The sequence below is a fragment of the Hippocampus bargibanti genome, unplaced genomic scaffold (assembly GCF_051943395.1).
Source record: "Hippocampus bargibanti isolate YZ-2025 unplaced genomic scaffold, ASM5194339v1 Contig00117, whole genome shotgun sequence".
Classification (NCBI taxonomy): Eukaryota; Metazoa; Chordata; class Actinopteri; order Syngnathiformes; family Syngnathidae; genus Hippocampus; species Hippocampus bargibanti.
In genome coordinates, this window is record NW_028297097.1 from 273242 (window position 1) to 338364 (window position 65123).

At 45.3% G+C, this 65123-nt stretch overlaps 3 non-coding genes and 1 pseudogene across 3 annotated transcripts; 1 reads left to right on the forward strand and 3 right to left on the reverse strand.

The window, feature by feature from the left end:
• The first annotated feature begins 30719 nt into the window (after positions 1 to 30719).
• On the forward strand, positions 30720 to 30838 carry LOC148881196 (5S ribosomal RNA; annotated as a pseudogene).
• A 6558-nt stretch (positions 30839 to 37396) lies between these two features.
• LOC148881197 (5S ribosomal RNA) lies at positions 37397 to 37515 on the reverse strand. The gene has a single exon (XR_016114135.1). It is a non-coding gene; the product is annotated as a 5S ribosomal RNA (ribosomal RNA).
• A 1819-nt stretch (positions 37516 to 39334) lies between these two features.
• On the reverse strand, positions 39335 to 39453 carry LOC148881198 (5S ribosomal RNA). Its single transcript, XR_016114134.1, has one exon. It is a non-coding gene; the product is annotated as a 5S ribosomal RNA (ribosomal RNA).
• Positions 39454 to 50411: 10958 nt separating this feature from the next.
• LOC148881199 (5S ribosomal RNA) lies at positions 50412 to 50530 on the reverse strand. Its single transcript, XR_016114136.1, has one exon. It is a non-coding gene; the product is annotated as a 5S ribosomal RNA (ribosomal RNA).
• Positions 50531 to 65123: the final 14593 nt, after the last annotated feature.

Sequence of the window (65123 nt, forward strand, 5' to 3'; positions counted from 1 at the left end):
TTTCTTAGAGTCACTTGTTAGGGTGAGGGTTACTTGTTAGGGTGGGAGTTACTTTCTGGAGTTACTTTTAGGGTTACTTGTTAGGGTTAGGCTTACTTCTTAGGGTTAGGCTTACTTCTTAGGGTTAGGCTTACTTGCTGGGGTTACTTGTTAGGGTTAGGGTTACTTGTTAGGGTTAGGGTTACTTGTCAGAGTTAAGGTTACTTTCTGGGTTTACTTGTTAAGGTTACTTGTTAGTGTTAGGGTTACTTTCTTGGTTTACTTGTTAGGGTTACTTGTTAGGGTTAAAGTTACTTTCTGGGATTACTTTTAGGGTTACTTGTTAGGGTTATGGTTACTTGTTAGGGTTAGGGTTACTTGTCCCGGTTAAGGTTACTTTCTGTGTTTACTTGTTAGGGTTACTTGTTAGGGCTAGGGTTACTTTCTGGGTTTAATTGTTCGGGTTACTTGTTAGGGTTAAGGTTACTTTCTGGGGTTACTTTTTAGGGTTACTTGTTAGAGTTAGGGTTACTTGTTAGGGTTAATTTTCAGGGTTAAAGTTACTTTCTGGGGTTACTTTTTAGGGTTACTTGTTAGGGTTAGGGATACTTGCTGTGGTTACTTGTTAGGGTTAGTGTTACTTTCTGGGGTTATTTGTTAGGGTTAGTTACTTGTTACGATTACTTTCTGGGATTACTTGTTAAGGTTACTTGTTAGGGTGACTTGTCATGGTTCGGGTTACATGTTAGGGTTAGGGTTACTTGTTAGGGTTAGGGTTACTTGCTGGGGTTACTTGTTAGGCCTATGGTTTTTTGTTGCTTGTTAGGGTGAGGGTTACTTGTTAGGGTGGGGGTTACTTTCTGGGTTTACTTGTTAGGATTATTTCTTAGGGTGAGGGTCACTTGTTAGGGTGAGGGTTACTTGTTAGGGTTAGGGTTACTTGTCAGGGTTAAGGTTACTTGCTGGTGTTACTTGTTCGGGTTACTTGTTAGGCTTAGGGTTACTTGTCAGGGTTAAGGTTACTTTCTAGGTTTACTTGTTAGGGTTAGGGTTACTTGTTAGGGTTAGGGTTACTTTCTGGGTTTACTTGTTAGGGTTACTTGTTAGGGCTAGGGTTACTTTCTGGGTTTACTTGTTAGGGTTACTTGTTAGGGCTAAGGTTACTTTCTGGGATTACTTTTAGGGTTACTTGTTAGGGGTAGGGTTACTTGTCAGGGTTAAGGTTACTTTCTGTGTTTATTTGTTAGGGTTAGAGTTACTTGTCAGGGTTATGGTTACTTTCTGGGTTTACTTGTTAGGGTTACTTGTTAGGGTTAAGGTTACTTTCTGGGGTTGCTTCTTAGTGTTAGGGTTACTTTCTGGGGTTACTTGTTAGGGTTACTTCTCATGGTTAGGGTTACTTGTTAGGATTAAGGTTACTTGTCAGGGTTAAAGTTATTTTCTGGGTTTACTTGTTAGGGTTACTTGTTAGTTTTAGAGTTACTTTCTGGGGTTACTTGTTAGGGTTACTTGTGAGGGTTAGGGTTACTTGCTGGGGTTACTTGTTAAAGTTACTTGTTAAGGTTACTTGTTGGGGTATTTGTCAGTGTTACTTGTCAGGGTTAAGGTTATTTTCTGGGGTTAGTTGTTAGGGTTACTTGTTAGGGTTACTTGTTAGGGTTACTTGTTAGGGTTACTTGTTAGGGTTAGGGTTACTTATCAGGGTTAAGGTTACTTTTTCGTTTACTTGTTCGGGTCACTTGTTAGAGATACTTGGTAGGGTTACTTGTTCAGGTCACTTGTCAGGGACACTTGACAGGGTACTGTCATATTCTATGATATATATGATGATATATTTGCCTCGGTGTCCCTCAGCAACTTTTCCACAAGCTTCAACTGGTCCAGAATTCTTCAGCCGGGGGCCCACAGATCATCGCAGGCACCCCATCCTCTGGCCAGGTCACCCTGGTCCTCCAAGAGCTCCTACCCACTCCCGGTCAAAGGATAGAATCAACTTTTTAAATTTTTCATTTAAACGACAACCGACGCCACCAGACAAGTTGTGTCCATCATTTGTAAAATCGCTTCAAATGACTTCTCCTTGTTACTTTCTGGGGTTACTTGTTAGGGTTTGGGATACTTGTTGTGGTTACTTGTTATGGTTACTTGTCAGGGTTAAGGTTATTTTCTGGGGGTACTTGTTAGGGTTTGGGATACTTGTTGTGGTTACTTGTTATGGTTACTTGTCAGGGTTAAGGTTATTTTCTGGGGTTACTTGTTAGGGACACTTGTTAGGGTTAGAGCTACTTGTTAGGGTTACGTTGTTAGGGTTACTTGTCAGGGTTAAGGTTACTTGTTAGGTTTAGGGTTACTTTCTGGGGTTACTTGTTAGGGTTAGGGTTACTTGTGAGGGTTAGGGTTACTTGCTGGGGTTACTTGTTAAGGTTACTTGTTGGGCTACTTGTTAGTGTTACTTGTCAGGGTTAAGGTTACTTTCTGGGGTTAGTTGTTAGGGTTACTTGTTAGGGTTATTTGTTAGGGTTAGGGTTACTTATCAGGGTTAAGGTTACTTTTTGGTTTACTTGTTCGGGTCACTTGTTAGAGATACTTGTATCTCTAACAAGTATCTCAAGTCATATATATCATATTGTATGATATATATGATGATATATTCACCTCGGTGGCACAGCAACTTTTCCACAAGCTTCAACTGGCCCAGAATTCTTCAGCCGGGGGCCCACAGATCATCGCAGGCACCCCATCCTCTGGCCAGGTCACCCTGGTCCTCCAAGAGCTCCTACCCACTCCCGGTCAAAGGATAGAATCAACTTTTTAAATTTTTCATTTAAACGACAACCGATGCCACCAGACAAGTTGTGTCCATCATTTGTAAAATCGCTTCAAATGACTTCTCCTTGTTACTTTCTGGGGTTACTTGTTAGGGTTAGCGATACTAGTTGGGGTTACTTGTTAGGGTTAACATTACTTTCTGGGGTTACTTGTTAGGATTACTTGTCAGTGTTAAGGTTACTTTCTGAGGTTACCTGTTAGGGATACTTGTTAGGGTTACTTGTCAGGGTTAAGGTTACTTTCTGGGGTTATTGTTAGGGTTGCTTGTTAGGGTTTGGGATACTTGTTGTGGTTACTTGTTATGGTTACTTGTCAGGGTTAAGGTTACTTTCTGGGGTTATTGTTAGGGTTGCTTGTTAGGGTTTGGGATACTTGTTGTGGTTACTTGTTATGGTTACTTGTCAGGGTTAAGGTTATTTTCTGGGGTTACTTGTTAGGGACACTTGTTAGGCTTAGAGCTACTTGTTAGGGTTACGTTGTTAGGGTTACTTGTCAGGGTTAAGGTTACTTGTTAGGGTTAAGGTTACTTGCTGGGGTTACTTGTTAGTGTTACTTGTCAGGGTTAAGGTTACTTTCTGGGGTTACTTGTTAGGGTTACTTGTTAGGGTTTGGGATACTTGTTGTGGTTACTTGTTATGGTTACTTGTCAGGGTTAAGGTTATTTTCTGGGGTTACTTGTTAGGGACACTTGTTAGGCTTAGAGCTACTTGTTAGGGTTACGTTGTTAGGGTTACTTGTCAGGGTTAAGGTTACTTGTTAGGTTTAATGTTACTTGCTGGGGTTACTTGTTAGGGTTACTTGTCAGGGTTACGGTTACTTTCCGGGGTTACTTGTTAGGGTTTGGGATACTTTTTGTGGTTTCTTGTTATGGTTACTTGTCAGGGTTAAGGTTATTTTCTGGGGTTAATTGTTAGGGACACTTGTTAGGGTTAGAGCTACTTGTTAGGGTTACGTTGTTAGGGTTACTTGTCAGAGTGAAGGTTACTTGTTAGGGTTAAGGTTACTTGCTGGGGTTACTTGTTAGTGTTACTTGTCAGGGTTAAGGTTACTTTCTGGGGTTACTTGTTAGGGTTACTTGTTAGGGTTTGGGATACTTGTTGTGGTTACTTGTTATGGTTACTTGTCACGGTTAGGGTTACTTATCAGGGTTAAGGTTACTTTTTGGTTTACTTGTTCGGGTCACTTGTTAGAGATACTTGTTAGGGTTACTTGTTCGGGTCACTTGTCAGGGAAACTTGACAGGGTAGTCTCATATTCTATGATATATATATATATATATAACCAAACTTAAACCGGATCACATCTGCCAATTATTAGAAATCTTCCTTAATACTACGTATTTTCAATTTCGGGAAAAAATTTATAAACAAATTCATGGTTGTGCTATGGGCTCACCAGTTTCACCCATAGTGGCTAATCTTTACATGGAAGATATGGAGAAACAGGCCCTCGCATCCTTCCCGGGGACAAAACCTAGACACTGGTTTAGATATGTGGACGATACTTTTGTCATAATTAAGAAACGAGAAATTCAATCCTTCACAGATCACCTCAACTCTGTAGACTTCAACATTAAATTTACTCGTGAGGACATTCAAGAGAACCAACTAGCCTTCTTGGATTATAAAGTAATTATAAAAGCGGACAGAGCGCTAAAAACAGAAGTCTTAAGGAAGGCTACGCACACTGATCAATACTTACTTTTTGACTCTAACCACCCTTTACAACATAAACTAGGAGTTATCAGAACCCTCCAGCATAGGGCTAAACCAATACCAACTAGCACTGAAGGTAGAGAAAAGGAGTCAAAACATATCAGGAGAGCACTCGCTAACTGTGGGTACCCTCAGTGGTCATTCAACAAATGTCAGAAAGAAAGAATAGCGAACGAAACCAATAATTCTCAAGATTCAAAAAGGAGAGGAGTAGCAGTACCGTACATTGCAGGAGTTTCTGAAAAATTACAAAGAGTCCTTTGGCAACATAAAATTCCTACTTATTTCAAACCGAAAAACACGTTAAGGCAAAAATTAGTGCATCCAAAAGATAGGCTACCAAATGAAAAACAAAGTAATGTAGTTTATTCCATACATTGTAAGAATGAAAATTGTAAAGAGCAGTACATTGGGGAGACTCAACAAATTCTCAAAAAAAGACTTTATCAACATCGCAGGGATAATACTAGTGGGCCTCAATCGGCAGTACATTCGCACCTAAAAGCTAGCAACCACTCATTTGATGACAATGAGGTTAAAATCTTAGCGAAAGAACATAGATGGTTTGAAAGGGGGGTAAAAGAAGCGATTCTTATAAAACAACAAAATCCTTCATTAAACCGGTCTGGTGGGGTGAGGTTCAATTTGGATCGTTCATACAATAGCCTGCTTAGGCAAAACAGGTTAGGCAACTTTCGCAATGCTGACGAGGGTCGTTATGCTGATGAGGTGATACCGGGGGGAGTGGGGGCAATAGGCCAGTCGTTAGTCAGGAATGTAGGAACAATCAGTGGGGCCACAGGGAGGGGTCCCCTGCCCCCTCCTACCTGAGAGTAGGGACCTATCATAGTGGTGTCCGGCGCCACCATGTCTGGACATTAGGGATATATAAATGGGGCCGATACGACCAGTCAGATTTTAGTTCGCTGACGAAGCCTCTTGGATAGGACGCGAAACGTCCGAAACCTTCACTTTTGTACAGATGACGGCTGAAGAAACCTTCTCATCGATGGACCACTCCTGTACGACTGAGAGCTTACACAGACGTATTGTTAGGGTTAAGGTTACTTGCTGGGGTGACTTGTTAGGGTTACTTGTCAGGGTTAAGGTTACTTTCTGGGTTTACTAGTTAGGGTTACATGTTAGGGTTAGGGTTACTTTCTGGGGTTAATTTTTAGGGTTACTTGTTAGGGTTACTTGTCAGGGTTAAGGTTACTTTCTGAGGTTATTTGTTAGTGTTAGGGTTACTTGCTGGGGTTACTTGTTAGGGTTAGGGTTACTTTCTGGGGTCACTCGTTAGTGTTACTTGTACGGGTTAATTGTTCGGGTTCAGGTTACTTGTTAGGGGTAGCGTTACTTTCTGGGGTTACTTGGTAGGGTTACTTGTTAGGGTTAACGTTACTTGGCAGGGCTAAGGTTACTTTCTGGGTTTATTTGTTAGGGTTAATTGTTAGGGTTAGGGTTACTTTCTGGGTTTACTTGTTAGGGTTACTTGTTAGGGCTAGGGTTAGGGTTATTGTTACTTGCTGGGGTTGCTTGTTAGGGTTATTTGTCAGGGTGAGGGTTACTTGTTAGGGTTAGGGTTACTTGTTAGGGTTATGGTTACTTGTCAGGGTTATGGTTACTTGTTATGGTTAGGGTTACTTGTTAGGGTTATGGTTACTTCCTGGGATTACATGTCAGGGATAAGGTTAATTTCTTAGGTTTAATTGTTAGGGTTAAGTTTACTTTCTGGGGTTACTTGTGAGGGTTAGGGATACTTGTTGGGGTTACTTGTAAGGGTTACGGTTAGTTTCTGGGGTTACTTGTTAGGGACACTTGACAGAGTATTGTCATATTCTATATGATATATATGATGATATATTCTCCTTGGTGTCCCTCAGAAACTTCTCCACAAGCTTCAACTGGCTTCAACCGGTCCAGAAATCCTCCAATAGCTCCTATTGGCTCCCGGACAAAGGTTAGAATCGACTTTTGAAATTTTTTGTTTAAAGCACAAGTTCATTGATGAGAAGGTTTCTTCAGCCGTCATCTGTACAAAAGTGAAGGTTTCGGACGTTTCGCCTCCTATCCAAGAGGCTTCGTCAGCGAACTAAAGTCTGACTGGTCGTATCGGCCCCATTTATATATCCCTAATGTCCAGACCTGGTGGCGCCGGACACAGCTATGATAGGTCCCTACTCTCAGGTTGGGGGGGGCGCGGGACCCCCCCCTGTGGCCCCACTGATTGTTCCTACATTCCTGACTAACGATTGGCCTATTACCCCCACTCCCCCCGGTATCACCTCATCAGCATAACGACCCTCATCAGCATTGCGAAAGTTGCCTAACCTGTTTTGCCTGAGCAGGCTATTGTATGAACGATCCAAATTGAACCTCACACCACCAGACCGGTTTAATGAAGGATTTTGTTGTTTTATAAGAATCGCCTCTTTTACCCCCCTTTCAAACCATCTATGTTCTTTCGCTAAGATTTTAACCTCATTGTCGTCAAATGAGTGGTTAGTAGCTTTTAGGTGCAAATGTACTGCCGATTGAGGCCCACTAGTATTATCCCTGCGTTGTTGATAAAGTCTTTTTTTGAGAATTTGTTGAGTCTCCCCAATGTACTGCTCTTTACAATTTTCATTCTTACAATGTATGGAATAAACTACATTACTTTGTTTTTCATTTGGTAGCCTATCTTTTGGATGCACTAATGTTTGCCTTAACGTGTTTATCGGTTTGAAATAAGTAGGAATTTTATGTTGCCAAAGGACTCTTTGTAATTTTTCAGAAACTCCTGCAATGTACGGTACTGCTACTCCTCTCCTTTTAGAATCTTGAGAATTATTGGTTTCGTTCGCTATTCTTTCTTTCTGACATTTGTTGAATGACCACTGAGGGTACCCACAGTTAGTGAGTGCTCTCCTGATATGTTTTGACTCCTTTTCTCTACCTTCAGTGCTAGTTGGTATTAGTTTAGCCCTATGCTGGAGGGTTCTGATAACTCCTAGTTTATGTTGTAAAGGGTGGTTAGAGTCAAAAAGTAAGTATTGGTCAGTGTGCGTAGCCTTCCTAAAGACTTCTGTTTTTAGCGCTCTGTCCTCTTTTATAATTACTATACAATCCAAGGCTAGTTGTTTCTCTTGAATGTCCTCATGAGTAAATTTAATGTTGAAGTCTACAGAGTTGAGATGATCTGTGAAGGATTGAATTTCTTGTTTCTTAATTATGACAAAAGTATCGTCCACATATCTAAACCAGTGTCTAGGTTTTGTCCCCGGGAAGGATGTGAGGGCCTGTTTCTCCATCTCTTCCATGTAAAGATTAGCCACTATGGGTGAAACTGGTGAGCCCATAGCACAACCATGGATTTGTTTATAAAATTTTTCCCGAAATTGAAAATACGTAGAATTAAGGCAGATTTCTAATAATTGGCAGATGTGATCCGGTTTCAGTTTGGTTCTTTCATGCAGAGAAACATCCGCCAGCAGCCTCGTCCTCACCACTGAGACTGCTGCTGGGGTTGGGACAGATGTAAAGAGAGAAGTCACATCGTATGATGCCAAAGTTTCCTCAGGTTCCAATATGAGGTCTTTGATCCTCTCTACAAACCCTGTGGTGTTCTCTACGTGGTATTCTGTGTTACCAACCAACGGAGCTAAAATAGTTTTTAAATATTTGGCTACATTGTATGTAGAGGAGTCAATGCTACAAACAATGGGTCGGAGGGGGAACCCTTCTTTATGTATTTTTGGCAGGCCATAGATACATGGCGTGGCCTCTCCCGGGTATAATCTAAAATACATCTGTTTGTCTATATGTTTACCTTTCTCTAGCTTTTGGAGACAGTCAATCATTTCTTTCTTGTATCTATTGGAAGGGTCCCTTTTTAGTTGCTCATACGTGTTAGAATCACTGATTAACCTATTTATTTTGTCTTCATAATCCAATGTGTTGAGCAGCACTGTGCATCTGCCCTTGTCTGCTGGCAAAATAGTAATATTTTTGTCTTTTTGTAGAGTAGTTAACGCCTTTCTCTCTTCTAATGTTATGTTGGACGGAGGAAGTTTGGCACTACTGAGAAGAGCTGATATTTTAATGCGTAGATCATCTGCCTCTGCATACGAAAGTTTGTTATTTTTAATAGCCGATTCAGTAGCTGTGATATAATCTATTGTAGGTATAGTTTTAGGAGTCACTGAGAAATTTAAACCTTTGGTAAGTACCGCCTTTTCTGTCTCTGAGAGATCTCTGTCTGACAAATTTTTGATCCAATTCTCCCTTGCAAACTGTTCATACCTAATTTTACGCGTGTTTACCAGTAGCTGAGATTGTTTCAGTAAAAGTAATTTTTGAAATTTACCCTTTTGTCTCTCTTTGGTTTTGCTGTGGTGCCTCATATAACCGGATTTAGTAAATTCACACACTTCCTGATAGATTTTGTGGGTAAGATTAGTTTGTAATCGCTGATAATAAGTTTCTATTTCTGACTGTTTGTTTTTTATCTCTATGTTAAGTCTCCTAATTCGCAAATTTAGAATTTTCCTAGTATAATTTTGTTGCATTTTATCGGCTAAGTATCCGGGTTCCAGGGGTGCTTGCTTCAAGCATTTAGGAATTAACCGGCTCTGTCTACATCTAAGATTGAATCTGAGGTGGTTCTTTAAATCAGCTAATTTAAAGGTGGCCTTTTCTAAGTTACGTACCAGCAGAAGGATGTCTCTCCCAAAGTTGGCAGCAATACGTCTGTGTAAGCTCTCAGTCGTACAGGAGTGGTCCATCGATGAGAAGGTTTCTTCAGCCGTCATCTGTACAAAAGTGAAGGTTTCGGACGCTACTAACCACTCATTTGACGACAATGAGGTTAAAATCTTAGCGAAAGAACATAGATGGTTTGAAAGGGGGGTAAAAGAGGTGATTCTTATAAAACAACAAAATCCTTCATTAAACCGGTCTGGTGGTGTGAGGTTCAATTTGGATCGTTCATACAATAGCCTGCTCAGGCAAAACAGGTTAGGCAACTTTCGCAATGCTGATGAGGGTCGTTATGCTGATGAGGTGATACCGGGGGGAGTGGGGGTAATAGGCCAATCGTTAGTCAGGAATGTAGGAACAATCAGTGGGGCCACAGGGGGGGGGTCCCGCGCCCCCCCAACCTGAGAGTAGGGACCTATCATAGTGGTGTCCGGCGCCACCATGTCTGGACATTAGGGATATATAAATGGGGCCGATACGACCAGTCAGATTTTAGTTCGCTGACGAAGCCTCTTGGATAGGACGCGAAACGTCCGAAACCTTCACTTTTGTACAGATGACGGCTGAAGAAACCTTCTCATCGATGGACCACTCCTGTACGACTGAGAGCTTACACAGACGTAAAGCACAAGTTGTGTCCATTTGCAAAATCGGTTCAAATAACTTCTACTTGTTCGGGATACTTGTTGGGGTTCGGCTTACTTGTTAGGGTTAGGGTTACTTGTTAGGGTTAGGGTTACTTGCTGGGGTTACTTGTTAGGGTTAGTGTTACTTTCTGGAGTTACTTGTTAGGGTTGGGGTTACTTTCTGAGGTTATTTGTTAGGGACACTTGACAGGGTACTGTCATATTCTATATGATATAAATGATGCTATATTCTCCTTTGTGTCCCTCAGAAACTTTTCCACAAGCTTCAACCAGCTTCAACCGGTCCAGAAATCCTCCAATAGCTCCTACTGTCTCCTGGTCAAAGGTTAGAATCGACTTTTGAAATTTTTCGTTTAAAGGACAAGTTGTGTCCATTTGCAAAATCGCTTCAAATAACTTCTACCTGTTCGGGATACTTGGGGTTAGGCTTACTTGTTAGGGTTAGCGTTACTTGTTAGGTTTAGGGTTACTTGTCAGGGTTAAGGTTACCTTCTGCGTTTACTTGTTAGGGTTACTTGTTAGGGTTATGGTTACTTTTTAGGGTTAGGGTTACTTTCTGGGTTTACATGTTAGGGTTACTTGTTAGGGTTAAGGTTACTTTCTGGGTTTACTTTTTAGGGTCACTTGGTACGGTTAGGGTTACTTGTTAGGGTTACTTGTTAGGGTTACTTGTCAGGGTTAAGGTTACTTTCTGGGTTTATTTGTTAGGGTTACTTGTTAGGTTTAGGGTTACTTGTCTGGGTTAAGGTTACCTTCTGGGTTTACTTGTTAGGGTTACTTGGATTGGATTGTATGTGCCATTATTAGTCTCACAGTGGAGAAATTTACATTTAACAGCAGCAAAGTGATGAAAGGAATGAAAGTAGAAAAACAAAATACATGAGCTGCTGGAAAGGCAGCCACTCTCGCGGCGCCGTCTTGAAGTCAAAATAACAAAAAAAAAAATTAAATAACAAATAATATAACAGCATAGAGACACTATGACAAAACAAAGACACAGAGAGACATTCATTCTTCAGGACTTGCTGTACCCTCTTTGTGATGACATGAAGCAGTTATAGATGAAAGAGGAGGGATCAAAGCGTCTTTCCACCAGTGGATCAGGGACATCATGGTGGAATGTGCACGTCAACTACAAGCTAAATGTTGAAAGCAAACACGCAGCTGTAGCATCCATTGATGAAAAGAGATTGTCTCACATCTCCTGTTCCACATAAATCTGCTTCAATTCCAAGCCGCAACAGCTCCACATACGCATCGGCGGTTTGCGCTGACGCTCCTTTCTTCTTATCGCGGGTTCCTCAAGCCATGCATCCATCCAGCCGCAGACTGTCCAACAGCACTGACCTTTCGCTAAACAAAGCGGGGCTGTGAAGATGCTGCCCATTACAGGCGCAAAAAAAGCACAATGGCCCCAGTGATGTCCAGCGAAGACAGTGGAATGGCACTACTATGGTTACTTGTTAGGGTTACTTGTTAGGGTTAGGCTTCTTGTTAGGGTTAGGCTTACTTGATGTGGTTGCTTGTCAGGGTTAAGGTTACTTGTTGGGGTTAGTGTTACTTGCTGGGGTTACTTGTTAGGGTTAGGGTTACTTGTTGGGGTTAGGGTTACTTGTCAGGGTTAAGGTTACTTGTTGGGGTTAGTGTTACTTGCTGGGGTTACTTTTTAGGGTTACTTGTCAGGGTGAGGGTTACTTGTTAAGGTTAAGGTTACTTGTTAGGGTTAGGGTTACTTGTCAGGGTTAAGGTTACTTGCTGGGTTTATTTGTTATGGTTACTTGTTAGTGATAGAGTGTTTATGCACATTAGTAAACGTATTATGTTATCCCATGTTAGTTTAGTTCATATTATGTTATTGCATGTTCAATTCAGTCGAACCGTATGAAAGCAGGATGTAACGAGTATCAAGTTTCCGTCTATGTCCAGCCAACACTGAGTTGTCCGTAGCTGATTGGACAACAGATCGCTGCTGTGGACGTTCAAAAACTAGTCAGAGCGGAAGCTCTACCCTCTTTGTTCCTATCTTTGTTCGTGTGCTCTGACTTCGCTCCTGCCTAGACGATAGAAGTGCTTTTTCTGTCTCACTAGAATAAAGTAGTTTTTTGTTCACCATCTAACATCGTCACTGATATTTTTATCACTGAACTTCGTTGAACACCGAACCAGAAGAGAAACAAGAATTTGAACCGAACATTAATTGGTGCCGAGAAACCCGTGCCAGTCAACCAGCCTGAGCGTTTGAAGAGTGCCACCTGTGTGCCCCAGTCAACAGGAGACGGGGAAAAAACTCAAAAAGCTCCCGGGTGGTTTTGCCCGTTAAAGAATCCCGTACGGGAGACGAATGTAGGAAAGTCGGTCCTCCTCGGTGAGCCTGCCTCTTGATTGCCGCCAACCGACGAGAGACGGAGAGTTGTTTTTTTTTTTCATCTCTACGGTGGAGTTGCCCGTAATCGCGGGAGACATGAAGACCATAATCTTCTTGGAAACACCTGCTCGTATCGGCTGTAAATCTCCCATCGTTCTGACTAGGTGAGTGACGCGCTAGGCAGCAGCCATTATTTGAATGTATTGTGAGATTCCTTTTTGGCCAGAGGTGTCTTATTCATGTAACCCATGTACCTACCGGTGTAATGTGGTTTTCTTTGGACTAAGGTGAGCCCAAAAAAGAAAACGTAACGGTGCACGCGACGTCTTCTGGTGCTTATTTATGGGCCAGATGCGTTTGGTTTGTCCACACGCCGACTTGATTCGGAAGTCTTCCAGCGAAAAGATTATTCACAAGGTGGTTATACCCTGGGATTCAGTTCTGTGTGAGGGCCGTTTTTGGATTGGAATACCGAAAGGTTTTGAATTCTGATGCGGACGTTATATGTTATTTTAAAGAGCAGCTGCTACGGTACTGGGTTATCTGAAATTTAATACATTTTAAAATGGTTGTTCTATGCTAGAATATTGATACAGAAAAGTTTCTTTGTCTCACAAAGAAAAAAAAGGTGGGGGCGAAGAAGTCATTTGAGCCGTTAGTGCGCGTATCAGTGCGCGTGTGTGTGCGTGTGCGCGTAAGTGCATTCATTGTGTGTGCGTGAATGCGCATCGTGACTGAGGATTGGTGCGGTTCGCGCCCCTTTGTTCTTTGTGTTCGAATCAACATCATGGTGTGCCCTTTTCTGAGTGATAGTAAACAGAAGGAATTTGTTTGTTGGAAAATTGCAAATGGGTGCATTTTTTTTCCAAAAAGACTCCAATTCACCAGGATGTTGAATTTATGTCTAAAAAGTTGCAAGGAAGTGAACTTTATTGCAAGAAGTGGATGAACGTGGTGAATTTTCTGGTGCTTTGCAAGTTCAACCATTGAAACTCCAGGAGGCGTCTGCGGTTGGCAGATCTCTCCAAAAGATCCGTGATGAGATTTTAGCTTGTGATAGATGGCTTATACAAGCGCGAATCAGAGAGCATGAATTGGAAGTGAAACGAATTTAAAAAGATGGCAGATCGGATGCAGCCATTGTTACAAATTGCAGAACACCCCCATGGGAGACCAAGAGGAGAGGCTGTGGGCTGCCCCGGGCAAGCGCCTCAGACCCCCCCTCCTCCTTCTACCCCTCCTTCGCTGCTCTCAAGAAAGGGGAGGAAGCCATCTGTTCAACCCCTGTGGGGCGGGTGCCCCCCCCCCCTGTGATGACTGCCTCTTGGGCAGACCAGCAGCATGGAGCGCTCATGACCCCTACTGGAGGAATATGAGAATTACTACCGGATTTTGCTGAGATTCATGGGGAAGACATTGACTCACTCACCAACACCATCACAGACTACATTAACTTTTGTGAACAAAACACCGTACCCACCAGGACTGTGCGGTGTTTTGCCAACAACAAACCATGGATTAATCCCGACATAAAAGTCCTCCTGAAGGAGAAGAAAAGGGCTTTTGTGTCGGGCAACAGAGAGGAACTGAAGGCCGTGCAGATCCAACTGAGGAGGAAGATCAGAGAGGGGAAGAAGGCCTACAGGATGAAAATGGAGGAGCAGCTGCAAGCCAGCAATGTCGCTGGTGTCTGGAAGGGCCTGAAAAACATCTCAGGCCACAAAAGCCCAGTGACATTGAACGAAAAAGACAAGGTCTGGGCAGATGAACTCAACCGCTTTTTTCAATCGGTTTGACAAGACGCCAGCCGCCCCCGGCCCACCGTCAACTTCACCTGTAGCTGCACCTGCACCAACTCTCACTGTGGCCTTACCCTCCCTGCCCCCTCTCACGACCAGCTTTCCGCAACCAACATCTGCCCTCCCAACCGTTGCCACACCCTCAGCCGCCACTCTGCCTCCTGGTTCCTGCCTGTCTGTCACAACTGCGCAGGTGAGGAACCAACTGAGGAGGATGAAGGTGAGGAAGGCAGCAGGTCCGGATGACATCAGTTCCCGACTCCTCAAGACCTGCTCCGACCAGCTGTGTGACATTGTCCAGCACTTGTTCAACCTGAGCCTGAAGCTGGGCAGAGTTCCACAGCTGTGGAAAACGTCATGCCTGGTCCCAGTGCCCAAGATTGCCAACCCCAAAGAGCTCAACAGCTACAGACCGGTGGCGCTGACGTCTCACCTGATGAAGACGCTGGAGAGACTCGTCCTCACCCACCTGCGACCGCTGGCAAGCTCATCGCTGGACCCGCTGCAGTTTGCCTACCAGCCCAGCATCGGTGTGGAGGATGCCATCATCTACCTCCTCCATACGGCGTTGCTGCACCTGGAGAATGCTGGGAGCACGGTGAGGATCACATTCTTCGATTTCTCCAGTGCCTTCAACACCATCCAGCCCAGTCTACTGGGGGACAAGCTGCAGCATGCCGGAGTCGACCATCACCTCACATCCTGGATTACAGACTACCTCACAAACAGGCCACAGTACGTGAGGGTAAAGAACTGTGAGTCGGACAGGCTTCTCTGCAGCACCGGAGCGCCGCAGGGAACAGTCCTGGCTCCATTCCTCTTCACCCTCTACACCTCGGACTTCAACTACAACACCCCAACCTGCCACCTTCAGAAGTTCTCTGACGACTCAGCTATTGTCGGCCTCATTACAGAGGGAGACGATAGGGAGTACAGGGGACTGACAAAGGACTTTGTGGACTGGTGCCAGCAGAATCACCTCCAGATCAACACTGGCAAAACCAAGGAGCTGGTGGTGGATTTCTGCAGGAAACAATCGTCACCTGCACCATTGAACATCCAGGGTTCGGACATTGAGAGGGTGACCTCCTACAAGTACCTGGGTGTTACTCTCAACAATAAACTGGACTGGACAACAAACACGGATGCCCTAATCAAAAAGGGACAGAGTCGCCTCTTCCTCCTCAGGAAACTGAGGTCTTTTGGAGTTCAGGGGTCACTCCTAAAGACTTTCTATGACTCTGTGGTGGCATCAGCCATCCACTATGGCATTGTCTGCTGGTCAGGCAGCATCACCACCCGGGACAGAAAAAGACTGGAGCGCTTTGTCAAGCGGGCCAGTTCTGTCGTGGGCTGCTCGCTGGACTCTCTAGAGGAGGTGGGCAACAGACGGACGCTAGCTAAACTAAAAGCTATGACGGACAGCCCCTCCCACCCCCTCCTGCCCATCCTGACAGCTCTGGGTAGCTCCTTTAGCCAGAGACTATTACACCCGCGCTGCAAGAAGGAGAGGTACCGCCGCTCGTTCCTACCGACTGCTGTCAGGCTTCACAATTCCCAATGATCACATGTGAAAAAAAAAAAAAACTGGACACTTGTAAATATGGGTTGTTGCAATATATCTTAATGCATCTCTTGATTCTGCACTATGTACAGTCTTGTTTATAGAACGGTTTTTGCACATCTACATTTGCACAGTATACAGTTGACATTTTTATTTTGTTATGCTTGAATATCTTGTTTTCTATCCTTTCACTCCCACCCCAACCCCATCCCTCTTCAATTGCTGCTGTGGACTGCAAATTTCCCCATTGCGGGACGAATAAAGGTATTCTGATTCTGATTCTGATTTTGCAAATCCGATTGTTGGTGACGGTGATTGTGTTTCTTTGCGTACAAGGAACGAAGCAAATTGTTCTGAACAATTGTATCCGCTTGAAGAATTGAAACAAGGTGTCTGGGACATCATTGGATTCGGGTGAAAGGGTGTTATTCTGGTAAAACATAGACGGGATCAACCATTACGTATGAGGAGGTGACAGCCCAACGGAGATTGGTTTGTGAGAACATCCGGACATTATGGAAAATATCCACCGGAGTAGGAAATTCAACATTAAAAAAAAAAAAAATGGGATACATGTGAAAACATACTGAAAGGACGCTTTCAATGTGTTTTTCTGACACCCCAACTGTCTTCTTTTCTGACATGATGAGGATTCCATATATGTTGACCAATTCAAGCAGATTGGAAAGAATGAAAAAGCTATGTCTTCAAAGATGGCCGCTGAAGAAGTACCTCCTGCCTTAGAAGGACAAAGGAGCTCATGTTCTTAAAATCGCCATTGCTGAGACAGAGAATTAACCGATGCAGTAGGCGGGGCGAGCTGTGGAATGGGGAATTTGAGCTTGGGAGTCAGAGGTCAAGGGGGGGGGGGGATCTTCGCGCGGGGTCCACTCCACCACTTCCTCGAGAAGGCTGCCCTCTCTTTTCCCCCATTCACTCTCCCCCGTCACCTTACTGCTTTATGTAGACCAGGTGTGGGTTAGGATAAGAAAAGATTGGAACATACGTACCCTACTGGGGACACTCAGTCGTTACACCATTTTTTTCTCACAAGAAATGTCTTCATGTATTGTTGACCTTAAAAAAGAAAAAAAAATCAATGACTTGTCAAATTCTTTTGTACGTTGACGACATCTTAATTGCTTCACCGACTGAAGATGAGAACAAGACTGTATCAATAGCTTTGTTCCAATATTTAGCGAATACAGGTAACAAAGCTTCTTTGGATAAGTTACAGTTTTGCCAAAAATAAGTTGTTTTTCTAGGACATCTTTTGTCAAGAAAGGGAAGAGAGTTGACAACTAAAAGAAAACACACAATTTTACAGGTTCCTTGACCTAAGATGAAAAAACAGATGATGACGTTTTGATGTTTTTGGGACTGTGCAATTATTGCAGAACTTGGATTCCGCATTATGCACAAGTTACTCAACCATTATCGACACTTATATACCAAGACGAGATGGCACTGAAAGACTCTATTCAGTGGACTGAAGAGGACAGTAAAGCATTTACAGAATTAAAAAAAATGATAGCAAACACTAGTGTTTTAGCTTTGCCTGACTATGACAAACCCTTTGTTCAAACAGTTGACTGCAAAGACAAATACATGACTTCAGTCCTGTTACAAAAGCATGGACAAAAGCTGAGACAAGTTGCATTTTATTCTAAAAGACTGGATGCAGTGGCTGCAGCTCTTCCAGCATGTGTTTGAGCAGTGTGTGCCGCAGTGTTGGCAGTTCAGGCGTCAGCTGAACTAGTACTTTTTCATCCCACAACGCTGATGGTACCACACTCGGTTGACTTATTGATTACAGGCACGAAAATGACTTTTTTTTCACCAGCACGACATTTGTCTATCATGACAACTTTGCTGGAACAACCACACATAACTGTTGAGAGGTGCAATAGCATTAACCCAGCGACACTTGTATCTCTACCTGTTGACGGAGAACCACATTCATGCATTGACAGAATAAATGAGAACTGCAAACCACGACCAGACTTGAAAGACACACCTTTACCTGACAGCATCTACCTGTACGTTGACGGCTCTGTGTCTAGGTCAGATGCAGGGGCTAACAGGGTAGGCTATGCTGTTGTGACCGATGTTGAAATTATTGCTGATGGCTCATTACCAAACGTATTCAGCACAAGCAGCAGAAATTGTTGCATTGACTGAAGCGTGTAAATGGGCGGAAGGGAAAACAGTGACGATTTTTACAGACAGTCAATATGCGTTTTTCACACTTCACTGCTTTGCAACTCTGTGGAACCGCAGAGGAATGACTACATCGAACGGAAAATCTGTTGAACATGCAGATTTATTGAGAGGCTTATTGAAAGCTATCCTCCTTCCAAAAAGTGTAGCTGTATGCAAATGTGCATCGCACACGAGGGATAAAGACAGAAATAGCGCAGGTAATGCTAGAGCAGATGCAGCCGCCAAGAAGGCTACTCAGACTACTTTCAATTTGGTAAATCAAGAAATGCGTGAATTAGTGCCTACACAAGATTTGAAGGACATCCAAGCGTTAGCTACAAAATCCGAAAAAGATTTGTGGCTTGCCGATGGTGCTAAGCTCGTTGATGAGCTGTATAAAATAGACAGAAAACCATGTTTACCGAGAGACATGTTCCCTTTGGTGGCTCGATTGAGCCATGGTAGGTCACATGTATCAACAGGGGGCATGGTGTTTATAGCAGGGAAAGTATTCCATTTAAGCAGAGGTTTCAATTCGCATGCAAAAAACTTTTGTCGGAGTTGTTTGATTTGCTGTAAACACAATCCACAAGGTAACATGCGACCAAAAAGAGGAACATTTCCACAGGGGTCATACCCATTTGAAGTGGTCCACATGGATTTCATTGAACTAAGCACAAGTAATTCTTATAAATACTGTTTGGTGTTAATTGATTCATTCACCAAATGGGTGGAAATTGTGCCTTCAAAGAAATCCGATGCATTATCCGTTGCAAAAGAATTATGCAAACATATTATTCCAGAACATGGCATAGCAAGAATAATTTGGAGTGATAATGGGCCACATTTTGTTAATGACGTAATAACCAAAATTTCTGAACATGTAGGTATTAAATTAAAGAACCACTGTGCATATCATCCACAGAGTGCAGGATTAGTTGAAAGAATAAATGGTACGATAAAAAATCGACTCAGAAAAACTATGGAGGCAACGGGCAAACAATGGCCTGAATGTCTGTTTTTGGTTAAACTATATATGAGAATAACTCCCACTAATAATGGCTTAACACCTTTTGAGATATTGCAATGGAAGACCATTCTTCCTCCCATTATGGGAAGGTGAACTTTGGGCAAAAGAATGAATCAGATCCAAGCGCTTTGTTGGCAAAATCGTTGTGTGAAATTTTTACAACAAAAAGAGGTCCAGTCAGTATGTGTACTGCCGCAGTCCTTTTTGTTCCCTCCACAGGCACAGAGGCTGCTGCGCCCCGTAGACGCGGTGCTGATCAAGGCGATCAGGAGGCAGTCCTGGTCTGCACCAAAGTCGGAGGGGCCATTCACCGTGCTGATCAAGATCGCCGAAAGAGCCACCTGGGTGCATCAAAGCCACTGCAAGATCGCTCACCAACCATATCCTGAGCAGGTGGAAGGGAGACGGAGCCAAACTACTCAATAGTCATGGGTTTGGTCCACATCATCTTGCTGTACGAATTCGCGAAGACAATCCAAATGACACACGTAGAACCTCCCATTCCATCAGCCTGCGAAATTCCACTAATACATCCAACAAATTCAGAAAGTTGCCCTAGCATGGCACATCCTGTAGCCTGCTTGCCACTACAAGATGCATGAATCATCTCATTTCCTCTTAACATCCTCATGAACGAAGCACGACAAAATGGAAGTGATTATCCTCATGGTTCTTGGTACGCTCGTATCAAGTCAGGGAAGCACTGGTTGGGACTCCGTTGTGGTCGATTCTGAGCCCAAAACAAAATGGGTTCGAAATAGCTGTGCCCAAGAAGCAAAACGAATTGTCACAAAGATAACTCGAGGGAACTGGTTAGGAACTGGCACAATGACAGATATCCAACTCGTTATCGTAACTCACAAGGTTGCAGGATGCATGGACTTGAGACTCTGTCCTGATTTTCGTGAACATCACATTGGTTTTCCCATAACTATATGCATGATGTCATCTGTGACATCACCAGTCGTAACATCGCCTTTCCAGCGCAAACCACACATCAAACTGACAGCCTGGATGGAAAAGGACACCCCATTTCCCCGGTCTGCCCACCATTACCAGAAACTACCGTATCTCCGCCCTCTGCCCTACAGATCCACGAACTGCACGTTAGACGGCTCTTCAAGCAGCAGAAGATCAAGAAAGCTGCAGGACCTGACAGAGTGTCCCCTCCTGCCTGAGAGTCTGCGCTGACCAGCTGGCTCCGGTCTTCACACAAATCTTCAACAGATCCCTGGAGCAGTGTGAAGTCCCATCCTGCTTCAAACAGTCTACTATCGTCCCATTTCCAAAGAAACCAGCACCCTCGGGATTGAACGACTATAGACCTGTCGCTCTGACGTCTGTGGTCATGAAGTCCTTTGAACGCCTCGTGCTGAACCACCTAAAGAACATCACCGGACCTCTGCTAGATCCTCTTCAAAAAAAAAAAAACTGGACACTTGTAAATATGGGTTGTTGCAATATATCTTAATGCATCTCTTGATTCTGCACTATGTACAGTCTTGTTTATAGAACGGTTTTTGCACATCTACATTTGCACAGTATACAGTTGACATTTTTATTTTGTTATGCTTGAATATCTTGTTTTCTATCCTTTCACTCCCACCCCAACCCCATCCCTCTTCAATTGCTGCTGTGGACTGCAAATTTCCCCATTGCGGGACGAATAAAGGTATTCTGATTCTGATTCTGATTTTGCAAATCCGATTGTTGGTGACGGTGATTGTGTTTCTTTGCGTACAAGGAACGAAGCAAATTGTTCTGAACAATTGTATCCGCTTGAAGAATTGAAACAAGGTGTCTGGGACATCATTGGATTCGGGTGAAAGGGTGTTATTCTGGTAAAACATAGACGGGATCAACCATTACGTATGAGGAGGTGACAGCCCAACGGAGATTGGTTTGTGAGAACATCCGGACATTATGGAAAATATCCACCGGAGTAGGAAATTCAACATTAAAAAAAAAAAAAATGGGATACATGTGAAAACATACTGAAAGGACGCTTTCAATGTGTTTTTCTGACACCCCAACTGTCTTCTTTTCTGACATGATGAGGATTCCATATATGTTGACCAATTCAAGCAGATTGGAAAGAATGAAAAAGCTATGTCTTCAAAGATGGCCGCTGAAGAAGTACCTCCTGCCTTAGAAGGACAAAGGAGCTCATGTTCTTAAAATCGCCATTGCTGAGACAGAGAATTAACCGATGCAGTAGGCGGGGCGAGCTGTGGAATGGGGAATTTGAGCTTGGGAGTCAGAGGTCAAGGGGGGGGGGGGATCTTCGCGCGGGGTCCACTCCACCACTTCCTCGAGAAGGCTGCCCTCTCTTTTCCCCCCATTCACTCTCCCCCGTCACCTTACTGCTTTATGTAGACCAGGTGTGGGTTAGGATAAGAAAAGATTGGAACATACGTACCCTACTGGGGACACTCAGTCGTTACACCATTTTTTTCTCACAAGAAATGTCTTCATGTATTGTTGACCTTAAAAAAGAAAAAAAAATCAATGACTTGTCAAATTCTTTTGTACGTTGACGACATCTTAATTGCTTCACCGACTGAAGATGAGAACAAGACTGTATCAATAGCTTTGTTCCAATATTTAGCGAATACAGGTAACAAAGCTTCTTTGGATAAGTTACAGTTTTGCCAAAAATAAGTTGTTTTTCTAGGACATCTTTTGTCAAGAAAGGGAAGAGAGTTGACAACTAAAAGAAAACACACAATTTTACAGGTTCCTTGACCTAAGATGAAAAAACAGATGATGACGTTTTGATGTTTTTGGGACTGTGCAATTATTGCAGAACTTGGATTCCGCATTATGCACAAGTTACTCAACCATTATCGACACTTATATACCAAGACGAGATGGCACTGAAAGACTCTATTCAGTGGACTGAAGAGGACAGTAAAGCATTTACAGAATTAAAAAAAATGATAGCAAACACTAGTGTTTTAGCTTTGCCTGACTATGACAAACCCTTTGTTCAAACAGTTGACTGCAAAGACAAATACATGACTTCAGTCCTGTTACAAAAGCATGGACAAAAGCTGAGACAAGTTGCATTTTATTCTAAAAGACTGGATGCAGTGGCTGCAGCTCTTCCAGCATGTGTTTGAGCAGTGTGTGCCGCAGTGTTGGCAGTTCAGGCGTCAGCTGAACTAGTACTTTTTCATCCCACAACGCTGATGGTACCACACTCGGTTGACTTATTGATTACAGGCACGAAAATGACTTTTTTTTCACCAGCACGACATTTGTCTATCATGACAACTTTGCTGGAACAACCACACATAACTGTTGAGAGGTGCAATAGCATTAACCCAGCGACACTTGTATCTCTACCTGTTGACGGAGAACCACATTCATGCATTGACAGAATAAATGAGAACTGCAAACCACGACCAGACTTGAAAGACACACCTTTACCTGACAGCATCTACCTGTACGTTGACGGCTCTGTGTCTAGGTCAGATGCAGGGGCTAACAGGGTAGGCTATGCTGTTGTGACCGATGTTGAAATTATTGCTGATGGCTCATTACCAAACGTATTCAGCACAAGCAGCAGAAATTGTTGCATTGACTGAAGCGTGTAAATGGGCGGAAGGGAAAACAGTGACGATTTTTACAGACAGTCAATATGCGTTTTTCACACTTCACTGCTTTGCAACTCTGTGGAACCGCAGAGGAATGACTACATCGAACGGAAAATCTGTTGAACATGCAGATTTATTGAGAGGCTTATTGAAAGCTATCCTCCTTCCAAAAAGTGTAGCTGTATGCAAATGTGCATCGCACACGAGGGATAAAGACAGAAATAGCGCAGGTAATGCTAGAGCAGATGCAGCCGCCAAGAAGGCTACTCAGACTACTTTCAATTTGGTAAATCAAGAAATGCGTGAATTAGTGCCTACACAAGATTTGAAGGACATCCAAGCGTTAGCTACAAAATCCGAAAAAGATTTGTGGCTTGCCGATGGTGCTAAGCTCGTTGATGAGCTGTATAAAATAGACAGAAAACCATGTTTACCGAGAGACATGTTCCCTTTGGTGGCTCGATTGAGCCATGGTAGGTCACATGTATCAACAGGGGGCATGGTGTTTATAGCAGGGAAAGTATTCCATTTAAGCAGAGGTTTCAATTCGCATGCAAAAAACTTTTGTCGGAGTTGTTTGATTTGCTGTAAACACAATCCACAAGGTAACATGCGACCAAAAAGAGGAACATTTCCACAGGGGTCATACCCATTTGAAGTGGTCCACATGGATTTCATTGAACTAAGCACAAGTAATTCTTATAAATACTGTTTGGTGTTAATTGATTCATTCACCAAATGGGTGGAAATTGTGCCTTCAAAGAAATCCGATGCATTATCCGTTGCAAAAGAATTATGCAAACATATTATTCCAGAACATGGCATAGCAAGAATAATTTGGAGTGATAATGGGCCACATTTTGTTAATGACGTAATAACCAAAATTTCTGAACATGTAGGTATTAAATTAAAGAACCACTGTGCATATCATCCACAGAGTGCAGGATTAGTTGAAAGAATAAATGGTACGATAAAAAATCGACTCAGAAAAACTATGGAGGCAACGGGCAAACAATGGCCTGAATGTCTGTTTTTGGTTAAACTATATATGAGAATAACTCCCACTAATAATGGCTTAACACCTTTTGAGATATTGCAATGGAAGACCATTCTTCCTCCCATTATGGGAAGGTGAACTTTGGGCAAAAGAATGAATCAGATCCAAGCGCTTTGTTGGCAAAATCGTTGTGTGAAATTTTTACAACAAAAAGAGGTCCAGTCAGTATGTGTACTGCCGCAGTCCTTTTTGTTCCCTCCACAGGCACAGAGGCTGCTGCGCCCCGTAGACGCGGTGCTGATCAAGGCGATCAGGAGGCAGTCCTGGTCTGCACCAAAGTCGGAGGGGCCATTCACCGTGCTGATCAAGATCGCCGAAAGAGCCACCTGGGTGCATCAAAGCCACTGCAAGATCGCTCACCAACCATATCCTGAGCAGGTGGAAGGGAGACGGAGCCAAACTACTCAATAGTCATGGGTTTGGTCCACATCATCTTGCTGTACGAATTCGCGAAGACAATCCAAATGACACACGTAGAACCTCCCATTCCATCAGCCTGCGAAATTCCACTAATACATCCAACAAATTCAGAAAGTTGCCCTAGCATGGCACATCCTGTAGCCTGCTTGCCACTACAAGATGCATGAATCATCTCATTTCCTCTTAACATCCTCATGAACGAAGCACGACAAAATGGAAGTGATTATCCTCATGGTTCTTGGTACGCTCGTATCAAGTCAGGGAAGCACTGGTTGGGACTCCGTTGTGGTCGATTCTGAGCCCAAAACAAAATGGGTTCGAAATAGCTGTGCCCAAGAAGCAAAACGAATTGTCACAAAGATAACTCGAGGGAACTGGTTAGGAACTGGCACAATGACAGATATCCAACTCGTTATCGTAACTCACAAGGTTGCAGGATGCATGGACTTGAGACTCTGTCCTGATTTTCGTGAACATCACATTGGTTTTCCCATAACTATATGCATGATGTCATCTGTGACATCACCAGTCGTAACATCGCCTTTCCAGCGCAAACCACACATCAAACTGACAGCCTGGATGGAAAAGGACACCCCCATTTCCCCGGTCTGCCCACCATTACCAGAAACTACCGTATCTCCGCCCTCTGCCCTACAGATCCACGAACTGCACGTTAGACGGCTCTTCAAGCAGCAGAAGATCAAGAAAGCTGCAGGACCTGACAGAGTGTCCCCCTCCTGCCTGAGAGTCTGCGCTGACCAGCTGGCTCCGGTCTTCACACAAATCTTCAACAGATCCCTGGAGCAGTGTGAAGTCCCATCCTGCTTCAAACAGTCTACTATCGTCCCATTTCCAAAGAAACCAGCACCCTCGGGATTGAACGACTATAGACCTGTCGCTCTGACGTCTGTGGTCATGAAGTCCTTTGAACGCCTCGTGCTGAACCACCTAAAGAACATCACCGGACCTCTGCTAGATCCTCTTCAGTTTGCCTACCGGGCAAACAGGTCTGTGGAGGATGCAGTCAACATTGGACTGCATCACATCCTCGACCACCTTGACAACACAGGAACCTACGCAAGGATCCTGTTTGTGGACTACAGCTCTGCGTTCAATACCATCATCCCAGAACTCCTCATCCCCAAAATTCTCCAGCTTGGTGTGTCCCCCACGATCTGCCAGTGGAACCTCAGCTTCCTGACAGGACGGACACAACAGGTCAGACTGGAAAATATATCATCCACAACACGAACCACGAGCACTGGAGCCCCGCAGGGATGCGTCCTCTCTCCATTGCTCTTCTCTCTCTACACAAACGACTGCACCTCAACGCACCCAGCTGTCAAATTCATAAAGTTCGCAGACGACACCACGGTCATCGGTCTCATCAAAGACGGCGACGAGTCTGCGTACCGACAACAAGTGGAGCAGCTGGAGCTCTGGTGCAGCCGTCACAACCTGGAGCTGAACACGCTCAAGACAGTTGAGATGATCGTGGACTTCAGGAAACATCCATCACCACAGCTACCCCTCACACTATCCAACTGCCTGGTGTCAACCGTTGAGACCTTCAAGTTCCTGGGAATCACAGTCTCCCAGGACATGAAGTGGGAGGTCAACACCAACTCTATCCTGAAAAAGGCCCAACAGAGAATGTACTTCCTGAGGCTGCTAAAGAAGCATGGCCTGCCACAGAAGGTGCTGCAACATTTCTACACGGCTGTCATCGAATCCATCCTGTGTTCTTCCATCACCGTTTGGTTCGGGGCCGCCACAAAAATGGACAAAATCTGACTTCAACGGACAGTTAGGACGGCGGAAAAAATCATTGGCACCGCCCTACCCACTCTCGAGGACTTGCACACTGCAAGAATCCAAACTAGGGCGCGGAAAATCCTACTGGACCCTCCGCACCCTGCCCACCACCTTTTCCAGCTACTCCCCTCAGGCAGGCGCTACCGATCCATGCGCACCAAATCCAGCAGACATTTAAACAGCTTCTTCCCCCAAGCCATTAACTCTTTGAACTCTTTCAACAGTAGCCAAAATGGAACTGTATCGTGCCACTTAGCAGTTTTTTTTGACAACGATACTAGTGCAGCGTGTTCTACCGGAAACAAATTCCTTGTGTGTTCTACATACTTGGCAATAAAGATGATTCTGATTCTGATTCTGAACACCTGACAAAAAGGCCCAAAATTCAGTGTTCGGTTCAAATTCTTGCTTCTTTCCTGGTTAGGTGTTCAAAGAAGTTCAGTGATAAAAATATCAGTAACGACGATAGATGGTGAACAAAAAAACTACTTTATTCTAGTGAGACAGAAAAAGCACTTCTCGTCTAGGTAGGAGCGAAGACATGAGCACACGGACAAAGATAGGAACAAAGAGAGCGAGCTCCCGCTCTGACAAGTTTTTGAATGTCCACAGCAGCGATCTGTTGTCCAATCAGCGACGGACAACTCGGTCTTAGATTGAAGTTGGAGCCGTTGCTTCTTTGCAACGCTATTGAACTAATAAGATTGATAATGCTATTAGACTGAAATTAAACGTGCAACAATCATAATGTGTACTAAGCTAAACATGAAATAACATAATATGTTTACTAATGTGCATAAAACACTCTATCATTCAGGTGTCATGGACACATTATATCAACAGTTTGCAGGAGAAAAACATGACTGGAATCCATTGTTATCAAACACGTGGTATCGTTATGCTACATTAATTGCTAAACAAAATAGGAAAAGTAATTGTTTTTTATGCCTCATTCAGTGACAACAACGTGTGCATTCAAAAGTATTTGGGGATAAAATGGTTCGAGCTGCGTATATGTTAATATCTTCGCATAAACCTGATCAACATTATCCAGTTCTTCCCAATGCTTCGAGAGGAGAGATTGTTCCAAGTTTAGACACCATTTTGGAAACTGAAAATCAGGTTATGACCGAGAGCGGGTTGCGATTACCAGTATGCGTTGCAATATACGGTACAGGTCAAAACTTAGAAAGTATATTCTTTTATTCCTCCGAGAGCCTACGGTATGTGTGCACCTGTTACTGTAACTGACAATACTCTCATCATTACCAGTCGTCCAGCGCACCATCATGTGAAAAGAAGAGTGTCGTTTAAGCCCCATGATTCGATCTGGGGAACTGATGTTCCAGAACAATTCAAACACCATAGCACGGGAAGTAAGGTAATGTTAGCTCTTTTTCCACAAATTGGAGTGGCTAAAATCATGCTACGAATTGAAACAATTGACTACAGGTTTCAAGTGTTTGTAAATGCCAGTTTGGAAGTAGATGAAATGCAAAACACTGAAATTGCAGCAATGGTGCTGCAAAATAGAATGGTTTTGGACCTTTTGACAGCCCCACAAGAGGGCGTCTGTGTTATAGTGGGTGACACTTGTTGTACGTACATACCCGAAGAAGCGAATTCCATAAACATGACTGATGCTTTGTCTGTTATCAGGGATCTCAGAGACGCCATGGCCAAAGATCGACGGACTGATCACCCGTGGATCTTTTACGGGCTCTTTGGGGGCCCTTCGTATCGGACTTTGGTCAGAGTGTTTATCCCTTTCGCAACTGTGATTGTACTTATTTTCTTAGTCATTGGTTGTATTATTCCATGCTTAAGAGCAATGCTAATGAATATGATAACTAATTCTCAGGTGAATTACGCAAAGGTTTTGTATCAACAAATGCGTGAAGGGGACCCTGTGTTGTAGCTAGGAATAGTACACCATGGCCAGAGTGTGGTTGCTCCAACAAACAAAAGCAAAAAGAGAAACGGAGAGCCGAGAAGGAGTTTTCCTCATTAAAATGTAAAAACCCACGAAAAATGGAGAGGTTATATATCACAGCAGCAAAATTGTGATAGAGGTTTTTCGCCTTCTCCATGGTTAGTTAATATTAGACGTTGGATAGATTAGATTAGTATGGTTCCCTGTGCAATTAGTATGACGTGCATGCATGAAAACTTTTGGAAATGTATGAACTGATGTTTAAATGTACAACAGGAGGGAATGATAGAGTGTTTATGCACATTAGTAAACATATTACGTTATTTCATGTTTAGATTAGTAAACATATGTTATTTCATGTTTATCATAGTACCCATTATGATTATTGCACGTCTAATTTAGTTAAATAAAATTATCAAGTTTATTAGTTCAATAGTTGTCGCAACAGCAAATACAGTCTAAGACCCTCCCAACACAGAGTTGTTCGTAACTGATTGGACGGGAAGATCAACTTGTCCGCAACTGATTGGACAACAGATCGCCACTGTGTATGTTCAAAAAGTTGTCAGAGCGGGAGCTCGTTCTCTTTTTTCTCTATCTTGTGATGTGCTCATGTCTTCGTCCCACCGAGACGAGAAGTGCCTTTTCTGTCTCATTAGAATAAAGTAGTTTTTTGTTCACCATCTATCGCCGTCACTCACATTTTTCATGGGACTTCGTTGAATACCGAACCAGGAAAGACGAACAAGAATTTAATTCGAACAGGGAGCTTGATCTTAGTTTGAGACTTGATGCCTCTTACCTGTAGACCTGTCACCTTTTCGCTGGACACAACTTTGGTTTGAGAAGTGATTGTAGATATCTTAAGCTTTACCTTATCTTTCTTCACATTCATTGTGTCAGCTACATCCTTTAGAATGAAGGTAGTGTCACTTTGAGTGTCGAGTAATGCGTACACCAACACTTCCTTGTCTGGTTCGGTCGGTGTGGAAACATAGACCGGAACGATTGGTGAAGTGTAAGTGCTGCTCCTCTCCTGTACAATTCTAAGAGAGGTAGCTACATCGGACTCTTGTTTGGTTGGTTTAGACTCCTCTTCTTCGTCCCTTTCTCTGGGCCGGTCTCGTTGTCCTTGCTTGTACTCTTTCCTGTCACAATTTCGATGTAAGGATGTTGGATGGTGCCTTTCACATGTGTCACATGTGCTTCTAGATCTGCAGTTCTTTGAAAGATGACCAGCTTCACGGCAACCAAAACAAAGTTTCTCCTGCTGCACAAACTTTACTCTTTCCTCTATTGGTTTTCCCATAAACCTTCGACACTTGTGGAGAGTGTGATTTACTTTCTTGCAGAACGGACATTGAATGTCTGTCCTTTCACTTGAACTTGTAGTGAAAGTTTTGGCATCAATGTTTCGTTTTCTATATTCCTTCAAGTTGAGTTGCTGGCTTGCCTTTGTTTTCTCATCTTTTGGGTTCATAGCTTGCCACGATGTTACAGGGTGGCAGGCAATACGAGCCTCCTTTCTGAGGAATGACACAAAGGCCTTAAAATCAGGAAGCGCATTGGTTTCATCCTCGATCGTTACAACTGCACGATTCCAGCGTGAGCTGCACCAATCAGGCAGTTTGGCTGCTATTCTTTGGTTCTCCAAGCAGTCATTGAGAACTTGCAGTCCTGGTACATAAGGCATGGCTGATTCAACGCTGCTGAGAAAGTCTGCAAATTCCCGTAGGTCTTGATTATCCTTTGGGCCAATTTTGTGCCATGCATGTATCTTATCCCTGTATGCTTTGCTAATTAAGAAAGGATTTCCATATCTGTCTTCCAATATACTCCAGGCGGCACGGTAAGCAGATTCTGTACCTACCAGAAAATGTCCTTCAATAGCTTTCTTTGCCGAAGCACCGACGTACTTTCGTAGGAAAAACAGCCTTTCTTCAACTGGCAGGTTCTTCCTATCAATCAGCGTTGAGAACGAAAGCTTCCAATCGTTAAACTGGAGGTGATCTCCTATAAAGACAGCAGGCTCTGGGATTGGAATGCGATTTGCTGTAATGGCTTGAGCTAAGGTTTTCACAAGATCATTACAAATGTTATGAGATGTAGTTGTATGAGTGTATGAATGGAAGTTAGGTTGGTGTACTGGAAGTGTGTGAGTAAAAGGCTCTTGTGGGGGAAGAGCTAGAAGTGATTGTTTGGGAAAAAGAGGTAATGAGTGCTTATCCTCTTCGTCATCACTTTGAACACTTTCAGAGTGAAATTTCAGTTTAGCTTCTGCTGCGCTGAGCCTTTTGAATTCCTTTAATTGCTCAACTTCTCTCCTTTTCTCCTCTAACCGTGTTTTTCTATCAGCACTTGCTGCAAAGAAGAGAGCTCTTTTCTTTGCATTCTCTGCTTCATTTTCGGCTCTCCATGTTTCGTCTTGTATCTCCAGTCTTCGGATTTCTTCTTCCTTTTCACTAATTTCTTTCATGGCTCTGAGAGCTTCTCTTGACGATGCTGCTTTAGCTGCAGCTTGTCTTGCGTCTTGGGGGACGTACGAAGACTGCTTAGTGTTCGTGTTGTGTGAAGATAAGGAGACATTGGAGAGTGTAGTCTCAAACACGGATTCGTTGTCTGGCCAAGATGAGATTTCTGACCTATGATCTTTGAGGACTTGCTGAGCCTTTTTATTGGCAGTTTGGGTGAGTGCTTTACATGTGTCATTCTTTCTACGGAGTTCTGAGTCTGGGTGCTCTGGATGTAGAGTGTCTCTGATCTTTAAGTAAGTAACATCAATCACATATTGAGCTGTATTTATTCTGCTCATTGTATTCGCTAGGTCAGAATTGTCATGGTATTTGATGGCCCTTTTTAGTCCATTAATATCGTTTTTCCACCTTTCATAGGTCACTTTGAACTTTGCTCGCAGATCTTTCAACTTGGCAACTACAAGTGCCTGTCCCTTTTCAGTTCGTGTGCGAGTGCGTTCACTTGTCTTAGGCAGTGTGGAATAAAGAGGGATTTTCTGGCACAGTCCCTCTCTTACGGCTATACTACCCTGAGAACGCCCGATCTTGTCTGATCTCGGAAGCTAAGCAGGGTCGGGCCTTGTTAGTACTTGGATTGGAGACCGCCTGGGAATACCATGTGCTGTAAGCTTTTTTTTTTTTTTTTTTTTGCAGCCGCCCCAAACTCTGTGGGCCGAGAAATGGTCTCTCCCGTTCGCGATCCGATTTCACTTCACATTTCACGATCAACCCCGACGCGATTTTAAACGGCTTCCCACACGTTGATTTTACTCTTGAGTCGCTGCGTGTAACGATATGGCTTTCCGGCAGAGGGAGCTGTCCGCATGGGGGACCGTCATGACAGTACTCGTACGCGAAGCAGAACTGGGCTTCTGCGTGCTGGACAGCTTCTTTTACTCCCCTTTCAAACCATCTATTTTCCTTTCGCTACAATTTTAACCTCATTGTCGTCAAATTAGCGGTAGCTAGCTTTGAGGTGCATATGTACTGCAGATTGATGCCCAGTAGTATTATCCCAGCGGTGTTGATAAAGTATTTTTTTTTCGAGAATTGGTTTAGTCTCCCCAATGTTTTGCTCTTTATAATTTTAATTTTTCCAATGTATTGAATAAACTACATTACTTTGTTTTTCATTTGACAGCCTATCTTTTGGATGCACTCATTTTTGCCTTCAAGTGTTTATCGGTTTGAAATAAGTAGGAATTTTGTGTTGCCAAAGGACTCTGTAGTTTTTCAGAAAGCTCTGCAATGTTACGTAATGCTACTCCTCTCCTTTTAGTATCTTTAGAATTTTGGGGTTTAATTCCCTATCCTTTTCTTTTGACATTTGTTAAATGACCACTGAGGGCAACCACAGTTTGTGAGTGCTCTCCTGACATGTTTTGACTCCTTTTCTCTACTTTCGACGCTGGTTGGTATTAGCCCTATGCTGGAGGGTTCCGATAACTCATTGTTTGTGTTGTCAAGGGTGGTTGGATTAAAAAAGTAAGTATTGGTCAGTGTGTGTGGCCTTCCTAAAGATTTCAGCTTTTAGCGCTCTGTCCTCTTTTATAATTACTTTACACTCCAAAAAGGCTTGTTGTGTCTCTTTAATGTCGTCGCGAGTATATTTAATATTGATGTCTACCGAGTGCAGGTGATTTGTGAAGGATTGAATTTCTTCTTTTTTAATTATGACGAAAGTGCCCTCCACATATCTAAACCAGTGCCTCGGTTTTGTACCCGGGAAGGATTTGAGAGCCTATTTCTCCACTTTTTTCATGGCCAGATTGTCCACTATGGGTTAAACTGGTGAGCCCAAAGCACAACTGTGAATTTGTTTATAATTGTTTTTCCCGGAATTTAAAATACGTAAAGTTCAGGCAAGTAATCACGTAATAAAGTAATCAGTGTAGCCTCAGGGTATAGTCCTCTGCTCTCCCCAACCTGAGAGCAGTGACCTATCATAGCAGAGGTCTGGCACCGCCACCTCTGGACATTAGGGATATACATATGGGGCCGAAACTACTAGCAAATTTTAGTTCGCTGACGAAGCCTCTTCGATGAGAAACGAGACGTTCAACACCTTCAAAGAAGTACAGGTGATGGCTGAAGAAACATTTTCATCGATGTTTATTTGTTAGGGTTAGGGTTACTTGCTGGGGTTACTTGTTAGGGTTACTTTTTAGGGTTAGGGTTACTGTTGGATTATTTTTATCGTTCGCCCTTGGTTCATTGCTTCGACGGGTGTTGATGGAGATCGATGGTTAAATCATCAAGGAGCCACGTCTTGAACAGACAGTTGATTTAATTTGGGAGAGCGCGGAGGGAGCATGGAGAGAGAGAGAGAGACGAACGGGCTGCAGGAGAATTTATGCGGCGCATACTAATGACGCGACAGGATGTGACGTAATGAAAATGTGACATAATGTAAAGGAAGGCATGATATGACGTATGAAGAAGTTCAAAATGTAAACAAAGATTACGGAGCGATGTTTAGAGATGTTTGTATGGCGAATTACCCCAACATCTCCCCCCTGACGAACATTTTTAACATCGGTCGAGGTGAACAGAAAGAAGGAAAAAAAATCACAATGGAAACATTCTCAAATCAAAGTCATGTCATTCGCGAGCTACAATAGTCAAATCTTCATGGCATCCTGGATGGTGATCACCAGGATCCGCAACCGGTCCATCCCACTTTGGCGTCGCCCACGTCGCCTTCTTCAAACCGCAGCTCCGTCTTGTGGAGAACAAAAGAAGACTTGTGCCAGGTCACATGTCGAAAGGATGGTTTCATTCTGGACATCAAACTTTCTTGCCGTTTCTTTCCCTATCAAAATCTGTCTCATCGTTTAGGCTCTGCAATGCATTCTCTCACAGAAATGGCAGACATTGTTATTGGTAGATGTTAGTTGGTTAGTATATGTTATTGGTCAGTGAGTCTGCATTTCTGGAGGGCACCACTTTCTTGGGGAATGACGTAGCAGCCAACATCAATCACCACCAAAAGTGAACATTTTGGCAATGATGATCTATTGTCACTCCCCCCTGTTGAGACATGAAAAGTCTCAATTTGCCAATTGGGAACGTGTTTGCGCGGAACACGATCCGTCTTTGACATTGCACAGATCATCAATTTGCATAAAACTGTTAATCATTGGTCAAAAATTTTGGAGGCCAAATTTTGCATTCGAACCAATTCATGTAAGGTGTACCACGAAAATTTTGTACATTGAGCACAGCTTCTCATGCTGTTACTCCTCTGCTGGCACCCAGCAAATCATCTCTGCAAAAATGTGTTTTTGGTGGACATTTGCATGTCGCCAAATTGTATCGGTGGAGGACAGCCTTCTACAATTTGCACAAGTTGACATGGTCGTCAACATTATGGCGATCTGTGTAAATGGTCATCTCATACTCGCCTTTTGTCATTCAGTTGGAGGGCACCAGTTGTCAGTCATTTTCGCTTCTGCGTAGGACAGTCATTTGCGCAACCCAGCTTCATCTGCGGCCACCCTGGCACGGATTCTGCAGGAGTCCTCCCCTTCTGAAGGATCTCCTTCTCTCAATTCTGAAAGAAGCTGGTTAGCGTGGAAGACCTACACAATATATCTGATTTCGCCTGAATCTCTGGCTGACATCGGTGCCCACTCAACTCATTTGCCAATTTCATTCTTACCGGTGAGAAATTCCTTTAATGTGCACTGAAGTCAATTACTTCAATGTGCACTGCAGTCAATTACTTCAATGTGCACTGCAACCAATTCATAACAGTAATGATAATAATCCGCAATCCTGACAGGTTTTCCTGCACTTTTTGTCGTAACTCTAAACTACTTTTGAACTGACAAATGTCATCGCTGTACGCAAAGGCAGCCAGAAGATAAATTAGCATCTGCATGCTGTATAAATAAACGTTGGATTTCATCCACTGCATCTCCAACATTGAATACTTTCCATTCAATCAAGCCTAATTGTAACAATTCGTTGCTCGCTAGATGGTTGGATGAGAAATATGTGTAATAAAAATGGTCATGCATTACAATAAATGCCACACATTATGCTTTTGGAAAACAAAACTATTCTCAATATGGGCTTTGTCATCGATCCCAAATCATCAGGTGGGTGTGCCAACTCTAGTTGTGCAGGTGCATCCCACCAGCCATTGTGGCCTCTCCTTTGTTGGATCTCCTATGACAATTCAAGCGGAGATTAAACTTTGTTTCCAAAAACACCAAGAATGCAAATTCGGTTCGGATGATACTCCGGATGAAAATCACAGGATGGGTGGATGCAAATTGCTTGTGCACCCCACAGTTCATCAATTCATCCTGCAAATGGAACAATTTCTCAACCATCATCCCAGCTCTGTTTGCGAATTGTTGCTATACACATCATCTGCACAAAAAGCATAATGAAAAAAGTTCAGTCATCAAATTTTGCAACTCCATCTTTTCCTTTTGAAATTAATTTCTCTGCTCAGAAACTAATAAAGGTGCATCCGATCAAATTCAATTTATCGTTTTTATGAATCAAATCATCTGCTCTTTGATTTCAGGGGATGACAATTGTCAGGTCAAAACCAGTGTAATGATCACGTCACAATCATTATCTTAATAAATCTATAACTTTCCTTCTATGAAATGTCCAACAATATCAACTGGTGAATCTCTGTAAGGACTTAATCACCAGCAAATTTAGTTACATTTACCTTGCCAATTCCATCCAATTCAAGATAAATGTTCCTGTTATTCAGCCCAATTTACTGACCATTTTATTTACTTTTTCCAATTGAACCGTCGTTTACGAGCCAGCACAGTGGGGCCCCAAAATTGTCTCTGGGTGTTTTAAACCCGTCTTTGAAGCTCTGTGCTGACAAAAACCCTTGATAAGAGGCATCGTAAATAACTCTGGCTTGTTTCAAATGGCTTCAACAAGCTGTGGACAGAACAAGGTTCAGCTCAGTTTGACAAAACTAAACTGATAATTTTATAAAGTCACTCTTTGATTCTGTCATTTTATACAATTTCCATTTCATTTCGTATTTGCCCAAATCAGGATTTCAAAATGATTTGTCTTTCATGGAAAAGGGCATGTAGCTTCAAAAGTGTGAATTAATCATAATCATTGTCACATCTCGTCGCCGTCCTGGGCGCGCCCCGCCCCTCCTGTCACCTCCTCCGCTGCTCCCGGGGAGACGGCCCCTCCCATCATCACGCACCTGGGTCCCCACAGCTGATTGTCATTCCCTTGATTGTGCCTTCTGACTATATCTACCGATCGCGCTAGACAGTCGCCGTCGGAGTATTCTGGAAGCTATAATATTCACCCCTTCACCGTCTTCACTGACCATAAGAACCTGGCGGCCATCCGGTCGGCCAAGAGACTAAACTCCCGTCAGGCCCGATGGTCACTCTTCCTCACCCGTTTTAACTTTTCTCTCACCTACTGCCCAGGGTCACAGAACACCAAGCCCGATGCCCTATCCCGCATCCATGAGCCGGCAGAAAAGGAGGAGACTACCACCAACATTCTGCCGGCCCAGCGCATCCTGGGTGCCCTGAGGTGGGAGGTTGAGAAAAAAGTCCAGCAAGCCCAGGGGACGACCCCCATCCCCAGGGGCTTTCCGAAGGATCGCCTGTTCGTCCCCCCCCCCCCCTCTTCGCACGGAGGTGCTCGTCTGGGGGCACACCTCCAGGATTGCCTGTCACCCGGGGGTCAACAGGACGATCCAACTCATCGCCCAACGATTCTGGTGGCCGGGGTTCCGGAGGGACATCACCCTCTTCGTGAAGGCCTGCCCGACAAGTGCCTGTGGGAAAGCCTCCCATCAGCCCCCGGCAGGACTCCTCCGGCCGCTACCGGTACCGTCCAGACCCTGGTCCCACATCTCCGTCGACTTCGTGACAGGCCTCCCCTCCTCCCGTGGCAAGACGGTCATCCTTACCGTTGTGGACCGATTCTCCAAGTCGGCCCACTTCGTCCCGTTAACCAGGTTGCCGTCTGCCATCGAGACGGCTCAACTCCTGGTTAACCACGTCGTCACGGGATTCCGACGGACATCGTGTCGGACCGGGGGCCGCAGTTCGTGTCCAAGGTATGGAAACGTTTCTGTCGGTCCCTAGGGGCGTCGGCGAGCCTGTCGTCTGGATACCATCCCCAGACCAACGGACAGACGGAGAGGAAGAACCAGGACCTGGAGGCGGCCCTCCGGTGCGTGTGCCTCCACAACCCGGCGTCGTGGGCCCTGCACCTACCCTGGGTGGAGTACGCCCACAACTCCCTGGTCTCCGCAGCCACAGGTCGGTCCCCATTTATGGCCGCCTGTGGCTATCAGCCGCCCTTGTTTCCCACTCAGCAGGGCCAGGTGGAGTTCCCGTCTATTGAACATCACCTCAGACGGGCCCACCGAGTCTGGAAGGAGACCAGTGACGCCCTGACACGCACCGCATCCCGGAACCAGCGGGTGGCGGACCGTCACCGGAGACAGGCACCCAACTACCAGGTCGGGCAGGAGGTGTGGCTGTCGACGAGGGACCTTAGGCTGGCAGGGTCTTCAGCCAAGCTGGGCCCACGCTTCACGGGTCCCTTCCCCATCGAGGCCATCCTCAGCCCAGTCTTGGCAACACAAAATTCCTACTTATTTCAAACCGATAAACACTTGAAGGCAAAAATGAGTGCATCCAAAAGATAGGCTGTCAAATGAAAAACAAAGTAATGTATTCAATTCATTGGAAAAATGAAAATTATAAAGAGCAAAATTATAAAGAGCAAAACATTGGGGAGACTAAACAAATTCTAAAAAAAAAAAAACTTTATCAACACCGCTGGGATAATACTACTGGGCGTCAATCTGCAGTACATATGCACCTCAAAGCTATCTACCCCTCATTTGACGACAATGAGGTTAAAATTGTAGCAAAAGGAAAATAGATGGTTTGAAAGGGGAGTAAAAGAAGCTGTCCAGCACGCAGAAGCCCAGTTCTTCTTCGCGTACGAGTACTGTCATGACGGTCCCCCATGCGGACAGCTTCCTCTGCCGGAAAGCCATATCGTTACACGCAGCGACTCAACAGTAAAATCAACGTGTGGGAAGCCGTTTAAAATCGCGTCGGGGGTGATCGTGAAATGAAAAGTGAAATCGGATTGCGAACGGGAGAGACCATTTCTCGGCCTACAGTGTTTGGGGTGGCTGCAAAAAAAAAAAAGCTTACAGCACCTGGTATTCCCAGGCGGTCTCCCATCCAAGTACTAACCAGGCCCAACCCAGCTTAGCTTCCGAGATCAGACGAGATCGGGCGTTCTCAGGGTAGTATGGCCGTATGCGAGGGAATGTGCAAGAAAATCCCTCTTTATAGTGTTGCAGGGAGAGCGCCTTTCTTTGCTCATGGTGTTCGTTCTTGTCGGATGATGGTTATTTGGTTTTCCAAATACAGGCTTGAATCGATGAAGGTGTTATTTGTGTCGTGTTGTCAAATAAGGCACATGTGACTCCAGCTGATGCGTTAACGTGGGTAACTTTTCTGTGACTTCCAATGCAATCCGTTTCGTCCATTCATTCCGGTTAGAGTGAACGCTGGCGCGAATGGTTGCCTCTGTTCACTCGCACAAAAAAACGTTCTTATCCCGTGACTGTAAAGTGGCCTTTAGAGCTTTGAAAGGCGCTTAAAATGTTATGTATAACTATGAATATTATGTGGTGAAATGGTTGATCACGAGATCAATGTCGCTGTGTGATTACGTCAGCAGAGGGCGTCAAGGACCAGACGAGGAGTAATCATAATAAATGTCAAAAGAAAAGGATAGGGAATTAAACCCAAAATTCTAAAGATACTAAAAGGAGAGGAGTAGCATTACCTTACATTGGAGGGCTTTCTGAAAAACTACAGAGTCCTTTGGCAACACAAAATTCCTACTTATTTCAAACCGATAAACACTTGAAGGCAAAAATGAGTGCATCCAAAAGATAGGCTGTCAAATGAAAAACAAAGTAATGTAGTTTATTCAATACATTGGACAAATGAAAATTATGAAGAGCAAAACATTGGGGAGACTAAACCAATTCTCAAAAAAAAAAAATACTTTATCAACACCGCTGGGATAATACTACTGGGCATCAATCTGCAGTACATATCAGAATCAGAATCATCTTTATTGCCAAGTATGTAGAACACACAAGGAATTTGTTTCCGGTAGAACACGCTGCACTAGTATCGTCGTCGAAAAAAAACTGCTAAGTGGTGCAAAAAACAAATGAAAATGACAAAACCAAGAACAATACTAGGGAGCGTGTGACCGAGGCTGCCATCCGCGGTGCCATCTTGGATCAGTGATTATGCACGTCAAAGCTAGCTACCGCTCATTTGACGACAATGAGGTTAAAATTGTAGCGAAAGGAAAATAGATGCTTAGCTTCCAAGATCGGACAAGATCGGGCATTCTCGGAGAGTAATCATAATAAATGTCAAAAGAAAAGGATAGGGAATTAAGCCCAAAATTCTGAAGATACTAAAAGGAGAGGAGTAGCATTACCTTACATTGCAGGGCTTTCTGAAAAACTACAGAGTCCTTTGGCAACACAAAATTCCTACTATTTCAAACCGATAAACACTTGAAGGCAAAAATGAGTGCATCCAAAAGATAGGCTGTCAAATGAAAAACAAAGTAATGTATTCAATCCATTGGAAAAATGAAAATTATAAAGAGCAAAACATTGGGGAGACTAAACAAATTCTCAAAAAAAAAATACTTTATCAACACCGCCGGGATAATACTACTGGGCCTCAATCTGCAGTACATATGCACCTCAAAGCTATCTACCGCTCATTTGACGACAATGAAGTTAAAATTGTAGCGAAAGGAAAATAGACGGTTTGAAAGTGGAGTAAAAGAAGCTGTCCAGCACGCAGAAGCCCAGTTCTTCTTCGCGTACGAGTACTTTCATGACGGTCCCCCATGCGGACAGCTTCCTCTGCCGGAAAGCCATATCGTTACACGCAGCGACTCAACAGTAAAATCAACGTGTGGGAAGCTGTTTAAAATCGCGTCAGGGGTGATCGTGAAATGAAAAGTGAAATCGGATTGCGAACGGGAGAGACCATTTTTCGGCCTACAGTGTTTGGGGTGGCTGCAAAAAAAAAAAAAAAGCTTACAGCACCTGGTATTCCCAGGCGGTCTCCCATCCAAGTACTAACCAGGCCCAACCCAGCTTAGCTTCCGAGATCAGACGAGATCGGGCGTTCTCAGGGCAGTATGGCCGTAAGCGCGTGAATTTGCCAGAAAATCCCTCTTTACAATGTTGCAGGGAGAGCGTCTTTCTTTGCTCATGGTGTTCGTTCTTGTCGGATGATAGTTATTTGGTTTTCCAAATACAGGCTTGAATCGATGAAGGTGTTATTTGTGTCGTGTTGTCAAATAAGGCGCATGTGAGTCCAGCTGATGCGTTAACGTGGGTAACTTTTCTTTGACTTCCAATGCAATCCGTTTTGTCCATTCATTCCGGGTAGAGTGAACGCTGGCGTGAATGGTTGCCTCTGTTCACTCGCACAAAAAAAACGTTCTTAACCCATGACTGTAAAGTGGCCTTTAGAGCTTTGAAAGGCGCTTAAAATGTTATGTATAACTATGAATATTATGTGGTGAAATGGTTGATCACGAGATCAGTGTCGCTGTGTGATTACGTCCGCAGAGGGCGTCAAGGACCAGATGGAGAATAATCATAATAAATGTCAAAAGAAAAGGATAGGGAATTAAACCCAAAATTCTGAAGATACTAAAAGGAGATGAGTAGCATTACCTTACATTGCAGGTGATAGAGTGTATTATGCACATTAGTAAACATATTATGTTATTTCATGTTTAGCTTAGTACACATTATGATTATTGCACGTTTAATTTCAGTCTAATAGCATTATCAATCTTATTAGTTCAATAGTCATTGCAAAGAAGCAACGGCTCCAACTTCAATCTAAGACCCTCCCAACACTTGAGTTGACCGTAGCTGATTGGACAACAGATCGCTGCTGTGGACATTCAAAAACTTGTCAGAGCTGGAGCTCGCTCTCTTTGTTCCTATCTTTGTCCGTGTGCTCATGTCTTCGCTCCTACCTAGACAAGAGAGTGATTTTTCTGTCTCACTAAAATAAAGTAGTTTTTGTTCACCATCTATCGTCGTTACTGATATTTTTATCACTGAACTTCTTTGAACACCGAACCAGGAAAGAAACAAGAATTTAAACCGAACATTAATTGGCGCCAAAACCCGATGCCAGTCTGCCAGCCTAAGCGGTTGAGGAGTGCCACCTGCTTGCCCGGTCAACAGGAGACGGGGAAGGTTCCCGGTGGTCTGCCCGTTAAAAAATTCGACGGGTGAGAGCGGAGGAAAGCAGTTCCTTCACTGGACTTGCCTCTTGACTGACGCAGAAAGAGCGGAAGAGCGCAGAAAAGTTTTTTTCTTTCTCCCTCTTCGCTGAAGCCTGCTTGTGAGTCCCTCACGAGAGACGGGAAGATCCTCACTATTTTCTGGTGGCTGTGCGACTCCTGACGTTCTGGCTGGAGGATAACACGGCAGTTTTCAAAAGTGCACTAGGTGAGTAACGCGCTAGCTAGCAGCCATTATTTGAATGTATTGTGAGACTCCTCCTGGCCAGAGGTATCTTTCATTCATTCATTTCATTCATTCATTCATTCATTTAACCCATGTACATACCGGTGTAACGCGGTTTTCTTTGGACTAAGGTGGGCCCAATAAGAAGACGGGGACGGTGGTACACAAAAGGACTTGTGTACGCGACATCCTAGTGCTTTTATGGACTAGAGTGTCTGGTTTTGTTCCACATGCCGACTTATGATTCGGAAGTTTTCCAGCGAAAGAAATTGATCACAAGGTGGTGATAATCTGGAACTCAGTTGTGTGAGGACTGCGTCTGGTTGACAAAACCGAAAGGTTTTTAATTCTGATGCAGACGTTATATGTTATTTTAAAGAGCAGCTGCAAAAGTACTGGGTTATCTGAAAAATTAATGCATTTAAAATGGTTTGTTCTATGCTAGAATAGTGACACAAAGAGGGTTCTTTGTCTCAGAGAGAAAAAAGAGAAAGGGTGGGGGCGAAGTCATTTGAGCCGTTAGTGCGTGCCAGAGAGTGTGTGTGTGTGTGCGTGCATAAGTGCATTCCTTGTGTGTGCGTGAACGCGCATCGTGACTGAGAATTGGCGCGAATCACGCCCTTTGTTCTTGGGTTCGAATCAACATCACGGAGTGTGCCTCTTTTCTGAGTGATAGTCACTGAAGGAATTTGTTTGTTGGAAAATTGAAAATGGGTGCTATTTTTTTCTAAAAAGACTCCAATTCATCGGGACGTCGAATTCAAGTCCAAAAAATTTCCAGGAAGCGAACTTTATTGCAAGAAGTGGATGGAACATGGTGAATTTTCTGGTGCTTTGCAAGTTCAACCTTTGAGAGAGCTCATGTTTCAATTAAAATTGCAGGAGGCATCCGCGGTTAACAAGTCTCTTAGGAAGATTCGGGCCGAAATCCTCGCTTGTGAGACTTGGATGGCACAAGCAAAGATCAGAGAACAGGAACTTGAAGCGAAACGAATGAAGAAAGAGGAGAAAGCAATGGTCGCGATGTCTTCCAAAGTGAGCTCTGACGATGAGACTGTGGCTTCATCTGTTGCACGTCCTAATGAAAAGTTCGTGGAAAATAAAAAGCAGCCATTGTTTCAATCCCCAGAACTCCCCCATGGGAGACGAGGGGGAGACGCGGGGGGCTGCCCCGGGCAGGCGCCTCACCCCCCCCCCTCCTACCCCTCCTACCACTCCTCCTCCTTCTCTTCCCCCTCCTCCTTCTACCCCTCTTCCGCCGGGCTGAAGAAAGGGGAAGACGCAATCTGTTCAACCCCTGTGGGGCGGGTGGCCCCCCCGGTGATGACTCCAAATGTCTGTTGGGCAGACCAGCAGAATGGAGCGCTCATGACCCCTACTGGAGGAATACGAGAATTGCAACCTGATATTAAAAATCAGATTGCTGGTGACTGGGTGTCTTCGCGTACAAGGAGCAAAGCAAATTTGTTCTGGACAATTGTATCCGCTTGAAGAGTTGAATGAAATAAAAATGAATAATGAAAGCGATTGTGAAGCTTTCCCACTTATCCAGGTAGCTAACCCTCATGCTTCTGGCCTCAATGATCAAACAATCTTGGTCTATAGGCCGTGGTGTGACAGTGATGTCGCTGAAGCATGCAAAGGACTAGGTGATGTTGAAAATGCGGAAAGTTGGACTGAGAATTTTGAGTTATTGTGTGCTTCTTACCAGTTGAATGGACAAGAAGGTTCTCAGGAGATGTTTGGGACACCATTGGAATCGGGTGAAAGGTGACTTTACTGGGAAAACATTGACGGGAACGAACATGACGTATGAGGAGGTGACAACCCAACGGAGATTGGTTTGTGAGAACATCCGAACATTATGGAAAAAATCACCAAACTTTGGCATGATTCAGAATTGTAGACAGTTACGTGGAGAATATTAACATTTTTCGAGGACGCTTGGAAAATGTTTTTCGAAACCACTGCTGTATTCCTGAATCTGCTTATGAGAATTCCATATACAGTAAAGTCTCGTTATATCGATATTCAAGGGAGTCCGAAAATATATCGATATAACCGGGACTATCGATATATACGACCCTGTTTGCATGTAATTTTCTCCGCGCGTGCATAGAAATAGTATCGATATAACTGGGACTATCGATATATCCGATATCGATATAACGAGACTTTACTGTATGTCAACCAATTCAAGCAAACATTTCTCCAGAATTTGACGCCAGAGATTTGAGATTTCATTCGCAAACATTATGTCCAACACCGGACTGGAAGGTTGGTTGATCTCATGGAGTGGGCAATACAAGCCCAAGAAGTGGTGAGAAAAAAGTGGGGAAATGGTGCAAATTCGCCGGTGGAACATGTAATGGCATCTACCATGGGTAACATAATGGAGAACGTGTTATACCAGGATCGGGTGAAGAGACGGATGCCGCCCAGTGATCGATGCTACAGTTGTGGCAATGTAGGGCATATTGCTCGCCACTGCAAAAAGAAACATCTACCGAAAAGGAAACATGGGAAATCTTACAGACCTCCACCATATAATACACGATATGGTGAAGGACAAAAAACAAAACATTCAGATTGACGCGCGGAACCCCATTTCAACACTGATGACAACAATCACAACAGTGGGAAATGGGGATCAATGAAACCAGTTGAAATCTTGGATTTGACAAATGTCTTTGCCTTGACTTTGCCGGAAAACGAAAAACCTTATTATTGGCTAAAAATTGGGAAAAAGGATGTCAATTTTCTTTGCGATAGTGGTGTATGCAGATCAGTGTTAAGAGACACCATTCCAGGTGTCACTCCGAGTCGACAACAAAATTCTGTGGTATCTGCAGATGGGAACGTGACACACAAAATGGAACTGTATAGTGCCACTTAGCAGTTTTTTTTGACAACGATACTAGTGCAGCGTGTTCTACCGGAAACAAATTCCTTGTGTGTCCTACATACTTGGCAATAAAGATGATTCTGATTCTGATTCTGATTCTGATTCTGATTGTTACCTATTTCTAAACCAATAAAAATTTTAGATGAGGGACTAACTCCATACAAGGTCACTATGGTCTTGAGTGGAGAGTGTCCAATAAATTTGTTGGGGAGAGACCTGTTACAACAACTACAAATAGCTTTAATACCGAAGAAGAAGGGTACAAACCCAGAAAAGTGAACTTTCTGGAGTCTTTCGTAGTTGACGCTATGGGAGACCCAGTAAAGGTCGATTCACTAGAATTATGACTAATGGCCACTTTAGGGGCGGAGGACTTTCCAGACGTCCCTGCCACCCTTTGGTCATCGGGAAAAACAGATGTGGGCTTACTTAAAACAGCAAAACCAGTTGAAGTACTGCCTAAAATGACTTATCGACCAAGACTTAAACAATATCCATTAAAACAGGATGCTATTATTGGCATCACCCCTGTAATACGGGATATGGTGAAAGCTGGTATTTTGATTGAAGACCCAACTTGTGAATGTAATACACCGATATTTCCTGTTAAAAAAGTGGAATCTGGAGTTTGGAGAATGGTGCATGATTTACGACAGATAAATAAATCTATACAATCACGTGCTCCGTGTGTGCCAGACCCACACACATTATTGAACAGTTTAAAACCTGACAAAAAAATGGTTTACAGTAATTGATTTGAGCAATGCCTTTTTCTCCATTCCGTTACACAAAAATTCACGTCATTGGTTCGGATTTACATTTAATTGAAAAAAATATACATATACAAGATTGCCACAAGGGTTTACAGATAGCCCTACAATTTTTTCACAGGAAATGTCTTCGTGTATTGCTGATTTTAAACATCCTGAGTCTTCTCAGATTCTTTTGTACGTTGACAACATCTTAATTGCTTCACCGACTGAAGATGAGAACAAGACTGTATCAATAGCTTTGTTCCAATATTTAGCGAATACAGGTAACAAAGCTTCTTTGGATAAATTACAGTTTTGCCAAGAAGAAGTTGTTTTTCTAGGACATCTTTTGTCAAGAAAGGGAAGAGAGTTGACAACTAAAAGAAAACAGACAATTTTGCAGATTCCTCATCCTAAGACGAAAAAACAGATGATGACGTTTCTGGGACTGTGCAATTATTGCAGAACTTGGATTCCACGTTATGCACAAGTTACTCAACCATTATTGACACTTATATACCAAGACGAGATGGCACTGAAAGACTCTATTCAGTGGACTGAAGAGGGCAGTAAAGCATTTACAGAATTAAAAAAATTGATAGCAAACGCTAGCGTCTTAGCCTTGCCTGACTATGACAAACCTTTTGTTCAAACAGTTGACTTCAAAGACAAATACATGACTTCAGTCCTGTTACAAAAGCATGGACAAAAGCTGAGACCAGTTGCATTTTATTCTAAAAGACTGGATCCAGTGGCTGCAGCTCTTCCAGCATGTGTTAGAGCAGTGTGTGCCGCAGCGTTGGCAGTTCAGTCGTCAGCTGAACTAGTACTTTTTCATCCCACAACGCTGATGGTACCACACTCGGTTGACATATTGATTACAGGCACGAAAATGACCTTCTTGTCACCAGCACGACATTTGTCTATCATGACAACTTTGCTGGAACAACCACACATAACTGTTGAGAGGTGCAATAGCATTAACCCAGCGACACTTGTACCTCCCTGTTGACGGAGAACCACATTCATGCGTTGACAGAATAAATGAGAACTGCAAACGACGACCAGACTTGAAAGACACACCTTTACCTGACAGCATCTACCTGTACGTTGACGGCTCTGCGTCTAGGTCAGATGCAGGGGCTAACAGGGTAGGCTATGCTGTTGTGACCGATGTTGAAATTATTGCTGATGGCTCATTACCAAAAACGTATTCAGCACAAGCAGCAGAAATTGTTGCATTGACTGAAGCGTGTAAATGGGCGGAACGGAAAACAGTGACGATTTTTACAGACAGTCAATATGCGTTTTCCACACTTCACTGCTTTGCAGCTCAGTGGAACCGCAGAGGAATGACTACATCGAACGGAAAATCTGTCGAACATGCAGATTCATTGAGAGGCTTATTGAAAGCTATCCTCCTTCCAAAAAGTGTAGCTGTATGCAAATGTGCAGCGCACACAAGGGCTAAAGACAGAATTAGCTCAGGTAATTCAGAGCAGCTGCAGCCGCCAAGAACGCTGGTCAGACGACTTTCAATTTGGTAAATCAAGAAATGCGTGAATTGGTGCCTACACAAGTTTCGAAGGACATGCAAGCGTTAGCTACAAAATCCGAAAAAGATTTGTGGCTTGCCGATGGTGCTAAGCTCGTTGATGAGCTGTATAAAATAGACAACAAACCATGTTTACCGAGAAACATGTTCCCTATGGTGGCTCGATTGAGCCATGGTAGTTCACATGTATCAACAGCGGGCATGGTGTTTATAGCAGGGAAAGTATTCCATTTAAGCAGAGGTTTCAATTCGTATGCAAAAAAACTTTTGTCGGAGTTGTTTGATTTGCTGTAAACACAATCCACAAGGTAACATGCGACCAAAACGAGGAAGATTTCCACAGGGGTCATACCCCTTTGAAGTGGTCCACATGGATTTCATTGAACTAAGCACAAGTAATTCTTATAAATACTGTTTGGTGTTAATTGATTCATTCACCAAATGGGTGGAAATTGTGCCTTCAAAGAAATCCGATGCATTATCCGTTGCAAAAGCATTATGCAAACATATTATTCCAGAACATGGCATACCAAGAATAATTGGGAGTGATAATGGGCCACATTTTGTTAATGACGTAATAACCAAAATTTCTGAACATTTAGGTATTAAATTAAAGAACCACTGTGCATATCATCCACAGAGTGCAGGATTAGTTGAAAGAACGAATGGTACGATAAAAAATCGACTTAGAAAAACTATGGAGGCAACAGGCAAACCATGGCCTGAATGTCTGTTTTTGGTTAAATTGTACATGAGAATAACACCCACTAACAACGGCTTAACGCCTTTTGAGATCTTGCATGGCAGACCTTTCATCCTCCCATTATGGAAAGGTGTGCCCTGGCAAGAAAATGAATCAGATCCAGGCGCTTTGTTGGCAAAATGGTTGTGTGAAATGTTTACAACAAAAGAGGTCCAGTCAGCATGTGTACTGCCGCAGTCTCTGTTCTGGTCCCTTCACAGGAACAGAGACTGCTTCGCCCCGGAGACCAAGTGCTGATCAAGGCGATTAAGAGGAAGTCCTGGTCTGCACCAAAGTGGGAGGGGCCATTCACCGTGCTGATAACAACGCCAACTGCCTTCAAGATCGCCGAGAGATCTACCTGGGTGCATCAAAGCCAGTGCAAAATTGTTCACCAACCAGATCCGGAGCAGGTGGAAGAGAGACAGAGCCAAACTACTCAATAGCCATGGGTTTGGTCCACATCATCTTGCTGTATGAATTAGTGGAGGCAATCCAGATGACGCACGTAAAGCCTCCCATTACATCAGCCTGCCAAACTCCACCCTTACATCCAACGACGGCAGAAAAGTGCCCAAGCATGGCACATCCTGTACCCTGCTTTCCACTAGAAGCTGCAGGAATTGTGTCATTTCCCCTTAGCGTCCTCGTAAACGAAGCACGACAAGATGGAAGCAATTATCCTCAAGAGTTTTGGTACGCTCGTATCAAGTCTTTGAAGGCTTGGACCACTGATTGGGATTCCGTTGTGGTCCGTTCTAAGCCTAACACAGAATGGGTTCAAAATAACTGTGCCCAAGAAGCAAAACGAATCGTCATCAAGATAGCTCGAGGGAACTGGTTAGGAACAGGAACTGGAACTGGTTCAATGACTGATATCCAACTCGCCATCATAACTCATGATGTTGCAGGATGCATGGACTTGAGACTCTGTCCTGATTCTCGTGAACATCACACTGGTTAAATGCATCATGTCATCTTTGACATCACCAGTCGTGACATCGCCGTTCCAAAATAAACCGCACATCAGACTGACAGCCTATGTTGAAATACCTGCCGAAAAAGCCCAAAATTCAGGTGTCATGGACGCATTATATCAACCATTTGCAGGAGAAAACCATGACTGGAATCCATTGTTCTCAAACACGTGGTATCGTTATGCTACACTAATTGCTAAACAAAATAGGAAAAGTAATTGTTTTGTTTGTTCGTATATGCCACATTCCGTGACGCAACAAAAGGTGCATTCAAAGGTATTTGGAGACAAAATGGCTTGAGCTGCATATATGTTAATATCTTCGCATGAACCTGATCAACATTTTCCAGTTCTTCGCAATGCTTCGAGTGGAGAGATTGTTCCAAGTTTAGATACCATTTTGGAAACTGAAAATCAGGTTATGACCGAGAGCGGATTGCGATTACCAGTATGTGTTGCAATATACGGTACAGGTCAAAACTTAGGTTTTATATATGAGGATAAATGTTTATATGTTCTACCGTTAAACACCAATGTCACCATCTTACCCGTATCTTCACATCTTTGGTGGTTATGTGGTTGGAAAGTATATTCTTTTATTCCTCCGAGAGCCTACGGTATGTGCGCACCTGTTACTGTCACTGACAATACTCTCATCATTACCAGTTGTCCAGCGCACCATCATGTGAAAAGAAGAGTGTCGTTTAAGCCCCATGATTCAATCTGGGGAACTGATGTTCCAAAACAATTCAAACACCATAGCACAGCAAGTAAGGTAATGTTAGCCCCTTTTCCACAAATTGGAGTGGCTAAAAACATGCTACGAATTGAAACAATTGACTACAGGTTTCAAGTGTTTGTAAATGCCAGTTTGGAAGTAGATGAAATGCAAAACACTGAAATTGCAGCAATTAGACAAATGGTGCTGCAAAATAGAATGGTTTTGGACCTTTTGACGGCCCCACAAGGGGGCGTTTGTGCTATGGTGGGTGACACTTGTTGTACGTACATACCCAAAGAAGCGAATTCCATAAACATGACTGATGCTTTGTCTGTTGTCAGGGATCTCAGAGATGCCATGGCCAAAGATCACCGGCCTGATCAACCGTGGATCTTTGACGGGCTCTTTGGGGGCCCTTGGTATCGGACTTTGCTCAGAATGTTTATCCCATTCGCAATTGTGATTGTACTTATTTTCTTAGTCATTGGTTGTATTATTCCATGCTTAAGAGCAACACTAATGAATATGATAACTAATTCTCAGGTGAATTACGCTAAGGTTTTGTATCAACAAATGCGTGAAGGGGACCCTGTGTTGTAGCTAGGAATAGTACACCATGGTCAGAGTGTGGTTGCTCCAACAAACAAAAGCAAAAAAAGAAACGGAGAGCCGAGATGGAGTTTTCCTCATTAAAATTTAAAAACCCTCAAAAATGGAGAGGTTGCATATCACAGCAGCAAAGTTGTGATAGAGGTTTTTCGCCTTCTCCATGGTGTTAGTTAGATAATATTAGATAGGATAGATTAGATTAGATGAGTAAATCAAGAATAAAGAATAGTTCCCTGTGCAGTTAGTATGACGTGCATGCATGAAAACTTTTGGATATGTATGAACTGATGTTTAAATGTACAACAGGAGGGAATGATAGAGTGTTTTATGCACATTAGTAAACATATTATGTTATTTCATGTTTAGCTTAGTACACATTATGATTATTGCACGTTTAATTTCAGTCTAATAGCATTATCAATCTTATTAGTTCAATGGTCATTGCAAAGAAGCAACGGCTCCAACTTCAATCTAAGACCCTCCCAACACTGAGTTGTCCGTAGCTGATTGGACAACAGATCGCTGCTGTGGACATTCAAAAACTTGTCAGAGCGGGAGCTCGCTCTCTTTGTTCCTATCTTTGTCCGTGTGCTCATGTCTTCGCTCCTACCTAGACGAGAGAGTGCTTTTTCTGTCTCACTAGAATAAAGTAGTTTTTGTTCACCATCTATCGTCGTTACTGTTATTTTTAACACTGAACTTCTTTGAACACCGAACCAGGAAAGAAACGAGAATTTTAACCGAACAGCAGGGCTTTCTGAAAAACTACAGAGTCCTTTGGCAACACAAAATTCCTACTTATTTCAAACCGATAAACACTTGAAGGCAAACATGAGTGCATCCAAAAGATAGGCTGTCAAATGAAAAACAAAGTAATGTAGTTTATTCAATACATTGGAAAAATGAAAATTATAAAGAGCAAAACATTGGGACTACAGACTAAACAAATTCTCAAAAAAAAAATACTTTGTCAACACCGCTGGGATAATACTACTGGGCCTCAATCTGCAGTACATATGCACCTCAAAGCTAGCTACCGCTCATTTGACGACAATGAGGTTAAAATTGTAACGAAAGGCAAATAGATGGTTTGAAAGGGGAGTAAAAGAAGCTGTCCAGCACGCAGAAGCCCAGTTCTGCTTCGCGTCCGAGTACTGTCATGACGGTCCCCCATGCGGACAGCTCCCTCTGCCGGAAAGCCATATCGTTACACGCAGCGACTCAAGAGTAAAATCAACGTGTGGGAAGCCGTTTAAAATCGCGTCGGGGGTGATCATGAAATGAAAAGTGGAATCGGATCGCGAACGGGAGAGACCATTTCTCGGCCCACAGAGTTTGGGGTGGCTGCAACAAAAAAGCTGACAGCACCTGGTATTCCCAGGCGGTCTCCCATCCAAGTACTAACCAGGCCTGACCCTGCTTAGCTTCCAAGATCGGACGAGATCGGGCATTCTCAGGGTAGTATGGCCGTAAGCGAGGGAATGTGCCAGAAAATCCCTCTTTATAGTGTTGCAGGGAGAGCGTCTTTCTTTGCTCATGGTGTTCGTTCTTGTCGGATGATGGTTATTTGGTTTTCCAAATACAGGCTTGAATCGATGAAGGTGTTATATGTGTCGTGTCGTCAAATAAGGCGCATGCGAGTCCAGCTGATGCGTTAACGTGGGTAACTTTACTTTGACTTCCAATGCAATCCGTTTCGTCCATTCATTCCGGGTAGAGTGAACGCTGGCGCAAATGGTTACCTCTGTTCACTCGCACAAAAAAAACGTTCTTATCCCGTGACTGTAAAGTGGCCTTGAGAGTTTTGAAAGGCGCTTAGAAAATAAATGTATTATTATGATTACTCTCCGTCTGGTCCTTGACGCCCTCTGCTGACGTAATAACACAGCGACACTGATCTCGTGATCAACCATTTCAACACACCTCATCTCATCTCATTTTCCGTACCGCTTATTCCTCATTAGGGTCGCGGGGGTTGCTGGAGCCTATCTCAGCTGTCTTCGGGCACGAGGCGGGGTACACCCTGAATTGGTTGCCAGCCAATCGCTGGGCACACAAAGACATACAACAGTCACTCTCACACTCACACCTAGGGACAATTTGGAGTGGTTAATCTGCCTGCCATGCATGTGTTTTTTGAGTGTGGGAGGAAACCGGAGGACCCGGAGAAAACCCACGCGCGTCTGGGGAGAACATGCAAACTCCACACAGGGAGGCCGGACAGGGATGCGAACCGGCGACCTCTGCACTGTGAAGCCGGTGTGCTAACCACTCGACTACAGGGCCGCCCCATTTCAACACATAATAATCATAATTACACATAACATTTTAAGTGCCTTTCAAAGCTCTCAAGGACACTTTACAGTCACAGACAAGCAGAGGTACTATAATAAATACAATACAATCACAAATAGATTGCAATGAATAAAATACAATTATAAATAGAAACAGGAGAGAGAGCTACACACAGAAAATGCAATTTTAAATAGCTGGGTTTTGAGATGGGACTCGAAGGTGGGAAGAGAATCGATGTTATGAAAGTTCGGAGGAAGTGACTTCCAAAAATTGGGGGCAGAGCATCTGAGGGCTCTGTCACCCATCATGCTGAGACAGGCAGTGAGGGGCACACAGAGGTGTAGGGAGGAAGAGGATCTGATGGAACGAGGGGCACTTGAAATCATTCGGTAGACCACCTACGATTCAAAAGAACTTTAGGATTATTCTGCCTCGATGTGTAAAAACACATCTGGTCCTCTATAAACAGCAAGGGGGGAAGAGTGAGTGGGGGGAAAAGAGAGTGCAGCCGTTAGAGGAAGTGTTGGAGTGGACCCCGCGCGCAGATCGCCCCCCCCTTTGACATCTGAATCCCAAACTCAAATTCCCCAATTCACAGCTCGCCCCTCCTCCCGCAGCGGTTAATTCTCTGTCCAGTAATGGCGATTTTAAGACGACGAGCACCTTTGCCCTTTTAAGGCAGGAGGTACTTTACCAGCCGCGTGTAAGTATTTGAAGTCACACAGCAGCGATCTGTTGTCCAATCAGCTACGGACAACTTTGTTGAGAAAACATTTAGACTGAAACTTGATACTTGTTGCATTCTGCTTTCACAACGATTAAACTAATAAACTTCATAGATCCATGTAGACTAAATTAAACATGCAATAACATAATATGTACTGATCTAAACATAATATAACATAAAATGTACTAAGCTAAACATGGAATAACAATGTTTACGAATGTGCATAAAACACTATCAGTAACTGTAAAAAGTAGCCCCAGCAATTAACACTAACCCTAACAAGTAACCCTAACCCTGACAAGTAACCTTAACTCTAACAAGTAATCCCCACCAAGTAAATCTAAACCTAACAAGCAACCCTAACCCTAACAAGTGACACTAACTCTGTCAAGTAACCCTAACAAGTAACCCCAGCATGTAACCCCAGCAAGTAACCCCAGCAAGTAACCCTAACCCTGACAAGTAAGCCTAACAAGTAACCCTAACAAGTAACCCCAGAAAGTAACCCTAACAAGTAACCCTAACCGTAACAAGTGACCCTAACCCTGACAAGTAACCCCAGAAAGTAACCTCACCTCTCACAAGTAACCCTAACCCTAACAAGTAACCACAGAAAGTAACACTAACCCTAACAACTAACCCCAGCAAGTAACCCTAACAAGTAACCCTAACCCCAACAAGTATCCCGAACCCTAACAAGTAGAAGTCATTTGAAGCCATTTTGCAAATGGACACAATTTGTCCGGTGGCGTCGGTTGTTGTTTCAACAAAAAAATTCAAAAGTCGATTCTTACCTTTGACCGGGAGACAGTAGGAGCTCTTGGATGATTTCTGGACCGGTTGAAGCCAGTTTAAGTGTGTGGAAAAGTTTCTGCGGGACACAAAGGAGAATATATCATCATATATATCATATAGAATATGACAGTACCCTGTCAAGTGTCCCTAACAAGTAACCCCAGAAAGTAACCTTAACAGCAAAACATTGGAATAAAAACTAAAAAAAAACTACAAACTCTATAAATAGCTCAAACTTGGAATACTATGGGGCAATCTGCAGTACTATGCACCTCAAACACTATTACAATACATGAGACAATGAGGTTAAAATTGTAGAAAAGGGAAGTAAAGAGCTGAAGCAAAGCGCAGCTCGCAGCCCAGTCATCTTCGCGTACGAGTCTTCGCGGTCCCCATGCGGACCTTCCTCTGCCGGAAAGCCATATCGTACACGCAGCGACTCAACAGTAAAACAACGTGGGAAGCCGTTTAAAATGCGTGGGGTGATCGTGAAATGAAAAGGAAATCGGATTGCGAACGGGGAGCCATTTTCGGCCACAGGTTTGGGGTGGCTGCAAAAGCAAAAAAAGCTACACGTCACCAGCGTATCCAGGCCTCCATACCAACAGCTAACCCAGGTCCAAGCCCGTAGATCGCGAGCGGGTCAGGGAGTAGTGGCCGTATGCGAGGAAGTGCAAGAAAATCCCTCTTTATAGTGTTGCAGGGGAGAGCCCTTTCTTTGCTCATGGTGTTCGTTCTTGTCGGATATGGTTATTTGGTTTTCCAAATACAGGCTTGAATCGATGAAGGTGTTGATTTGTGTCGTGTTCAAATAAGCACATGTGCTCAGCTGATGCGTTAACGTGGTAACTTTCTGGTCCTCAATCCTTTCGATCCATTCATTCCGTTGAGGAACGCTGGCGCGAATGGTTGCCTCTGTTCACTCGCACAAAAAAACGTTCTTATCCCGTGACTGTAAAGTGGCCTTTAGGCTTTAGGCTTAAAGTGTCGCTTAAATGTTATGATAATATGATTTATGAATTGTGACAATGGTTGATCATTCGACAGGGTCATAGGCGGTACAAGCTAGAGAGTCGACGACGAGGAGTAATCAAATTAAATCAAATAGTAAAAGGATAGGGAAAACCCAAAATTCTAAAGATACTAAAAGGAGGAGTACATTACCATTACATTAAGGAGGGCTTTCTGAAAAACTACAGAGTCCTTTGGTCCTGAACACAAAATTCCTACTTATTTCAAACCGATAAACACTTGAAGGCAAAAATGAGGCATCCAAAAGAAGGCTGTCAAATGAAAAACAAATAATGTAGTTTATTCAATACATTGGACAAATGAAAATTAGAAGAGCAAAACATTGGGAGACTAAACTAATACCAATTCTCAAAAAAAAAAAAATTTATCAACACCGTTATCAAACACGCTGGGATAATGCAGTACTATCAGAATCAGAATCATCTTATATTGCAAGATGTAAACAACAAGGAATTTGTTTCCGGTAGAACACGTGCACTATACGCGTCGAAAATAAACGCATAAATGGCAACAAACAAATGAAAAGACAAAACCAAGAAAAATACTAGGGAGCGTGTACCGAGGCTGCCACCGCGGTGCCTGCTTGGTCTGATTATGCACGTCAAAGCTAGCTACCGCTCATTTGACGACAAGTAGGTTAAATTGTTACCAGGACTTCGTGGCCGAGCTACGCCGGGTGTTTCATCATCCGGTGACGGAGGTCGAAGCGGAGGGGAGAATCCTCGACTGCGTCCAAGGGGCCCGTTCGGCCGCGGAATACGCCGTCGCCTTCCGGATCCAGGCCGCTGGTAGCGGCCACGGCGACCGAGCGTTGAGTGGGGTGTTTCGTCGTGGCTTCAACGCCGATCTCAAGGACGAGTTGGCTACCCGCGACGCTGGCACCACCTTCGACGACCTGGTCAATATAGTCATCTGCCTGGATCACCATCTTCGGGAGCGGCAGAAGGAGCAGAGCGACCGACGGCCCGAGGATTTCCGGAGCCGGCCTAGGACGACCACACCCGGAAGCGAGCGCGTGCGGCACCTGGAGGGATCCCCCGAACCCATGCTGATCGGGTGGGGGAACGACCGCACCAACCCCGGGGCTCGTCGCACCCGAGGCCCTCAGCCAAGGACCTCCGGACCCTGTAAGTCCCCGGCCAAGCGGTGACCTATGGAGGCCAAATCCACGACCCCGGTTACGCGGTTGGAGCTGGACAGCGAACTTATTGGCCCCTCCAGCTCCCAAACCGTGCGGGCTCTAGTTGACTCGGGGGCGGACGGGTGCATCATCGACCATGCATTTTCGTTTCCCTAGATGACATTCTCATTTTTTCTCATTCTGCAGAAGAGCACCAGCAACACGGTCCTGGTGCGGCTCCTGCAAAACCGGCTCTACGTGAAGGCACAGAAGTGCGAGTTCCATGTCCGCTCTCTGTCTTTTCTAGGGTTCGTCGTGGAGCAGGGGCAGCTCAGGGCCTACCCCGCCAAAACTAAAGCGGTGGTAGAATGGCCGATCCCGAAGATGCGTAAGCAGCTCCAGCGGTTTTTGGGGTTTGCCAACTTCTACCGCCACTTCATTCGCGGTTATAGTGAGAAGGCACTCCACCTCACTAACTGTCATGATCTGGTTGGCGACCAACGGGGGGCTCTGTCGCCCCGCCTACACCTGCACTGGTGCTGGTCGTCCCGATCAGATTGGCGACCAACGGGTAGCGACGTCAGCCCTGCCTGCAGCCTCGCAGGTGCTGGTCGTTTTAATCACTGACACTTAAAAGGACACCCGGCACGACCATCCGGTGTCGGTTCATTGTTTGCTGCATGTTCGTTGCATGCATTGTGTATGCTGTGCATGTGTTTGTTTAACCTTGGCGGACTTTTACTTTTGGTCTTCTTTTGATACTTTGTATTTTTTCTGTTCAGATGATTTTGATGTTTTACATTTTGTTCCTGCTGACCTTTATTTTAATACAATTTGTCAAACAACCTCCTGCTCCCTCCTGCCAGCTTTTTGGGATCCGCGCCCGCCATCACCACCACGCAAAACGCGACAGAATGAACCGACCAACCATCGGATCCCGCAGGTACATCGGACCCGTGTCATTTCCACCCTGTGGCTGGCAATGCTACGTCCACGTTAGCGCAAGCCTCGTCGCGTTTGAATTGCGTCACTCGACGAGCCGCAACGTCCACGTAAACGTCCGAGAGGGATCGCACTTACGCCCACGACGATCCATGCCGCGTCTTCGTCCACCCCAGGCCGAGTCCCGTTCCCATCAGGCCGCCGCCCGTCGTATGCTGGAGAGGCAGTGGTTGCCCTCTCCACCGACCGTTCCCTGGCGAGTGGACATTTTGGGAGACTGTTGGGACTTCTGGAAGCAGCCCCTTGAAGGGGGGGTACTGTCATGATCTGGTTGGCGACCAACGGGGGGCGCTGTCACCTCGCCTACACCTCACAGGTGCTGGTCGTCCCGATCAGATTGGCGACCAGCGGGTAGCGACGTCAGCCCTGCCTGCAGCCTCGCAGGTGTTGGTCGTTTAATCATTGACACTTAAAAGGACACCCGGCACGATCATCCGGTGCCGGTTCATTGTTAGTTTGCTGCTTGGTTGCTGCATGCATTGTGTATGTGTTTGTTTAACCTTGGCGGACTTTTACTTTTGGTCTTCTTTTGCTACTTTGTATTTTTTTCTGTTCAGATGATTTTGATGTTTTACATTTTCTTCCTGCTGACTTTTTTTTAATACGTTTTCTCAAACAGCCTCTTGCTCCCTCCTTTCTGCTTTTTGGGATCCGCACCCGCCATCACCACCTTGCAAACCGTGACACTAACCTCACGTCCACCAAAATTCCCTTCAGGTGGACGGCTGACGCTGAGGGGGCATTCAACCGCCTCCGTCTAGCCTTCACCAATCCCCCTGTCCTGCGTCATCCCGACCCAGACCTCCCGTTCACGGTCGAGGTTGACGCATCCGAGTCCGGAGTAGGGGCCGTCCTGTCCCGGCGCTCTCCCACTGACCAGAAGCTACGCCCATGCGCCTTCTTCTCCCGCCGGCTCAGCCCCGCCGAGGCTAAATATGTCGTCGGCAACCGGGAACTGCTGGCGGTCGTCCTGGCTCTGCAGGAATGGAGACACTGGCTTGAGGGAGCGAAACACCCCTTCACTGTCTACACGGACCATAAAAACCTGGCGGCCATCCGGTCTGCCAAGAGACTAAACTCACGACAGGCCCGATGGTCACTCTTCCTCACCCGTTTTAACTTTTCTCTCACCTACTGCCCAGGGTCACAGAACACCAAGCCAGATGCCCTATCCCGCATCCATGAGCCGGCAGAAAGGGAGGAGACCACCACCAACATCCTGCTGGCCCAGCGTATCCTGGGTGCCCTGAGGTGGGAGGTTGAGAGGAAAGTTTAGCAAGCCCAGGGTACGACCCCCATCCCCAGGGGCTGTCCCACGGATTGCCTATTCGTCTTCCCCTCTACGCTCGGAGGTGCTTACCTGGGGGCATACCTCCAACATAGCCTGTCACCAGGGGGTCAACAGGACGATCCAACTCATCGCTCAACGGTTCTGGTGGCCCGGGTTCAGGAGGGACATCACCCTTTTTGTGAAGGCCTGCCCGACCTGCGCCCGTGGGAAAGCCTCCCACCAGCCCCCGGCAGGACTCCTCCTGCCCCTACCGGTACCGTCCAGACCCTGGTCCGACATCTCCGTCGACTTCGTGACAGGCCTCCCCCCCTCCCGTGGCAAGACGGTCGTCCTTACCGTAGGACCGTAGGACCAATTATCCAAGTCGGCCCACTTCGTCCTGTTAACCAGGTTGCCGTCTGCCATCGAGACGGCTCAACTCCTGGTTAACCACGTCGTCTGTCTCCACGGGATTCCGACAAACATCGTGTCGGACCGGGGACCGCAGTTCCTGTCCAAAGTATTGAAGCGTTTCTGTCGGTCCCTAGGGGTGTCGGCGAGCCTCTCGTCTGGATACTATCCCCAGACCAACGGACAGACGGAGAGGAAGAACCAGGACCAGGAGGCGGCCCTCCGGTGCGTGTGCCTCCACAACCCAGCGTCGTGGGCCCTACACCTACCCTGGGTGGAGTACGCCCACAACTCCCTGGTATCACGTTCCGGCGGCGACAGTGGCAGTTGACGAGCGGGAACGTTAGGGATTGGTGGTGGATCGCTAAGCAGGACAGAGGCGTTGGTGCAGGCAGTAGATTTATTAACAGAAAGCGCGGGTCCGAGAAGACGCGGACCCGGTAAAAAGCTTGTAAAACAAAACAAAGAATGACTAAATGACAATGCTAGTGGGTGAGCGGCGGCAATCCACCCAACCACACTATCTAAGAAAACAAAGAGGCACACGGGGGTGCAGAACAACCTACGACGCGGTGCAATAAAACAAACGCGTTCGTCGCTAGAATCATTCCTCGGGCGAAGCAAATCACGTACTGATTTCACGATCAAAGTACTGGCAGGGCGCGAGGCGAAGTATCTTCCGACGCTGGGTGAGTGCCAGCGTCGGGTTTAAATGGTCGACTGAGGAGCGTTGGGAGAGTACCGCCCCAACGCCTGAGTCCGAGGCGTCTACCGCCACAATGAATGCGGCGTTGGGGTCTGGGTGGCGGAGAACTGGGGGGGTGAGTGAACGCCCCTTTCAGCAGGCGGAACGCGGCGTCCGCTTCTTCCGTCCACCTGAACAGGGTCTTAGTAGAGGTGAGTTGGGTGAGAGGGAGGGCCTTCCGGCTGTAGTTACGGATGAAGCGGCGGTAGAAATTAGTGAAGCCCAGGAAGCGTTGTAGTTGCTTGCGAGACGTGGGCGTGGGCCATTCTACCACCGCTTCGGTCTTGGCGGGGTCAGCCCAGATCTGCCCCCACTCCACGATGAAGCCCAGGAAGGGTAAGGAGGAGGTGTGTAATTCACATTTCTCGGCTTTGATGTATAGTCGGTTCTGCAGCAGCTGCAGAACCAGCCGGACGTGCTGGCGATGAACCTTGAGGGATTCTGAAAAAATTAAAATGTCATCCAGATATACAAAACAGAAAATGTTCAGAAAATCCCTCATTGGTGAGACCAAATGGCATCACCAAGTACTCGAAGTGTCCCAGAGGCGTCTTAAATGCAGTCTTCCACTCATCCCCCTCTTTAACCCGAATAAGATGGTACGCGCTCCGGAGGTCCAGTCTAGTGAAAACGGTCGCGGCCTGGAGGGACGCGAAGGCGGAGTCAATCAATGGGAGCGGGTATTTGTTCTTGATAGTTATTTCGTTGAGTCCACGATAGTCCACGCATGGACGCAGCGATTTATCTTTTTTGTCGATAAAAAAGAAACCCGCTCCCAAGGGTGACCGTGACGGCCGAATGAGCCCGGCTGCGAGTGAAGAGTCAATGTAGTCCCGGAGAGCCTGTTGTTCGGGTTCGGAGACGTTGTAAAGCCGAGAACTGGGGAACGGAGCGTTGGGCTGGAGGTCAATGGCGCAATCATAGAGACGCGGTGGTGCGGTGGTAATGACAGGGCGCGGTCCTTGCTGAACGCCTGTCGTAGGTCGTGGTAACAGGGCGGGACCCCCCTCTAAATTATTAACCCAGGTGGGTAGCTGCGAGATGATGACGACCCGCCCGCGGCCGACCTGAGGCAGTGAGCGTAGCAGAGGGGGCTCCACCCCTGAATGGTAGGTCCGTCCCACGAAATGGCCGGATTGTGGGTCCCCAGCCAAAGTAACCCGAGCATGATGGGAACCGAGCGTGATGGCATCACGGAGAACCGCCAGTATGCTACGTGGTTGCCCGAGAGTACGAGTCGAAGCGGCGCGGTTTCTTGCTTAACCTCGGCGAGTAACCGACCGTCGAGATCGAGTACGCTCCGACTCGCCCCCAGCAGGGAAACCCGACAACCGAACACAGACACAACGCGCGGGTCTATGAAACAGCCGTCGGCCCCCGAATCCACTAGGGCCCGAACGGACATGGTCCTGGTGGGACCATGTATTACGGCATCCAGCTCAAGTCTCCAGGACGTGAACCCACCCGCGGACCTTAAAGGGACCCGTAGTTTGGGAGGACGGGGCAACTTACAGTCACTGGAGGGCTTTCCGGGAAGCCCCCAACTCGGACAGTCCGGGGCTCGGTGACCCAACTTCCCACAGAGCTGGCAAGCCGGGCCGGTGTTGCGTCGCTCCGATGGCCGCGTAGCAGCCCTTTCACCCCCCATCTCCATAGGCTCCACGGCCACGTGCCCCCCACGCAGAAAGGTCCAGGCACCGCCCCCTCGGGTCCCCGCAGGTGGCTCGGGATTAGCCTGGGCAGAACACTCCCGGGCCCTTACTCGCATCCGGTTGTCCAGCTATAGCGTGAGGGAGATCAGCTCGCGAAGGCTGGAGCACTCGTCGCGGGTGGCCAGTTCGTCCTTCAGCGCCACGTTGAGCCCGCGCCGAAACATCCGCCGCAGGGCGCGGTCGTCGTACCCGCTGGCGGCTGACAGGACACGGAAGGCAACCGCCGATCGGTTGCCCTACGGCAGATCCACAGCAGGGCCTCTGCTTCCTGCCCACTCACCGGGTGATGGAACACCTGCCGTAGCTCGGCGATGAAGTCCGGGAAGGAGGCTCGGAGCTCCGACCGAGATTCCCAGACGGCCAACGCCCAAGCGGCCGCGGGTCCGGCAAGCAGGTTGGTAACATATGACACTTTGGCCGCGTCAGTGGTGTATACGGAGGGTTGTTGATCGAATACTATGGAGCACTGCAGCAGGAATTGCGCACAGCGTCCGGGCTCCCCTCTGTAACGGGCGGGGTGTGGGATGTTGGGTTCGCGGCTCATAGTTTAGCAAGGGATGGCCCCCGAGACGGAGGCGCCACTGGTCTCAAGTCTTTCTACCCATTGGGCCCATCGGGTGATATCGTGGAGGACCTCTGCGAGGGCGGACACAAATTGACCGAGCTGCTCCGCCTGCTGAGCGAGGACGGAGAAGATACGGTTACTGTCTGCGGGATCCATGCTGGTCGGAAGATTCTATCACGTTCCGGCGGCGACAGTGGCAGCTGAGGAGCGGGAACGTTAGGGATTGGTGGTGGATCGCTAAGCAGGACAGAGGCGTTGGTGCAGGCAGTAGATTTATTAACAGAAAGCGCGGGTCCGAGAATATGCAGACCCGGTAAAAAGTTTGTAGAACAAAACAAAGAATGACTAAATGACAATGCTAGTGAGTGAGCGGCGGCAATCCACCCAACCACACTAACTAAGAAAACAAAGAGGCACACAGGGATGCAGAACAACCTATGACGCGGTGCAATAAAACAAACGCGTTCGTCGCTAGAATCATTCCTCGGGCGAAGCAAATCACATACTGATTTCACGATCAAAGTACTGGCAGGGCGCGAGGCGAAGTATCTTCCGACGCTGGGTGAGTGCCAGGGTCGGGTTTAAATGTCCAACAGTCAGTGATGAGGAAATTGACAGCAGCTGGCGGACGGCGGGAGCGGAGGCCCCACCCAGCTGTCAACTGGCTCATGACACCTGGTCTCCGCAGCCACAGGTCGGTCCCTATTAATGTCCGCCAGTGACTATCATCCGCCCTTGTTTCCCACCCAGGAGGGCCAGGTGGAGGTCCCGTCTATTGAACATCACCTCAGATGGGCCCATCGAGTCTGGAAGGAGACCAGGGACGCCCTGACACGCACCGCGTCCCGGAACCAGCGGGTGGCGGACCGTCATCGGCGACAGGCACCCAGCTACCAGGTCGGGCAGGAGGTTTGGCTGTCCACGAGGGACATTCGGCTAGCAAGGACTTCAGCCAAACTGGGCCCACGATTCACGTGTCCCTTCCCCATCGAGGCCATCCTCAGCCCGGGCTCGGTGAGGCTCCGGCTGCCACCCACCATGCGGATCCACCCTGTATTCCACGTTTCCCTCCTCAAGCCAGTGGAAACCAGCTCCTTAGCCCCCACGCCCACCCCCCACATCCCCCCGGATGTTGGCCGACGGACCGGTCTACACCGTGCGGGATATACTGGACTCCAGGCGCATGGGCAGAGGAGTGCAGTACCTGGTCGACTGGGAGGGCTATGGACCGGAGGAACGACAGTGGGTCCCACGTGCCTGGATCCTCGACCCGTCTCTCATCCGTGCGTTCCATGCGGCTCACCCATCCAAACCTGGTGGGACACCAAGAGGCGTCCGTTGAGGAGGGGGCACTGTCACATCTCGTCGCCGTCCGGGGCGCGCCCTGCCCCTCCTGTCACCGCCTCCGCTGCTCCTTGGAGACGGCCCCTCCCATCATCACTCACCTGGGTTCCCACAGCTGTTTGTCATTCCTTTGATTGTGCATTCTGACTATATTTGCAGATCGCACACTACCGTCTCCGTCGGAGTATTCTGGAAGTTACCCACGCCATTACCTTGCCGTCAGGTCTGCCATTATTTTGACTTCTCTCGCATCCCTTGTTTGTTATTTTTTGATCACATGTCTCAGTAAAGACTGTTGCTCCTCAATACCTGTCTCGCCGTGTATTTCGGATCCTACCTTCACGCCTTCCCCCCCGTCACTCGAGTCCTGCCTTTTTGCCTTGAGCGACGTGATAATAAGTCACACTAACCCTAACAAGTCACCCTAAAAAGTAACCCCAGAAATTAACCTTAACCCTGACTTGTACCCCTTACAAGTATCCCTAACCCTAACAAGTAATCCCGGGAAAGTAACCTTAACCCTGACAAGTAATCCTAACAAGTAACCCCAGCAAGTAAGCCTAACCATAACAAGTAACCATAACCCTAGCAAGTAACTGGCCGCTCACAGTTTATCCAAATTACCTCATTCACTTCACGTCCTCCCCTGTGACTTCTGGTGTGCCCCAAGGTTCTGTCCTGGGGCCCCTTCTCTTTATTATATACCTTCTTCCCATTGGTGATATATTCCGCCAATTTGGAATTCATTTTCACTGCTTCGCGGATGACACCCAGCTCTACCTCTCCAGTAAACCCGACGCCTCTCTTCCACCTGCATCCCTTACACTTTGCCTCTCAGAAATCAAATCCTGGTTTTCTCATAACTTTCTCAAACTAAACAGCGAAAAAACTGAACTTCTCCTTGTCGGTACAAAATCCACCCTTCACAAAGCCAACAGTTACTCTCTCACCATTGACAATTCTACCGTGTCCCCCGCCCTTCAGGTTAAGAGCCTGGGTGTCATCCTTGATAGCACACTATCTTTTCACTCCCACATAAATAACATAACCCGGTCTGCATATTTTCACCTCCGCAATATCAATCGTCTCCGTCCCTCTCTCACCCCTTACACCACTGCTATCCTCGTCCACAGTCTCGTCACCTCCCGTATCGATTATTGTAATTCACTTCTTTTCGGGGTCAATCAAAAATGTCTCCATAAACTCCAACTAGTCCAAAATTCCTCAGCCCGGATCATCACAAAAAGCCCCTCATTTCACCACATCACTCCTGTCCTCCAACAGCTCCACTTGCTCCCTGTTAAACTCCGTATTGAATTCAAGATACTTCTGTTTACATTCAAAGCCATCCATAACCTTGCCCCCCACTATCTGTCTGACCTAATTCAAATCTCCGTTACTACTCGGGCCCTCAGATCCTCTTCCTCCCTCCACCTCTACACGCCCTCTGCCCGTCTCACAACGATGGGGTGCAGAGCTTTCAGCCGCTCCGCTCCTAAACTCTGGAACTCACTTCCACCCAACATCCGCAACATTGACTCCCTTCCTACTTTCAAATCTCACCTGAAAACCCACCTGTTTAAACTTGCTTACATGGTGCAATTTATTATGCTGTTTGATTATTTATTGTTTTATGCATGATTTTACTGTTTTGTGTGTTGTCTTTGTTGTAAAGTGTCCTTGAGTGTTCAGAAAGGCGCTTGTAAATTAAATGTATTATTATTATTATTATTATTATTATTATTATTATTATTATTATTATTGTTATTATTATTATTATTACCCCAGAAAGTAACCTTAACCCTGACAAGTAACCCTAACTCTAACAACTAACCCTAACCAGTAAGCCCAGCAAGTAACCCTAACCCTATCAAGTAACCCTAACCCTAAAAAGTAACCCTAGCCCTAACAACTAACCCTAACAAGTAACCCCAGCAAGTAACCCTAACCCAAACAAGTAACTGTAACAAGTAACCCTAACAATTAACCCCAGAAAGTAACCGTAACCCTGACAAGTAACCCTAACAAGTAACCCCAGCAAGTAACCCTAACCCTAACAAGTAACCCTAACCCTAACAAGTATCCCTAACCGTAACAAGTATCCCTAACCCTAACAAGTATCCCTAACCCTAACAACTAACCCAAGCAAGTAACACCAGAAAATAACATTAACCCTAATAAGTAACCCTAACTCTAACAACTAACCCTAACAAGTGTCCCTAAAAATAACCTTATCCCTGACAAGTAACCATAACAAGTAACCTCAACAAGTATCCAAAACCCTAACAAATAACCCTAACAAGTAACCCCATAAACTAACCTTAACCCTGACAAGTAACCCCAACAAGTATCCCTAACCCTAACAAAAATTTAAAAAGTTGATTCTAACCTTTGACCGGAAGCGGGTAGGAGCTCTTGGAGGACAGGGGTGACCTTGCCAGAGGATGGGGTGCCTGCGATGATCTGGGGGCCCCCGGCTGACGAATTCTGGACCAGTTGAAGCTTGTGGAAAAGTTGCTGAGGGACACGGAGGAGAATATATAATCATATATATCATAGAACATGACAGTACCCTGTCAAGTGTCCCTGACAAGTGACCCAAACAAGTAACCCTAACAAGTATCTCTAACAAGTGACCCGAACAACTAACCCCAGAAAGTAACTTTAACCCAGACAAGTAACCCTAACCTTAACAAATAACCCTAACAAGTAACCCCAACAAGTAACCTTAACAAGTAATCCCAGCAAGTAACCCTGACCCTGACAAGTAACCCTAACAAGTAACCCCAGAAAGTAACACTAAACCTAACAAGTAAACCCAGAAAGTAACCTTAACCCTGACAAGTAACACTAATTCTAACAAGTAACCCTAACCCTGACAAGTAACCCTAACATGTACCCACAGAAAGCAACCCTAACCCTAACAAGTAACCCCAGGACGTAACCCTAACTAGTAACCCTAACCCTAACAAGTAACACTAACCCTGACAAGTAACCCCAGAAAGTAAACCTAACCCTAACAAGTAACCCTAACAAGGTACCCCAGGAAG